The sequence below is a fragment of the Peromyscus leucopus genome, chromosome 12 (assembly GCF_004664715.2).
Source record: "Peromyscus leucopus breed LL Stock chromosome 12, UCI_PerLeu_2.1, whole genome shotgun sequence".
In the NCBI taxonomy this organism is placed as follows: Eukaryota; Metazoa; Chordata; class Mammalia; order Rodentia; family Cricetidae; genus Peromyscus; species Peromyscus leucopus.
The window spans coordinates 79512404-79571605 of NC_051073.1; the positions used below are offsets into that span (position 1 = coordinate 79512404).

The 59202-nt window shown below is 48.0% G+C and overlaps 2 protein-coding genes and 1 pseudogene across 7 annotated transcripts; 2 read left to right on the forward strand and 1 right to left on the reverse strand.

Annotated features, from left to right (window-relative positions):
- The first annotated feature begins 1182 nt into the window (after positions 1-1182).
- On the forward strand, positions 1183-5100 carry Slc7a4 (solute carrier family 7 member 4). 4 transcript variants are annotated; one of them, XM_028862759.2, is made up of 5 exons: positions 1183-1387; positions 2089-3111; positions 3470-4110; positions 4405-4513; positions 4619-5100. In XM_028862759.2, exons 2-5 carry the CDS (start codon positions 2130-2132, stop codon positions 4792-4794), a joined length of 1908 nt encoding a protein of 635 aa, XP_028718592.1. In that variant the 5' UTR covers positions 1183-1387; positions 2089-2129; the 3' UTR covers positions 4795-5100. The 4 variants fall into 4 exon arrangements, with proteins under 4 accessions (XP_028718592.1, XP_028718593.1, XP_028718591.1 ...); XM_028862760.2 differs by having other exon boundaries at positions 1308-1387; positions 2092-3111; XM_028862758.2 differs by having other exon boundaries at positions 1383-1587; positions 2092-3111.
- A 1140-nt stretch (positions 5101-6240) lies between these two features.
- On the reverse strand, positions 6241-15560 carry P2rx6 (purinergic receptor P2X 6). Of its 3 annotated transcripts, none has more exons than XM_028862769.2 (12): positions 15418-15560; positions 14689-14839; positions 12464-12535; positions 10126-10201; positions 9842-9935; positions 9684-9764; positions 9463-9604; positions 9267-9376; positions 7570-7663; positions 7435-7500; positions 7217-7294; positions 6241-7119 (listed from the first exon to the last, which is right to left on the reverse strand). In XM_028862769.2, exons 1-12 carry the CDS (start codon positions 15555-15557, stop codon positions 7084-7086), a joined length of 1140 nt encoding a protein of 379 aa, XP_028718602.1. In that variant the 5' UTR covers positions 15558-15560; the 3' UTR covers positions 6241-7083. The 3 variants fall into 3 exon arrangements, with proteins under 3 accessions (XP_028718602.1, XP_028718601.1, XP_037065841.1); XM_028862768.2 differs by having other exon boundaries at positions 15496-15557; XM_037209946.1 differs by lacking the exon at positions 15418-15560 and adding an exon at positions 14948-15339.
- On the forward strand, positions 15556-39505 carry LOC114688141 (annotated as a pseudogene).
- The last annotated feature ends 19697 nt before the right edge of the window (positions 39506-59202 follow it).

Consider the following 59202-nt stretch of genomic DNA (forward strand, 5'->3'; position numbering starts at 1 on the left):
GTTCTGAGAGGAACGGCTGCCTGCTTTGGTTTTCCTGGTTGGACTGGGCTGTTGTTTTGTTGTCAACAAATCAACACCTTACTACAGTTTCCTCACCATATATACACTCTCACTATATATACACAATACTCTCACTATATATATATAATACTCTCACTATATATACACAATACTCTCACTATATATATATAATACTCTCACTATATATTCACAATACTGTATATATATATATAAAATACTCTCACATGGTCTCTCTATCTATCTATCTACACACAATACTCTCACTATACAAATAAATACTCTGTATCTATCAATCTATATCCATCTATCATCTATATGTATATACACATACACATATATATGTGTACATATGTATGTATGCATGTATATATGTGTATATATATGTGTATGTATGTATGTATGTATGTATGTATATATATATATATATATATATATATAGAGAGAGAGAGAGAGAGAGAGAGAGAGAGGTCTCTTGCTCCAGCTACCTTCAGTCTCCCATGTGCCAGCACTACAGGCATGGTCCACCAAGCTTAGCTAGCATTTTTGCTTTCAAAATGAGAAGAACAGAAAGAAAAAGACTCCTCAGACCTAAGCATAAATGAACCAGAGCGGACTCTGGAGATCTTGTGCCGGAGCTAGCCCAGGCACGGTCGTGGTGTGAATGCTGGTGAGAAGTGGGGAGCACTCTGGGCTATCACTAGTGGAGAGCTGATGCTGGAACCCATTGGGAATTCCGAGGCCTGTCGGGCGCTTGGGGCTGTCCCTGACATTTGAGGGCAGCTCAGCAGTGGGGCTGCAAGCCGTCTTAGATGCTGGATCTGTCTTTTTATGGGACTCTGTCAGACCACAGCTCTTCAGATCCTGCCCATTCACAGAACACTCCCCAAAGGCTGCCTTCTCTTGCCTGTGGTGTGCGCTGAGGTTTAGAGACTGTCAAGGCCACTTGGCCAGAGTCCTGTCTTCATCTCACTCTGCTGGGCATTTGCAAACCCCGCATGATCCCGTGGCGGGGGCCTGGATGACGTCCAGTTGGCTGGAGTGGTTGTGCTGGGGTGGGGGAGCTAGAGTATCTGCTGCCGTGCTTCCGGGTGGGTTCAGCCCCCAACCTGGACCCACTGAAGGGCTCAGCAGGTGGTGGAGCAAGCAGGACGGGTGGAGCCCTAGGACTAGTCAGCTCTGGTCTACTCGCTAAGAGGGTTATTTTGATACTAACGCGGTGCGGAGCCCTGCGCAGAACCCAACAGGGGATGAGGTGTGAGGCTCCGGTTTATCCAGTGCCTGGGAGCCAGGGGCGGGCTCAGCACGCAGGCGTTGTAAACTAGCGGGGCAGGCGCAGTGCGCACGGTGGCGGCGGCGGCGACAGCAGGTGGGTTGCAGCGGGTCTAGCGGGACAGCAGCTGTGGGGATGCAAATGCAAGCGAAGGCTAGAATGTCTGGGGGCCAGGGGCATGGAGGAGGCAGCCAGCCCCAGCAACCGCGGCTGGGGCTCAAATGGCGAGGGGAGGTGCCCTACAGCTTCCACATCCGGGGCTCAGGGCCCTTGCAGCCCTAGCCTCCTGGCCTCAGGTGAGCTGATCCTCCAACCTGTTGGAAGGATGGGGTGGGGTGGTGGTGATCGCTTTTCTCTGAGTCCAGGCGTCCTCGTTGGCCACGCTCAGGGCTGCAGGAACTGTTCCTGTTCCGGGTCCTGCCATCCTGGCCCTGCTCCAAGGAAGCCTCCCATTCCTCCTTGCTCGTGGAACCTGTTCCACTCCTGGCTAATGTTCTTAAGCAACCTCCCACTCACCCTCAGAAGCACCTGCAGGGTTCGCAGGTCCGCTCCAGGTCTGCACCACCCTGCCATTTCCACTGCCTGAGGCTGACAGGAAGGACCTCCATGATGTCAATCCCTCCTGCCCACAGTCCCTGACACCACCCCGCCTACCCTACACACACATACTCTCATTTAAGCCTTCTCAGGTAGGTCCACGGTGCAGGTGTCCTGGGACCCTAGGGAGAGGCGAGAACTGGGTGGACAGCCTGGGAAAGAACGGAGGCTGGCTGGTTATTCCTGCTGTCTGTCCCCAGCAGTTTCCAGAAGCTGGCTCAGGACTCCTCAGCCGTCTGCCATGGCCCCGGGACTGCCCAGCACTGCCCGCCTGGCACGCTTCTGCCAGAAACTGAACCGCCTGAAGCCACTGGAAGAGTCTAGCATGGAGACGTCACTGCGACGCTGCCTGTCGACACTGGACTTGACCCTGCTGGGTGTGGGTGGCATGGTGGGCTCTGGGCTCTATGTGCTCACAGGCACAGTGGCCAAGGACATGGCTGGCCCGGCCGTGCTCCTGTCCTTTTTGGTGGCTGCGGTAGCCTCCCTGCTGGCAGCCCTGTGCTATGCAGAGTTTGGAGCCCGTGTGCCCCGCACTGGCTCTGCATACCTGTTCACCTACGTGTCCATGGGCGAAATATGGGCATTCCTCATAGGCTGGAATGTGCTCCTGGAGTACCTCATTGGAGGTGCCGCTGTGGCCCGTGCCTGGAGTGGCTATCTGGACGCCATCTTTAACCACAGCATTCGCAACTTCACGGAGTCTCACATGGGTGTCTGGCAGGTGCCCTTCCTGGCCCGTTATCCAGATTTTCTGGCCGCCGGCATTTTACTTGTGGCTTCTGCCTTTGTCTCCTGTGGAGCCCGAGTCTCCTCCTGGCTGAACCACACATTCTCAGCCATCAGTATGATTATCATCCTTTTCATCATCGTCCTGGGTTTCATCCTGGCCCGCCCTCACAACTGGAGCCCAGAGGAGGGTGGTTTTGCACCCTTCGGCTTCTCCGGCATCCTGGCAGGCACGGCCACCTGTTTCTATGCCTTTGTGGGGTTTGATGTCATTGCTGCCTCCAGTGAGGAGGCCAAAAACCCTCGGTGGGCTGTGCCCATGGCCATCGCCATCTCCCTTGGCCTGGCAGCTGGTGCCTACATCCTGGTCTCCACTGTGTTGACCCTCATGGTTCCTTGGCACAGCCTGGACCCTGACTCGGCGCTCGCTGATGCCTTCTACAGGCGTGGCTACAGCTGGGCCGGCTTCATTGTGGCGGTTGGTTCCATCTGTGGTAAGGGACCCTCCTGGGCAGGGTGGGAGGGGACAGGGTAGTTAGTGGGCCTTGCCCCAAACCTCTCAAAATACTCCCGCCCAGGCCCCGGTGTTACTACCTGTATAATGAGCTCACGAAAACACTGGTTTTCAGAGACTTGTGGGCAGACCCCCTCCCCACAAATTGTACACAGAATATCAGTTTGGGAGCACATGCTCACGGGTCCTTCCCAGTCAGACTGCCAGCTCAAGGGGAGAGCCCCATTCCTCGGTGGGAGGTGAGAGGCTAATACCCTCAATACACACTATCTGAGAGCCTGGTAGCTGCCCTGCCGGGCTCGTCTGCCATGCTGATCGCTCCCTATGCTCTGCTGCAGCCATGAATACGGTCCTGCTCAGCAACCTCTTCTCCCTGCCTCGCATTGTCTATGCCATGGCCGCCGACGGGCTCTTCTTCCAGGTGTTTGCCCGAGTGCACCCCCGGACACAGGTGCCTGTAGTAGGAATCCTGGTGTTTGGGGTCCTCATGTCTCTCCTGGCGCTGCTGATGGACCTGGAGGCGCTGGTCCAGTTCCTGTCCATCGGCACCCTGCTGGCCTATACCTTTGTAGCCACCAGCATCATCGTGCTACGTTTCCAGAAAGCTTCTCCACCCAGCTCCCCGTGCCTCGCCAGCCCTGGTCCCACAGCTAAGAAGTATGACTCCTTCTCGGACCACATACAGCTAGTCGGTGCTGAACAGACCTCGATGTCTGAGACTGGGCAGCTGCGACCAGCCCTGAAGCCTTTCCTGGGCTTCCTGAGTGGATGCAGCCCCGGAACTGCTGTAGCCTGGGCGCTTGGCATCTTGGTAGCCTCAGCTATCTCCCTGGCATGTGTGCTGGTCTTCGGGAACTCAGGCCTGCGCCTCCCACGGTGGGGCTACGTCCTGCTGCTGGCCGTCAGTGGTTCTGTCTTTCTGTTCAGCCTTCTGGTCCTGGGGGCTCACCAGCAGCAAAAGAAGCAAGACACTTTTCAGGTACACCCCCATCCCCATCCCCCGCCTTGTGCCTCACCAATACTGTTCCTTCTCAGGCCAACCTGTTCCCTTTCCCCCAGTCTCCCATGCTACCTGAGCCATTCAGAGGGGCTCACGGGGCTGGGGAGGCAGGTTGATCCATTCCCACTTTCTCCAACATCCTGCATGGCGAGGGTACACCTGCCTCCAAACCTTCCGAGACAAAGAAGGGTTCTGTGGAACTTCCACACAGCCGGGCTCTGGCCTGGTGTGTCTACCCTGCAGCCAAGCTCAGCCTCACCCTTGCACCCTCAGATCCCGTTGGTGCCTCTGACTCCAGCCCTCAGCATCCTTCTCAACATTTGCCTCATGCTGAAGCTGAGCTACCTGACGTGGCTGCGCTTTATCTTCTGGCTGCTGGTTGGTGAGTGGGGCCCGGGCTTGCACAGGCCCGCCGTGGGAGGACGGGGGTGGGGGGGAGGGTGGGGGGGCTGGGACCTGCCCCTCAGGCTCACGCCCACTCCTGCAGGACTCATCGTGTATTTTGGCTACGGCATCTGGCACAGCAAGGAGAACCAGAGGGAGCCACTGGAGCTGACGACCGCACACTATGTGGTGTTCCCCAGTGGCAGCCTGGAGGAAACAGTGCGGGCCGTGCAGCCTGCTGGCCAGGCCCCAGGCCAGGAGGCAGGCTGCACGGAGTAGCTGGCCAGCCTGTGAGGCTGCCTCAGAGAGGGCCCCCGCATCGTCCACATCGGAGGCCAGGATTGGCAGCTGTCTGCCCAAGGAAGCTTGGATTTGAAGCCTTCCCAGACTGGGCCGGGCGGGTTGTCAGTTCCCAGGAAGTGATAATGGGTTAGGCCTTGGCCGGTGCTGGCATATACTCACTGCCCAGGGCTTTCCTGTTTATGATCCACTCTGGATACCTGGGCAGGTGGGGCAGAGTGGGCAAGGAAGAGGCCCCAGCACCTGGGACCCATAATAATAACTAATCAGCGAGTGTTATAATCAGCTGTCGTGTACGCTGTGGCATTCTTTGTGGCACTGAGTTCTTACTTGCCTGAAGAGCCAAACAATTGTCCCCAGTCCACAGCAGAGACACAGAGGTCTACGAAAAGTACATGCATAATGTGAAGAGGGGCTTGTGGGAAGACAGGGTCGGATTCCTCACATGTCCTCCATAAGGGTGTGCGTGCGTGTGTGCGTGCGTGCATGCGTGCATGTATGTTAGTGGTGCTTGAGATGGAAGTTAAGACCTTGAGATTGTTAGGCAAGGATTCCACTAGTGACCTGTATCCCCAGATCCCTGACATGTCCTCTAGCAGGGTAACCTGGACTCAGAAAGCAACTGAAAAAGGCATTGGGTGTCAGCGTCTCTTGATTTTCCTGGGCTCCTGGGGATCAAAGCATGTGCCCAGGGATGGCCTAGGGACATTGAAATGCACTCAAGATGGGTATACAGCCACAAGACACTCCCCAGCACATTCTGCATGGCCCACACGGCTGCACTTGGAGTGCACACTATGTACAGACTAAATTGATCACTGTTTCCACATCCGGGCTCCTAGCCACAGCTTACTCTTTTTTTTTTTTTTTTTTTTTTTTTTGAGACAGGGTTTCTCTGTGTAGCTTTGCACCTTTCCTGGGACTCACTTGGTAGTCCAGGCTGGCCTTGAACTCACAGAGATCCGCCTGGCTCTGCCTCCCGCGTGCTGGGATTAAAGGCGTGCGCCACCACTGCCCGGCCAGCTTACTCTTTTACTGTATACTCTGGGATGTTTTCAGATGAAGTCTTTGGGGCCCCTACTACTTGTGAATCTCCAGGGCGACAGTGACCATGAGAGGCGGGCTTGGAGTAGTACGTGAGTGGCACACTTGAGTGTGCATGGATGCACGTGTGCTTGGCCCTGTGTCCACCACCTGCCAGCCTACTAGGCAGCTGCGGGGCTACAGTTCAGAGAGGGAGAAAGTCCTAGGTCCACTCTGCACCTCCTCCCTCTAAGGTAGATGTCTCCCTCTTCTCGTTCCTCCCTTTAAAGACGACACAGGAAGCTGCTTGATTTGGCAAGCTTTACCTCAGCAAGGATTACTGGGTCCACGTGACCCACCTGGAGTAACCAGGCTCCCCCCCCCCCCCCCCCCCCCGCCCCGTGTTTGGAGGCCAGAGCCCTGAGGGCTGAGAGACATCAGGACTCCAAAGGCTTTTTGGAGGATCTGGAGGTCAGGTGATCCTAGATGTTGGTGCAGTTTCAGCCTCAGCCCTGGGACTCCCCTGGTCACTGTGCATCCATAACAAAGCTGCCTCTTTCCTCCCGGGGTGCAAACTCCATAAATCATGCCCACACTTGGACCAAGAAACGGCTGTGTTTCTGTGGCCCTATCCCTGCCATCCTTTCTGTGGGCTTTGGGGCATGGAGGAAGTCAGAGCCAGCTACCCTCAGTGTCCTTCATGGAGATCATACCTCAAACCTCCGGCACTCTGGCTGGGGCCAGACTTAGGGCCTCTGGAAGGCAGGTGCTTCAGTGTACACTGAGGTTGACAGAAATGTCTTGATGGCAGGAAATCCTAGATGTGCCATCTCTCATCTCACCTAGGCCCCTGAGAAACCTGGCGGTCAGGTCAAGGGCTGGAACCGCATGGCAGAGTCACCCAGAAGACAGAGACGCCCGAGGAGCCAGGAAATCAATGTTTCGGCCACATTGGTTTCTCCTTTCTCAGGCTGGACCCAGGACGGAGTCTCGTGGAAACGCTCATCTCCAGTGCTGCTGGGGCTTTGTCCTTGATGTTCTCAACATCCTTCCCGACCCCTGAACTTTAACCCACAGGGAGCGGCTATAAGCCTCAGGAATGGATAGGCCAGTGGATGATAACCACCCAGACAAGGCCACTGGTGCATGGCTGTCTGGATCCCAGCAGCAACAGACATGGGGCGGGTGCAAGTCACTACTGAGACACTAGGCAGCAGGATTTGCAGGTGTGGAAGCCAGCTCAGTCTATGCAGCGTTGATAGTTGCCTTTGGAGCTTTTGCCTACAAGGATAACAGATTAGGGATCAAGGTACCGTCCCCCAAAGGGTGGCAGAAGCCAGTGTTCAGGCGGAGTGACACAAGCAGGCCCACCACTCACTTCTTCATACTTGGTCCTCCAGTAGAAACGGGCTTCTCTATCCACATACAGTAGCAGCAGGTCACAGAGGAAGGTGACCTGGAAGAGGCAGGACCTACCATGTTCTAGATTCCTCCAGCCAAGCCCTCACCCAGGACACACTATGCAGGTCCGGTGGGTGCCCCCAGGCCCTGGCGGGTGGTTACTGCGGCCAGCGTGAACCCTAGGTTCAGACTTACCATGCCCAGCCAAGCTGCTCCTGTGCCCACTGTGATGGCCGTCGGGATGAGTGCAAACTTCCCTGCCTGAGAGACCTGGGCTGAGCCTCTGCGGCTGGGGCTGTCCTCCCAAACCTCCCCAGGTCTAAACTTTACCTTCCCAGTGACGAGAATGTCAAAGCGGATCCCATAGAGCTTGAGCAGGCTCCGGGCCTCCACACCCGAGGCTTCCCACCAGTGATTGGCTGTCCTGGGGATCGCAGAGAAGACGCCATTGGTTTGCATGCTGCATTTCAGGCCGGATTACCACGGACTCTACCAGCCCAAGCCTTAGGCTCCATGTAGGTGTTAAGGAGGGGGAAAGCGTCCCAGACCCTGGGCAGGGCCTGTCGGGAGGAGAACCAGAGAGGGCACGGGAATGCTGAAATGGACACTGGCAGCCGGGGATGGAAGAAGGGGGGTGTGGAGGTGAGGGCTGGAGAATTCTGAGACAGCGGTTCCTTTCGGCACAGAACTGGGGGAGGAAGTGAGCCAGGCGCTGTGGCAGGGCTGGAGAATGCACTCAGCGGAGAGAAGGGTGCCGGCAGGGGCAGTGGGCACAGAGGCGCACCCCATAAGGTTGTAAAAGGTGGGGAGCCAAGCACAATGAGCTGTATGGAGGGCGCAGTCCTTGGGCCTATGGCCACCTGTGCACCTGCTACTATGTGTGATAAAATGATATTAAGGGGCAGGAGGAGCCCAAGAGTCTACTTGGGGAACTGAAAACATGACGATACCTGCAATTTAAGATCTCTTAGTGCCTCTGGGATTGGAAAATGCAGATTTGGGAACATTACTAACACAGTGGGGAAAATATAAAATGTTAGATTTAATCTACCAACACCCTTTTCCTAACTTCCTTCCTTCCTCCCTCCCCCCTCCTCTCCTTCCTTCCCCCCCCCTCCTTCCCCGGCTGCCTCAGACTTGCTATAAAGCCGAGGATGACTCTGACCCTCCCCCTCCTTTCTCTGCCTCCTGAGGGCTAGGATTAGGGATTACAGCATGCTTTATGACCCAATGTCCAGAGTTGTCTGTGGCAATGGGACAGTGGTCATGTGGAAACACTCCTCAACAGTGTTGGGAAGGGTGAGTATCCAACATCTGGTATTTACTTTCGAATAGTTCTGAGGCCCTGGGTCCAGCCGCTGGCACTGCCGGGGAAGAAAAGCAGGGCCAGCAAACCCGGTCAGGGGTGTATAAATATTTGTGCTGCTGGTCTGAATTTTTCCACAGATATTTTTTGGGTAATTTTTAGGTGAAGTCCTATAGGGAAATTAAAGATGAGAGGCGTCTGTGCCCTGGAGAAGCAGGACCATCTGGGAGAGGCTTCACCGAGATCTGCAGTGAGGAGCCTGTACTGACAGCTGAGTGAGGGAAAAGGGAACGGAGCCGGGGACAGGGGGACACCCACAGGACCCTTGAACACACAGCAGAGATCCTGAGGTCTGGGGACACCCACAGGACCCTTGTACACACAGCAGAGATCCTGAGGTCTGGGGACACCCACAGGACCCTTGTACACACAGCAGAGATCCTGAGGTCTGGGGACACCCACAGGACCCTTGTACACACAGCAGAGATCCTGAGGTCTGGGGACACCCACAGGACCCTTGTACACACAGCAGAGATCCTGAGGTCTGGGGACACCCACAGGACCCTTGTACACACAGCAGAGATGCTGAGGTCTGGGGACAGGGGACACCCACAGGACCCTTGTACACACAGCAGAGATGCTGAGGTCTAAGTTGGATGTGCTCTGTTCTGTGGTTGCAGGGAGACAGGAACAGCCAGGACTGTGGCAGTCGGGGCCGTACCTGAAGTTGTACCCTCTCTGCTGCAGCCGGAAGGAGTACTGGGGACAGCAGTCAGAGCCCCTGGTGTCCAGGTTGCAGTCCCAGTGGATGCTGATGCCCACAGCGCCACCCTGCACACAACACACTTCTGTTGCACTGGCACATGGGCTCCAGGCCCTAACCCTGAGCTGCAGGAACTTCGTCCCAAATGACTCACCAGCAATGCCAGGTCCTCAAAGTCCCCTCCAGCCATGGCCACAAGGTCCCCGATGCGGAACACTGGACAGTACGGGCTGGAATGAGGATCGTAGCGACAATGCTTGAAATAGGTGCTGTCCCAGGTGTCTAAGGCGTTGGTTCTAGAAAGGACAGTGACGGGGATCAGATGACCCAAGAGGCATGGGCCTCTGGGCTCAACCAAGACCTGCCCATGCTTACTTGGAGAAGTTGAACTTGCTGAAGGTGACAGTGTTTTTGATGAAAAGTGTGAAGTTCTGGGCCTGAACCAGCAGGGGCTTCCTGAGGACAGATGGTGTACTGGCAGCATTTTGCTTATCCTAGGGCCCGCCCTGCCCCGGGAGAGAAAGGAGACTCACCTGGGCACAGCACCACGCTCCACTGGGCACCAGCTCCAGATCTCACAGGTCCTGTGGGTTCCATTGAACACCACACACTGACCCGTTTTTATGCCTTGAAAAGACAAAAATGAGCTCCAAGGCCTCAAGTCTCCATGGGTCCTGGGGAGGGTGTGGGGCCCGGGCTTGTCGGCAGAGTGAGGTGGGGCACAGACAAGGACCGCAGGGCCTGCTTTGGGGACCACACAGTACCCCCTCCTCCCTATGTGCTAGCAGTGGTGCCAGAGCACCAAGCCCATGGTTACCATGGCTGTGCGTTCCCGTCTCCCCTTCAGGGCAGTCCTTGTCTTCCCAGCAGTTAGCCAGAGGAACGGAAGGGTGCTGAGGTAAGAGAGACTCTGGTCACCAATAGCACAGGGATGCCTCCTCTTTGTGACTCAACATCACAGACTACAATGACAAGACCCCTGGGATTCCTCCCAGGATACCCTGGGTTTGGAAGCACAGGGAAGGTACAAACTGTAAGCTGGGAAGAAAGAACCATCAGCCTCTGGGGAGATGGTGTTCCAAGGGCTGAACAAGACTCCCGCTCTCCTGACGCCGCCGTCCCTGATAGTTCACTGAGGTCCAGCTCTGGGATAACAGAGCAGGGGGTGGTACTAAAGAACCACAGAAGGACAGACTAGTGATGCTCAATGTAAGGTAGGCGTAGCCATCAGAGAGCAGGGGCCTGTACAGGGAGGGAAGGCCCCATACCTGCTAGGGCCAGTCTTTTCTGCCAAACATGGACACTGTGTCTATGCAAGGCCAAGAGTCATGGAGTCACTAGGAGCTAAAGGTAGGTTCCTGGGGGTCCCCAACCTAAGAGAGGAAGGCAGCCTTGAGCTTCAGAACCCTTATGGGGGGGATTCAGTTCATGAGGAACTCCAGGATGACCCCAGTACCATGGAAGCAAGGATGGCTGAGGGACTGAAAAGGCAGAAGGAGACTTAGGACTTAGCAGAGGTCGGAGTACATCCACTTTCTCTGCTTTGCGGTCCTAACCTGTGTCTGAATGTCTCCAGCTCCTTCAACCAGACCCCGTGGTGGATGTGAGTACCTCCAAACGGCAGCCCAGGTGATGAGAGGCTGGGGTTCTTTACCATGCACTCCCTCCAGCTACCTTCTGTCATACATCAAGTCCAGCTTCTCAGCAGGACTCAGAGGGTCCATGAGATCTTGGGCTGTCATTTTTGTGACCCAGCCCTAATCTATGCTCTAGCCACACTGAGCAGCAGGTATGCCCAGAGACCCCTCACCCCCTCACATAGCCTGGGCCTCTGCCCATGAAGCTCCCTCTGCCCTGGCATCCTGTTGCAGCCACACTGACCCAGATCACCAGCTCCTTTAAGATTTTGTCCATGTACTTCCCTAAGTCTCCCCACTGCAGCCTCTGCCTTGTGAGCATTTGTGGAACCTGCTGCCTTGGCTGGACCATGGCTGCAACTTGAGACACAGGGAGCTGGAGTTCTGCCAGCCCAGCCCGGGGCCTTACCCATATTGGGGGGGGGGGGTGTGCTCAAGAAAGGTTTGCAGAGGGATATGACACTCTATTGAGCATGTGCTTGGAGGGACCAGGCCACTGATATTCCAAGAAGAGCTGGCAGGAACTCTGGTTGTCCTCAGGAAACTGGTCAGATCTGTTGAGTTACTTCCCAGTCATGGGAGGTTTACTGGAGGAGCCAGAAGCCCCAGACAAGGAAAGAGGGAAAGTCTTGTGCTTTCTAAGAAGTGGATGTGTTGGTGTGGTGAAGTTTTGGAGTTGTCTACATGGTGACCTAGAACAAACAACCTCCAGGAGCTGAGGAGTTGTCCGGGCTCCCCAGGGAGAGTCGCCCTTTGTGTACAGACGTCACCTCTTCTGTGGATAGGGGTAAACTATGGGCATATGACATCCCCTGAAACGGTAATGTCACCAAATACCAGAGCCTGGAGTCCAGCCGGGCAAAGGTTGGACTTGAATGTGGTGCTTATATATGGACTGGGTCATAACTTTCACACGAAAGCCATGGTTGTGAGAGCTAGTGTGCTCTTTGAAAGACTGGAATATTCACAAATGGAAAAGGTGAGATGGGGGGGGGTCTCCATTTCTGCAGATAAAGCAGAAGGCTCAAACATGAACACAGCTGGGCTGAAAAACACCCAGAGATCATAAATTACCTGAACACAAAGGCAGAAGTGTGCTTGGTCCCCAGATGAAAGCGGACTCAGGACACGTTAATAAGGCTGGCGAAGAGAAGGGAGGTGCTCCCCCAGCTTGCCCCCTGCTCTTAATGCCCACCTGAGTGTGTGCTTGGCTGTAACCCAGAGGTGGTACCAGCATGGGAAAGAGACCTGAAACTGCCTCCACTCAGAGGTCTGGTGCCGTAGCCCACACGTAGGGTACCTTTGAGCAAGTGACTGAAACTTGGGGAACCCAAATCACCTGTTTGATGGGAATTACAGTGTTTCTGGTGGAAACAGATGTAAAGACTCGATGAAATGACTTCTAGAATTGCCTGATAAAACACAAGCTCAGACTGAGTCCTGATCCACGTGTGAAGGAGAAAGGAGCCGGGGCTGGCGAGAGGAGCGGGGTGTGTCAGAGGCTCTGGACAGACTCACCTCCGCGCATCTGCCCTGGACTTGAGCTGGCGTCACGAGGAAGTTGGTCACCAGGAAGAACACATTCTCTCCCTGGAAGGCAAGGCTGGAGGTAGGCCTCGGCCGGACTCCACAGCCGAGGGGCTAGAAGCTGACGGTCTGTTTGCGGCTCAGTGCTGGGAACGGAACCCACGATCGCAGGCATGCTAGGCCAGCGCTCTACCTCTGGGAACGGAACCCACGATCGCAGGCATGCTAGGCCAGCGCTCTACCTCTGGGAACGGAACCCACGATCGCAGGCATGCTAGGCCAGCGCTCTACCTCTGGGAACGGAACCCACGATCGCAGGCATGCTAGGCCAGCGCTCTACCTCTGGGAACCGAACCCACGATCGCAGGCATGCTAGGCCAGCGCTCTACCTCTGGGAACCGAACCCACGATCGCAGGCATGCTAGGCCAGCGCTCTACCGCTGAGGTATAGCTCAGCCTGGGAGCCCAGACTTCGTGGGACGCCTTCGTGGCTGGCGCCATCGAGTCACCAACCTGGTGCTGCAGAAAGCGATGCCCAGCAAGGCAGGTAAAGCGGGCTGTGTTTACGGCCTTTCCTGAGCCCAAGGAAGGGTCAAGCCGCCATCCATGTCTTCCAAACAAGTTTCTTTTCAAATTCTCATGCACCCAAGCAGAACTTCCCAGAACCTCCTGACCCTAGGCACTGAAGATAGACAATGTGGACAGAGGGGCACTGCTGCTCACACCGGAACAGCCCGCAAGGGAGTGCGTGCGCAGAAAGCTAGCGCCCCCTGGAGCCAAAAGATGGTCAAGGCGGGGTAGTCACCCAGGCTCCTGTAAGTACCCCCACTTGATATCCTACGGGTGACCGCAATTACTCATTGGTTCCCGGAACTAACTTGGAATGAAATTGGCCCATTGCTGGTGTGCTAGGTGAGGTATACAGACTTTTGTTTATGTCTCCTCAGGAAGTGTCATGCAGCAGCTGGCAGTCGGAGCCAGACCAGCTGGGTGGAGGGAGAAGGGAAGAAGAGTGAGCGGGTGGGAGGGATCAGATTGCACCCCGACAGGCAAAGACAGGAAAAGGGACCGTGCGTCAGCCACAAGACGGCAAACTCCCAGCTTCTTCCTCACCACACCTACCCAAGACGAAGGCCTGCTGAGTTTATTTTTTTCCTGCCAGAAGGATGCCCTTCTGGATGAATGGTCTCGACCAGTTCCGTTCAAGGCTGGTCCTGAGCTTGTCTCAGCTTGTATGCACCTACGGGCCTATCAGCTCCTTCTTTTAAGTTGATCATCCAAAATCCAGAAACAGGGACCCGTCCTGCACCACCACAAACATGTAAGGCCAGCATCCCTCCAAGGGAGAATGGACTTTGGTTTCTAGATCCCCTTCCCTCTGCTGGGAAGCCTGACTCGGTGGGGGGTGTGCACGTTCACTTTTAATAAGACTTAATTGCTGTGACTGTGACTTATTTTCTGCCTTCTAATTCTTTTGTTGAGCAGTTTTATTTAATAATGTGGATGAAGGTATGTGTGCTGTCAGTGTGCCTGGTGCCCTCAGAGGCCGGAAGAAGGCACTGGCACTCCCCCGGAACAGGAGTGGCTGGAAGCTGCGAGCCACCATGTGAGTGTTGGGAACAGAACCCAGCACCTCTGCAAGAGGGGCTCTTAACAGCTGAGCCACCTCTCCAACCTTTTGATTCTTTTAATTAATTTTAATCCTTTTAATTCTTTCATCGATGGAAAAAAATGAACCTGATCCAAGATCCCTAATGGTAACAAGGGGACTTGAGAAAGTTCAGCCCCTGGACTCCTGTGCCCTACCTTTCGCTTCCAAGCATAAATCTTGAGCCCAAGCTACTTTAATCCTTTTCAGGTATACCTTTGTGTGGGCGGCGACGGCGGATGGGTAGGGTGCTTTTCTGTTCTGTTCTTGATGGCACTAGGGATTGAACCCAGTGAGTGATGCCTGCCAGGCATCACTCTGCCTCTGAGCTGTATCTCTAACCTTCCTTTAAAAGAAAGTTCCACAGGCACAGGCTTCCTGACACATCCCTGAAAGCCGCTTGCTCAGATTGACTCCGCGCACGCGCACTCTTCTGAGAGGCCCTTTCCCTTCCCCAAGCGCTTCTCCCACCCTCTGGTATCACAGGCATCCTGTCTCTCATGCGTAGCAGCTAGGAGGGCCACTGTCAGTGGTGGAAGGACTCCAGCCTCCTGCAGAGGGGACCTACCTGTGATGGCTTCACGAAGTCAGCCACATCCCATAGCCGGTTCTCTAGTTCCTTAATCTGGGCTACGGAAACCCCTTTGAGTTTAGTGATGACAGAAATGTGGGGGTCCACGTCCCATTCCTGGTAGCCTTTTTTGGCCAAGAGGGCCCACCTAGGGAGAAGGTGATAAACAGTGTAATGTGAGGAGATGTGAGCACTATAACTCTAGGCTGTCTTAGTATACTCCAGAGGCTCCTTAGATCAGCGTGGAGGTCCTCACCTTCTGGCCATCTGCTTCTCTTGCTCTAGACTCCTGAGCAGGTGGAGCCTCGGATGGAGCTGTCCACCATAGTCACTTTTCACATGCCAATGCCTCCCATACACTCAGCAAACCCAGCTCCCTCCTTCAAGGCACTTCAGCCATGCAGCTAGTGGTCTCTCTGGGAGCCTTAGTGCTCGGTTGCTCACAGATGCCAAGATTTACTGCCTCCTGCCCCACCAGGGTGTCTCTAGGCAGGAGTACTGCAGATGTACACAGAGAGCAAGATGCAGCCGGGAGCAATGTCCCTTAGGTGAGCACATGGCTGCTGCTGTCTTCTGACTGGACTAAAATCCTCCTAACGACCACCTCTCACCACCCCCAATCCCACTCTCCCACCAGGTGGAATTCTAAAGAGCCAGCTCCTAGCCCTCAGCCGGCGAGGCCCACAGCAGTCTGTGCAGCTGGCCTGATAAGACGGCAGCTCTTACCCTATCACGTAGACCACCACTCCCAGCTGCAGCAGCCTCTGAGAGACACCCACCCGGCAGTTTCTAGTCATCACATACTTCTCTGTCTTGTAATCCAGAAACCCCCAGCCCACAAGTGTTGCCGCCACGGCAGAAGCCATGTTCCCGGTCCTGCTGGTCACTAGTGCGTGAGTCAGCAGGCTGCTTCAGCCGCAGCTGAACAGGAGGCAGAGCGGCCATGCATGGGATCCAGGCCAGTGTTAAAGGGACATCTCCCTTCAGCAGGATCTGGTTCCTGGCTCAGTCCCAAACATCAGCTGATCTAGGCCTCCTATCCCATCCAAAGTCCTTGGGTTGGACCCTATGCATATAGAGAGGAGTAATCCTGTCCCTGCCCATCCATGTCACTTCTTTATAGGGTGGGCAGTGACCAGTGTGAGGGGACAGAAGCCCAGAGGAGGGCTCTGAGCCCAAACGTGCATTTTCTCAAGTGCAACCGGTCAAGTTAGGTTTGAGATGTCCCCGCTGGAGCTGGAGCAGCAGCACAGCAAAGACTAGCTCTTGAGAGGAAACCGAGACCCGCAGGCAGGACAGCATAGTTGTGGCTTCAGAGATAACCTTTGCTAGACTCTAACAGGGTCCTTCGGTCTTCCCTGGAGTCTGGAGTCAGACTGGGAAAGTCCGTGAAGGAACAGGGAGATGACCACCCCTGTGCACGGCAGCAGTAGATGTGGTAGTCAGCCCTGGTGAAGAGCGTGCCAAGGTCGTGGTGCAGCCACAAACAACACCCGGTTCCCCGGGAGACCGCGGGTGGGAGGCAGCACCATTACTGGCCTCAGTGACCGCCTGCTGCCCGCAAATCAAATTCGATTGGTCAGTGAAGTCAGAGGGACCGCCCACATCCCTGGGAAGCCTCCAGGCAGTGACTTGAGGGTCCAGGGAGGACAGGACCAGAGGGGGCGAGGAAAAGGCACATGATACACGATAAGACACTAAGCTTCCTTTAATTTGCCAAGCGTGCTGGATGTGGGGGCAAGGCCGACAGGCTCCTCTAACCTCTGAGGGGTGCATCCTGGGACAGCCCCTAACCATGTTGTTGATTTGGGTGCCTTGCAATGATGTGCCTCTCAGACGCTTCCGTTCTCAATTAGTAGAAAATACAAGTGGCGTAAGTAGTGAGAAACGTATTGTCAAATAACACAGAGCCCTAGTTAGAAAAGCTCCGAGGTCGCTGGAACCTTGGGCTCAAAGATCTGGGATGTTTTTCTGCTTTGCTTTCCTTACAGTATCGCAGGCCTTGTATCACCACAGGAAGATATCCCAAACTTGAAAGGAAGGCTGTCACGTTGTGTGCCTTTTTAAATGTTTGGAAGAATTGTGGTAAAATACACATAACAATGTATTCATTCACACTGTTATAAAATACATGTCCAGATTTTCTCAGGTTACAAACCTGAACCTCCCTCTGCCCATTAAACAGCTTCTGACTTCCTAGTCTCGTCTCGCTGTTCTCACCAATTGGGTTACTTAGACCAATGGTTCTCAACCTGTCGGTCACAGCCTCCTGGGGTCAAACACCCATTCACAGTCACATGTCTGATATCCTGTATAACCAGATATTCATGACAGTAGCAAAATTAGTTATAGAGTAGCAACAAAAATAATTTTATGGGGAGCTAGAGAGATGGCTCAGCAGTTAAGAGCACTGACTGCTCTTCCAGAGGTCATGAGTTCAATTCCCAGCAACCACATGGCAGCTCACAACCGTCTCTAATGAGGTCTGATGCCCTCTTCTGTAATGCAGGCAAAACACTCATACAACTACACAGAGAAACCCTGTCTCGAAAAGCCAAAAAAAAAAAAAAAAAAAAAAAAAAAAAAGAAAGAAAGAAAGAAAAAGAAAAGAATATAATGGTGGTTGGGGGTCACCACAACATGAGGAACTGCATTAAAGGTTCGCAGCATTAGGAAGGTTGAGAACCGCTGCCTTTAATACTTGCTATGAGTGGGTCACATGGATCTGTCTTCCTGTTACTGGTTTATCTCAGCCCTCAAGTTCTTCCACACTGTAGCACATAAAATGTCCACCCCCTTATCTGGATTATACTGCTGTGCCTTGACTGCTTCTTGATGATATTGCTGTGAATGTCGATTTGCAAATAGTCATTATTTTGATTCCTTTTTGATATATACCCAGAAGTGGGATTGCTGGATTCTATGGGATTCTATTTTTTAATTTAGTTCCCACTGGCCTGCCTCTGGACGCACTCACTGCCACCTAGCTACTAGTGAGTAGAAAGTGGAAGTAGAGTTACCACTGTGTGGCTCATTTCAGTCAGAATTTATTAGCTGAGGTTGGGAAAGAACCTTAAAAAAATGGGTTTCCATTTGTAAGAAGTGAAGATAACGACACCCAGAGACAACGCAGCCTCTGTTCTAAGTGGTGAATCTACTTTCTCTTTTTTAGAGCTGAGGAGGTGCCTCTGAAAACCTTGGCCCACAATGGCTTGGTTGGAAGACTGATTGGCAAAGAAGGCAGAAATTTGAAGAAAATTGAACATGACACAGGGACCAAGATCACCATCTCATCGTAAGCTCCCCTTCAGACTTCTTATGTTCAGGAGTGACTGATTGAGCCTTCCTAGCCTCTACTTTTCTCCAGAGTGGAAATGCTCAGCTGTGCCATACTCTAAGCAGCAGGAAACAGGTCCATAGGGTTGGCTCTATAGCCCACCAGAGCACTGACCAGCAAGAGGGGGGCCCTGGGCTCCATCCCCAGCACCATGAAATTGTTAAGATAAAAAAAAAATCCAGTCAGTTCTGCGGCACAAGTTTATAATCCAGGCTCTTGGGAGAAGAGGCAGCTGGAGCAAAAGTCCAAGGCTAGCCTTGGCTGCACAGTGAACTCAAGGAGAGCTTTAGTGAGACCTTTCTCAAAATACAAAGTAAGACTTGGGGCTAGGGATATAGCTCAGAGGTAGAAGGCTTTCCTTGTAGTAAGAATTTTCTGTCACACCAGCCAGTTCCCAAATAACCTCACAGAAACTTATTAATTATGAAAGCTTGACTGATAGCTTAGGCTTGTTTCTAACTAGTTTTTATAACTTAAATTAACCCATATCTTTTTTTAAAAAAAAACATTTATTTATTTATTAAGTATACAGTGTTCTGTCTGCATGTGTGCCTCAGGCCAGAAGAGGACACCACATCTCATTACAGATGGCTGTGAGCCACCATGTGGTTGCTGGGAATTGAACTCAGGACCTCTGGAAGAACAGCCAGTGCTCTTAACTTCTGAGCCATCTCTCTAGTCCTAACCCATATCTTTTAATCTATGTTTTTTTACTTTTTCTACTTCCTCTCCGTCTGGCTGGTGACTCCTCTCTTCTTCCCAGCATCCTTTGTTCCTGAAAATATTGCCTAACTATTGGCCATTCAGCTTTTTAGTAAACAAATCAGAATAACATATCTTCACAGTGTACAAAAAGATTATTCCACAACATTTCCTAGCATTCGTGAAGCCAAGGTTCATAGTACTAGTCACTAGTAAGACTTGTGACTAGATAGCAGGATTCTATGCTACAGTGTTAGGAAAAAAAATCAAGTCTTTACCAGGATGTGTTTGTGGTCTGGAATTTTATTCTTCCTGTCTTTTCCTCATTGGCCAGCTTGCAGGATTTGAGCATCTATAACCCTGAGAGAACCATCACGGTGAAGGGCGCCATTGATGCATGCGCCAATGCTGAGATAGAGATCATGAAGAAGCTGCGAGAGGCCTTCGAAAACGATATGCTGGTCGTTAATGTAAGTGCCCAGTCCTTCCTTTTCTTGGCTTTCCGACAGCTAAGGCAGGACCCGAGCTCTGTAAGGATAGCGGTCCTTCAGCTGAGGAGGAAGTGCCTTAGGGCAGATGGGAAGAGCGTCCGACTTCCCTTTAATCTGGTAAACACAGACCAGCATGAGCCAGTAAAATCATACCTTCCAGACCGTAAAGTGAGGTGATGCTCATGATCACATATATTGGAACAGGAAGGTTTCAAAGCTGGGCTACACACACACAAACACACACACACATACACACACACACACACACACACACACACACACACGCACGCACACGCACGCACACGCACGCACGCACGCACGCACGAAGTAATGTGGGTCAACAGGGCTGGATGCTGTGATACGAGAATAAAAATTATGGGTCCAGGAAAGTGGGTTCCCCTGTTTTCTAAACTTTGTGTAATATTGTGTCCTCTCTTTCTTTAAAATCCCAAGTATATACTTTAGCCAGGCCTGGTGACACACACCTTTAATCTCAGAACTGGAGAGACAGAGGCAGGTAGATGTCTGTGAGTTCGAGGCCAGCGTGGTCTACATAATGAGTTCCAAGCCAGCTGGGGGTGCATAGTGAAACCCTGTCTCCTTTATATATTTAAAAGACTGGGCTGGAGGTTTACCTCTGTGGTAATATGTGTGTAGCATAGGTAAGGCCTGGAGTTAATTATTCAGGGTTAAAACAGATGGCGTCATAGGGTAGAGAGACCTTGTCTAGTCTGGGCTGTTTGGGGGGAAAGTCTATCTGAAGCAGGCATTTCAGAGTGGCTAGTGGGAGGAAGGCAGGGGCTAGCTCCTGATTGGCATCTCTTGCTTGCTGGTTGGCGCTTGTAGTTGGCCTAGTAAATGCTGTCACCCACTTGAGCGCTCTCTAGCACATTCTTCCTGTTCCTTAATTCTCGCCTTATTAATTGTTTAAAATTATTTCCCCATCAGCAAAGTCGAGGCTCATCTCAGAAGAGTGAAATCTTTCATTTTTCACTATCATCTTCTGAGACTGGAAAGGGTCCTCTGATCAGCCATCATGGGCCACAGTTCAGCCCCCACAGTTATCAACCTCACTGACCTCTGGGCTCCATTGGACCCTTCCTTTTCTTCCCATCCCCCGCACTCACATCTCACAGAGGAGTAAACACTGGCCCAGTGATCTGTGTTGCCGCCCCACCTCCCTCAGCAACACTGCAGGGTTCTTCCTCAGGTCAGTGTCCCATCCCCCACCTCTGCAGGCCCCCCTCCCATGACTGCCTACCACACAGTAATTGTGGGCCAGGATGGGCAGAGGCAGAGCATCCTGAATGAGCAGCGTGGTGGCATTTTCTTCTGGCCATCTCATTCTCCTGGGGACTCTGTCTTTGCTAAACATCTCTTTCCATGAACACCTGGATGTGCTCAAAAGGGGTGTAGGTGCCCTACACATCGTCATTTCAGCGCATGTCCCTTAGATACCTGTGCCAAGTCCATGCTCTGTGAGAGAAATCACACAATCACCAGCTCTTAACATACAGCGTGAGGCGATGGTGAAGGATCCAGGTTTGCTGTTCTCCATTTTTACAAAAAGGGACATTTTTCTAGAGTGACTTTACCCACAGAGAAGGATTGGGGCAGGCTGGGCACAGGCCAGCATAGGGACTGCATTTCTCTGCCTCCAGCCCTGGTGAGGATGCTAGGTAGAAATGTGAAATAAGTAAGGAGATCTTGAAGGTTCTGACCGGTCCTTGGGTGGTTAGAAAAGACTGGTGTTTGTTCTCATTCAGCAAATGTTTGTTGAGTACTGTGTGTCAGATATTGAATACAGCTCTAAGTAACATGGCCACTGACCCCGGGAAGTGAGGCAGAAGCAAGGCACTGAGCCCGTGATTCTGTCTTGTATCTTTGAGGGAATAGGAGCGTTAGGAGAGCCTAGAAAAGGCCATGTCAACTGGGAGGGGGTCGGGGAGACACCTGGACAGGGGAGCAAGAAGGGCCAACGACAGGGCACCGGAGTCCAGAGGTGAAAGGGCACAGGGTATGGAGGGAGCAGGATTTGGTGGGTAGTGGCCGGGGCTCAGCAGGAAAGCAGCTGGTGAAGGCGTGGCTGACCACAGTCAGATGCGTAGCTGCACCCACGGGGGACAGGGAAGCTTTGAGGGAATGTCAGAGTTAGGTTGAGAGGTTGAGGTTTGTTGTCCACGCCCAGTACAAGGTGAGGAAGTCCAGGTACCGGGGCGGGGCGGGACAGACAGGGAAACACTGGTGCTGTGCAGACAGGAGGTGGAGAGTGGCCACGGCAGGCCTGGCCTCTCTGGGCTTCTCTCCCTCATCTTTTTTCTTCATTTCTGTTCCCAGCAACAAGCCAATCTAATCCCAGGGTTGAACCTCAGTGCACTTGGCATCTTTTCAACAGGACTGTCCGTGCTTCCTCCACCAGCAGGGCCCCGTGGGGTCCCCCCCAGTGCCCCCTACCACCCCTTTGCTGTAAGTAGCTCGGTGTCCCGAGGCTCCCTCAGGCTGGGCACCTCCAGGCAGCACAGCTACTCTGCCATGTTGAGTAAGGGCAAAAGCGTTTATTTGCATTCTGGCTTCGTGGGTGATTATAATTCGAGTGAAAGCTTTTCCAGTGGGAGATTGACACTGATCCAAGCTCTGAACGTGTGCTCTCAAACATGGTTAGTGTTGTGCCACAGAGAAAAAGAGCCGCTCCCCGATTCATTCACTCGAGGTCCATTTTATAAAAATAAAAGTTGTTGGTCTGGCAGTGGCGGTGCACACCTTTAATCCCAGCACTCGGCAGGCAGAGGCAGTTCGAGGCCAGCCTGGTCTACAGAGCAAGTTCCGGGACAGCCAAGGCTATACAGAGAAACCCCGTGGCTGTTTGAAACAACATTCATGAGTGTTCCTTGTTTAATACAGATGACACCTGGATTATTCTTGAGTAGATACACATTACCACCTTTGTCCATAATTCAAACATACTTTATTGAAAGGAAGTTTTAAAAGGAAAGGGCCCCAGCGTCTGAGTCTAAACAGCACACTGCCTGATATTTAGTAGGTTATCAGTCAGTGTGGTTTGACTCATAACTCTCGGCAGAAGAAACGTGAATGGTATGTTTCCCGCTTGTTGCCCTCATTCACAATCATCACTCAGGATTAGTACATGACCAAGTGGGGCGTGAAGACACCGGACACCAGACACGGACAGCTGCCCTCCCCCGCTTTTTCTCCTCTAAACACATGGCTTGTTTTGTGTATAAACTGTCTCAGTGGGGAAGAAGCAGGTGGGTGAGCCAGTTCTGTTCTGCTCTCTGGTGTAGTGGGCGTGGCTAGTGGCTCCTGGGGGCCCCTTGCCTTCACTCAAAACAGGCATGAGCTGGCACCAGCCCCAGCACCTTCCATCCGTGCGGCGAGCTCCTCGGCCAGCGAGGAAGAACGACCACCATGCGAGGATCCTTCTCAGAACACACTTTATTGGAGCGCCTCTTGGTTAAGGGAGAGCGGGAGGTGAGGGGCCCCGAGGACTAAACTGCAGCTGCTTATAAAGGAAATCAGGCAAACGTGCCGTACTGTGATTGGGTCCCGCCAGAATGCTAGCACGGGGAGCCACGGGATAGGCTGAGGACATGAGGCCGATTACCATACTCGTGCATCATAGTCAAATATGGAGTTGTTTACAGCTAGGCTACCAGGAAGCCAGCGCCATCTTTGAGTAGCGGCTCCCTACACATCTGGGAGAAGCTTTTCTGAGGTGTTGGGAGTCACCGCATACCATCTCTTCGGTTCTGTCCAATTTCCCTTAAAGGAAAGGAAGGAGCCGCCACTGGGCTGTGTAATGGAGGGGTCGTGGCAGACGCACACGGGGCGGCGGATGGGGAGTTCACATCCTTTACCTTTGCTGTGAGACGTAATCTCCGAATAAGTACCCTTAGAAGCCACTGAAGACGGCTCACTTCCTGGGACGGGCTGAATAAGGGGCCTTTTAGAGTCTGTCTGAAAGCTAAAGCCCCTGATAACTGGAATTACAGTAGGAAATGATGTGTGCAATTTAACCGTCACAGCGTTCTCTTAGACCAAATTGGTGGGGGATTTTTAAGCATAAAGATAATGTTTTCTTAATCCTTGAATGGGGGCTCCTGCCTCTAATCATAGCACCTGAGAGCCTGAGGGGGTAGGATTCCAGAGGTTTCAGGCAGTCTGGGCTACGTAGGTAGACCCTGTCTCAAGAAAATGAAACAGATAAATAAATAAAAACTGAATATGTGACTTTTTTTGGGGGGTGGTGGTGGCCTTTAATGCCATGCTAAGGAAAAGGCCTCTTCATTCCAGACTGTAAAAATGTTTTCCTTACACTAATTTTTAGTTGCTGGTTTTGCTGGGTGTTGTTCATAACTGTATTTTACAGGGAATTTATCTTGATCTAACTTTATTATTTTTCCAAGTGAATAGCCAGTTTCCCAAAGTAATTTATTGAGTTATCTGCTGTTTTATCAGTCAACTGGAAATCCAGCTCTGCCTTTGTTTTGCTTGTGATTCTTTGAGACAGGGTCACAGGTAGCCCAAGCTGGTCTCACTAACTGTGGCTTCGAGCCGCTGATCTCCTGTCCCACCCCCGCCCCCGCAAGGGTGAATGCACCACCTTGCCCAGTTCCAGCTGTCCCCCAGCCTACCTCACCGCATTCCTGCACCTCATCCCATTCCGTTCAACTGTGTCTACACGGGAGTCACTACACATTTATACTGTCTGGCGGTTACAACAGAAAGCTGGCTTTTGTTTTTGTGTTTTTTTTTCCACAAAGAATGGACTGGAAAGCTGGCAGCTTTTACTGTTTGACAAAATGAAAGAAAATATACAGAGTTTTGTTGTTGTTGTTGCTTTTAGATAGGATAAATTCTACTCATGAAACATCTTGACCTGGCAACTTTTGTTTAGAAAAAGATGACTTTTTTCCATTTCTTTTCAAAGTTTTTGGCCTTTTTGGTTAGTTTGTAATTTCTATGAAGTGTCTATTTCAGTTGTTGGGTTGAGAGTCGGTGGAGGGATGCTTGCCTGTCACGTGCAGGGCCCTGGGTTTGCTCTCCAGCGTGAGGGGAGAATCCATTTTGTCTCTATTTTAGATACAACACCATGAGGCTGTGCATAACAGATTGTTTCCATTTTTTAGTATCTGACCTTGTGGTCATTTGCTTCTTGATTCCCAATAGTGTATGTTTATATATATATAAATCTCTCTCCCGCCCATGATGCCTCATGGCAGATGGCAAGGGGGGCGGCTCTCCCATGCTCACAACTCCGGGGCTGGCTCACCCACACCCCTGCCAACAGGACTGGTGCGGCCTGAGCTCTTAACCACTCTTCAGTGAGGCCAGGTGGAGCCTCGGGAGAACATTATCAACAAACCTCCCTATGGTCTCAATAATATATCCTCTCGAGTTAACTTAAATACATGAAAGTACAATGAAATCTCATTGGGCATGTATAAAGAATCAGTGGGGGGGGGGGTAGGAGAGATGGCTCAGTGGTTAAGAGCACTGGCTGCTCTTCCAAAGGACCTAGGTTCAATCCCCAGCACCCTCACGGCAGCTCACAACTGTCTGTAACTCCAGTTCCAGGGGCTCTGACACCCTTACACTAATGCACATAAAATCAAATTGAAAAAAAGAGAGAGAATGAGCGGGGAGAGGGCAGCGAGGCCAGTCAACAGACCCAGTGATCAAGTTCTGAAAGAAAGCAAGATCCCAGAGAATGCAGGAGACAGCCACAATGGACAGGAAACCCTTATCACCTGTAGATTTAACAAAAGTCCCAAGGAGGAGACTGGGCCGGTGCTCAATTGGTAAGTACTTGTGAAAGGCAAAGAAGCCCAGGGCTCGGTGCTGGCACCGCAGGAGCCAGGTGTGAGGCCCAGGGCTGGGTGCCGGGCACCGCAGGAGCCAGGTGTGAGGCCCAGGGCTCGGTGCCACAGGAGCCAGGTGTGGAGTCACATGTCACCAGAGCACAGAGGGGTGAGGCAGCAAAGCAGAAGTTCATCCTCGGCTACACAGGGAGTTTGAGGCTAGCCCGGAATACAGGGAACTGTCACCAGCAAATACATAAGCCAGCAGAAAACGGAAAAGTGAAAGTCTGCAACCCTTATTAAGAAAATAAGAGTGAGCCACGCAGTGGTGGTGCATGCCTTTAATTCCCACACTTAGGCAGAGGCAGATGAATTTCTGTGAGTTCGAGGCCAGCCTGGTCTACAGAGTGAGTTTCAGGTCAGCCAGGGCTACAAAGAGAAATCCTGTCTTGATAAAACCATTTAAAAAAAAAAGAATATGCCGGGCAGTGGTGGCACACACCTTTAATCCCAGCACTTGGGAGGCAGAGGCAGGTGGATCTCTGTGAGTTTGAGGCCAGCCTGGTCTACAGAGTGAGATCCAGGACAGGCACCAAACACAGAGAAACCCTGTCTCAAGAAACCAATATCTATATCTATATCTATATCTATATCTATATATCTATATATATCTATATATATCTATATCTATCTATATCTATCTATCTATCTATCTATCTATCTATATATATATATATATATATATATATCAATCACCAGAGGAAACAATTTATCCCTTTCTATTGGATACCGTCACCGCCACCTTAGCAAGGGGAGATGGGAAGAGAAAGGACACAGACACCGACTTCATTGTAGATAAATACTCATTCGTACTTGAAACGGTTCACACTCTTTGGCTCACAGATGTTCTTGAGGTCAGTCCACATCTGGACCAGGTCTACAAGGCATGATCTCAACCCCCTGCCTTCTCCTTATGCCCTTCCAAACGCCTTTGTATTTGCCATGCTAGCCTTCTGTCTAAATTTCAAAGAGGCCAACGTATCCTGGCCTGACCTTCTAGGAACCCCACTGCTCCACATACTTCTTGCCCAGGGCCATGTGTGATCTTGGTCTTGGAGTCTCCAGGCCCAGCCGGAGTTGCTGCCCTGGGCTGCTTGTTCATTCCGTCTTTGTGGTCAATGTCTGAAGACTTCTCTGAAATTCTTTTCTGCATTTGTCTCCCACATAGACCATAAGTCCCTTGTGTCCCTGTCTCCTAAAATAAGGTCTCCCACATGGGTGCTCAAAAGCTTGTGAGTGAGTGAGTGGATGGTCAAACACAATCAGATGCAGGCATTTGAGTCTGGGTGGACTCAGAAAGCTTTGAAAAAATGGTCCACTTTGTAAAAGAGCTAGAGATTCAGACTCGATTAGGTCCGAGTCTCATCTAGAAATGACTTCCTGGTTGCTGAGAAAGAATTCTGTCCTTCTAGCAATCCTGCGGCTCTGACTTACGGATAAAAGGAATCTGTCCTCATCACCCTTTTATAGCTTATTTAAAAATCTCTTCGTTGTCCCAGGATGGTTCTGATTTGGGCCGTGTTCATGTTAGGACCCTGAGGACTTGGAATACAAGCTGTGCTCTAGATCTTGGCCTTGCATGGGTGTTAGAATCACAATTTACAGGAATCACTTTTGCTATGAGAACTGAAGGAATAATGCTTGGGGCCAGAGGCAGGCAGAGGCCCCAATTCCCTTGGTTAGAGCCTTGAGCAAAAAAGCTACAGGAATCGTCTCCCCTGTGCCTACTAGCCGCACCCCAGAACAGGAACCTGCACAGAGAAAGGGCTGGAGTCCCTGTGCTTCCCAGAGAGTTTTCAAAAAGATGCAGCTCCCTCTTGGCCCACCTTCAAAACGTGAGGCTTTCCTGGGATCCCAGTCTGGTGGCGCCCTCTTGTGGGCAGAGACATCACTGCAGTCTCTTCAGTTCAACCAGAGCAAGAGCCCTGATGTCGCCCGCAGCTGTGGCCCTTCCCTAGAACCTGGGAAGCACTCATCTTTTCTCTCTGAGCTCAAAAGAAGAGTTGGTTTTGTTGGTAAGAAATCACAAGTGGATCTTAATCTGGAGCTGAGTCTAGCTGGAGATGCAGACGGTGGAAGACACACACATCACCCTGAAATGTGTTCGGGGCCTCAGCTGTCCTCGGGCTCCAAGCTTCATCCACATGGCCCTCTGTCGGGCAGGGCTGTGTGCCTTGGTGCTCCGCACCTGCCACCGTCTTGCTGGTGGTAACAGTTTACATGACCTTATGTAAGACATAATTAACACAGCTTTGCTCACTTAGTAAGTGTCCTACCCAGAAGACTACGAACTCGGGTATGTTATCACTATGCAGGTTAAGAATTTATAAATAGATGTAGAATATCATAGTCCCTGCTATACTGCAGGTATTCAATTAAAAAGTAGCTACTGCTTCAACTGTGATTTCTTCATAGCTAGCTCTGCGTCGTGAGTCCACATCTGCCCTCCTGACTCTCCTCTTCACATCTGCACACGATGTCTTTGTCTGTCTGCTCCCTCTCTCTTACTGACGCTCTCAGTTTCTCCACACTGAGCTTCTGTTCCTCTGGGACTCTCTGATGCAGTTAACTGCTCCGTCTTCCCAAGATCACATTTGCTTGTTCTGAATAACTCTTGGCTTTTGTCCCCAGGATTCTCTGTGCTTGTAATACACAACTTGTCATTCCCCCATGGAACAGGAGCCACGAGCCCTGTCCTCACTGAAAGGCGGGTCTAAGCAGTGGGACTGGGCTGAATGCCTAGAGAGCAAGGCTCATCTTAGAAGCTGCGGCCCGGGGCCTGTTGCAACCAGGTGACACCTTGTCAAGGGTTCAGGGATTAGAGACACAAAGGCACAAGTTTGTAGATGGGACGGTGGTGTTGGCTCACAGAGCACATGTGCTGCATGGAAACGGACACCTGACTCACTGAACGTCTCATTGATATGCAGACCCACTCCGGATACTTCTCCAGTCTGTACCCTCATCACCATTTCGGCCCATTCCCGCATCATCACTCCATAAGTGCCCCTCAAACCTGCCCCGGCCACCATTCTTCCTGCTCCACAGCTGCCCCACATGGCCCCGGTGAACAGGCCAGTGACTGGTTACAGTGTGACCGGTCACTGTGGCTCTAGGCTGTCCCAGAAGGATACAGCTCAGAATGTAAGCACCAAGCCACCCTGCTTCACACTCAGCGTTGGGGAGCCTCCTCGACTGTGTGGCCTCTTAGGTGATCCTGGGAGTGGGAGGTGAAAGGATTGAGTTTGAGGTCAGCCTGGGCTGTGTAGTGAGTTTCCTGCCAGCCTAAGCTACACACAGTGTAAAATCCTTCCTTAAAGAGCCAAAGACTTAGAGCTATGGCTCAGTCATTAAGGGTGCACACTGCTCTTCAGAGGACTGGAGATGCCAGCACCCACATCAGGTGATTCACGGTCACGTGTAACTCCAGGGGATCCAGTGTCTCTAGCCTTCATAGGCACCTGCACTTACATACATGTACACACACACACACACACACACACACACACACACTCACTCTCTCTCTCACACATACACACACTCACTCACACTCTTTTAAAAATTATTAAAAACACAAAGAAAACCAGTTAGCAAATATTAATAAGCTAAAGAAAAGTTTCAAGTAGGCAAGGGATGTGGCGCAGTTGGCACAGTACTTGCCATACAAACATGCAGACCTGGGTTCAAATCCTCAGCACCCACATAAAAGCCAGGTGCGGTGGTGCTCCTAGTGCTGAGGAAGTAGTGATGGGACCCCTGGATCTCACTGGCCAGGTTCCATAGGATTCTCTGTGTCAAAGCTAAGGGAGAGAGTGGGTGAGGAAGACGGCAGCATCAACCTCGGGCCTCCAATGTGTGCGTGTGCCCATGAACGTGTGCATAGGCACACACCACACCACACCACACCTTTTTTTTCTTGTTGGTGTTCTTTAATCAAAGTCTGACCCTGAAGACACAGCACTCCCATAAGAACCATTGACAGCCTGACCTAAGAGCCACTGTCTTTCCTCGGGGATTTCCAGGGACAAGTGGCTTGCCCACCTCCCTGGGTACTCGGCCATGGGGCCTGGGCACAGCAGGGTGAGCCGTCTTGTGAAATGGTATTTCTAGTTATGGAGGGACTGGACAGCTGTCCCTCTGTCCGTGGGCAGGTGTGTTTGGCTGGCCAGGTCAACTTTCAGAAAATGTCTCCTCCCACCATGGGTTCCAGGGATCAGACCATCAGGCTTGCGTGACAAGCACTTTTTAATCCACTGAGCCACCACAACCATTTTGGTCTTGGATGAAGGCACAGGAAACATACATATCAAATCTGTGTATGTCAGAGAACCCAGGCTGCTTGTGCCCAGCAAACACAGACCCAGAGGGGTTGTAGGCTCATGCAATCCCGCTTGGGTTCATGTAGAGAGCACCAGGTCACACGAAGATCCACCATGCCGTGTTGGCCATCTCCCTGGGTAGTGAGGCCTTCCCATACTCTTAAGGTACTGGGCTGGGCTGTGAGGTGCCCAGTGAGCATAACAGTACGCACATGTTCTTTTCTAGTACCCAGAGCAGGAGACTGTGAATCTCTTCATCCCAACCCAGGCTGTGGGTGCTATCATCGGGGAAAAAGGGGGTGCACATCAAACAGCTGGCTCGATTTGCTGGTGCCTCTATCAAGGTAAGATCATTGCTGCCAGCTGCCTGTCCCCTTGGTCTCCTCTGGTCAGTGCCAGACAGTTCTTATACCACCCAAAAAGAGAATCTGCAGAATGTATTTCCAGGACCCTTCCTGTCTGCTCCCATTCTTCATCATAGTCCTTTCCAGTTCCACCAAACAACTATGTTAGAAGAGAGATACTAGTACTGACCAAACCAGGTCCTCTGAGGATTGGCATTGTCCCCTCTTCTCAGAGGATAAAAGAAGGCTGAAGATCCCACCACCCCAGCTGAGGGGATGCGCTCGAGTGGAAGGAGCATTTGTGCTAGCACTCAGCGCACCGGTGCGTCATTAGTCTGTAGCTAGAGTTTTCCTGCCTTGCCCACAGTCAGGACAAATCTTTGTCACCCGCCAGTCCCACAGCCTCTCAGACCCAACCAAGTAAACACAGGGACTTATATTGCTTACAAACTGTATGGCCGTGGCAGGCTTCTTGCTAACTGTCCTTATAGCTTAAATTAATCCATTTCCATAAATCCATACCTTGCCATGTGGCTCGTGGCTTACCGGCATCTTCACATGCTTTTTGTCATGGTGGCTGGCAGTGTCTCCTTCTGCCTTCCTGTTCTTTCTTTTCTCCTCTCTGTTAGTCCCGCCTATACTTCCTGCCTAGCCACTGACCAATCAGTGTTTTATTTATTGGCCAATCAGAGCAATTTGACATACAGACCATCCCACAGCATTAGTCTATGCTTCAAAGACTTACAGACTATGAGAAAACAAATTGAATGAAGAACTTTCTGGAAGGTGCTGATAAAATCATGGGCAGACAAGAGCTGATGGCATCACCTGTTAGGACGCCAGGACTGAGTAGAAGGCTAGGGACGTCCTCTTGGCTTGAAAATTGGTGTGTGCAGATCTGGCTGCCGTTAGCCCCAGATTCTGCCTCTCTCGGTTGTCAAGGATTGTTTGCCATGGGCCTGCTTCAAGCCCAGCTGTCAGCTCTGCTGAGATGCTGAACACTGCCGGGAACACTTCCCACTGCTGTGGAAGACAATTTGCTACCATGAGACAACCCTGAATTATGAAACTGAGTCTCATGACTTGGAGAGAAAGAATACTTACACTTTCTCCCTAAGAGCTGGAGTTTCTCCCGCAGCAAGTATGACAGAGAAAAAAAATAAACAAACAAACAGGAAAAGCCAGAACATTCTGAATTGTGCAGAATGAGGACTGCAGTCCCATTGGCAAAGAACTGCACCTTGCTGCACCCTCAGCCTGCATCTGTCTGCTTGCAGTCAGAGACTCGAACTCACACAGGGTGAAGCCTAGACTGGGCGGCTGTGATGCGGACATGCAGTCCTCTTTGCCCAGTAGCCTGACACAGGTAGCATCCTGGCCTAGACAGTGGAGAAAGTGGGGATGAGAACAGGCTGGCTGCATCCAGGAGATCTTTGCTGGTGCTCAGTGCTGTAGTCTGAGATGCTGAAAACCCACAGTGAGACTATTTGGACCAAAGAGCTTTGAGGGGTTCCTTCATCCAAGCCCCACTTTACTGGAAGAAGTGAGACACAGAGACAATAGGGACTGAGCAAGGAACCTAAGTGGGCAGCCTAGCTCTTAGATATAAATTCCATTGACCTCTAGGATCCTGACCATCTGCTATTGCTGACCACAGCAATAACTTCCCCATTTGCTAATGCTTATGAGAAATGGAGCCCAGGAGGTCTGACTATCTACCCATGGCCACAAAGCTACAGAGTGTGACAGCCGAGAATTGCCCAGATTGTCCTGTTTCTGCTCCACGGCCTCCTCCTCCCGTAGCAACCTTACTGATCTTCAGAGTCATTCCCAGTTAGCGCCTTCAAGGAAATGAAGAGCAAGGGAGTTCAGGCACAGGTCTGATCAGTCCTGTAGGCATTGTTCCACAGCATTCTCAGGACTCTGCCAATGGTAAATCTTGAAGTAGATGGGGCTTCCTGCCACCTGTCTCAGGGCCAGCCTGCCCCAGTCTCCATCCCCTGAACAGGCTGCGGCTACCACGAAGCAATAACAGCCCACCATGGAGGGTGGTCCTCGGGAGCTTGCTTACTGGTTACCTATGTCTTCCATTTGTCCTCATGCCACAGAGTAAGTAAGCAAGGCCAGAGGAGTCTCCAGAGGTCTCGATGAAGGGGTCCTTCTTTCTAGATCAGTGCAGGTGACACCATGCAGTGGATGAGTGTTCCCAAGGAAGCTGGGACACAGCACTGGACCCTGAAGTCCCAGGGTAGACCCTGGCTTAGAGCCTAGATGGGGTGAAAACAGAATCAGACCTCTGCGTGAAGGTCTCTGAGCTTTGGAGACAGTATACCACAGAGCAGAGGGAATGGCACCTCCCTGACCCTGGGTTCCTTCTGCCTGAGCGGCCCTGTAATGGACGATGTTCCACTATCTTTTGTTTGCTTGCTTGAGACTTGGTCTCATAGCCTAGCCTAACCGCCACCTTACCTTGGCGCCTGTGATGACCTTGAAGTCCTGATTCTCCTGCTTCCACCTCCTGAGTGTGTTCTGCTCTGCTGTCACTGTGCTCGGCGGGGCCAGTGCTCTAGAGAAGCTGAGCTGAGAATTGTGTCAGGCCTTGCACGACGCATTGTGTGCTCACCTGTGGCTCCTGGCTCCTCACCCCTATGTTCCTGATGTGCTTCCCATTCATTTGACTTTGAATAAATTCTTTGAATTAATTGAATTTTAATTCTGCCATGATTTGATGATTGAGTTTTAATTTACTTGTTTTTGAGAGGAGAGGTGTGTGTGTGTGCGTGCGTGTGTGTGTGTGTGTGTGTGTGTGTGTGTGTGTGTGTGTGTGTGGTGTCAAGCTAACCTCTAACATCTAGTCTCGAATGACCGTCCTGTCTCAGCCTCCTCAGCTGGGGCTACTGACATGAACTACAGGTCCAGCTCAATTTTCTTGTCACCTTCTCCTTTTTCCTCTTCCTCTTCCTCCCCTAAAGATTTGTTTGAGTAAGTCGAGATGTGCTGGGAGAAAATGTAATAAAGACCTTGTCTTAGTCAATGTTCCACGAGTGTGCCGTTCCCTAGACGTTCCAATGTGAACCTCTGGAGGTCATTCCTATTCAAACCATCACTTTCCACTCTCTGACCCCTGAGGTCTTGTAGCCATATCATAATGCAAAAACGCATTCAGTCCAGCTTCAAAAGTCCCTGTGGTCTATTATAGTCTCAACACTGTTTAAAATTCCAAAGTTCAAAGTGTCTTCTGAAATGCATGACAATCTCTTAACTATAATCCCTATGAAATCAAAATCAAAAAGCAGGTGCCATACTTCCAACATACAATGTCAAAGAATATACTTTACCACTCCAAAAGAGAAGAAAGAGAGCATAGTGAGGAAATACTGAATCAAAACAAGACTAAAAACCATCTGGACAGACTCCAAACTCTGCATCTCCATGTCTGACGTCAAAGTGCTCTTCAGATCTCCAACTCCTTTCAGCTCTGTTGACTGCAGCACACTGCTCTCTCTTGAGCTGGTTCCACTCCCCATGAGCAGCTTTCCTCAGCAGGTACCTCATGACTCTGGCATCTCCAACATCTTGGGGTCTCCAGTGATATCCAGGCTTCACTTTCACAGCGTCACACAATAGCCTCTTTGGGCCCCAGCACATTGGTGTCTGTAGCTTTTCTTAGCCATGGAGGGAGAGTCCACAGCACCTGACTTGTATCCTGGACTCTAAAGCCAGAACCACATGGCTGAAGCTGCCAAGTTCTGTTTGCTGGTCCTGGAACTTGGCCCCCTCATTCAAATACATTTTCATCAGCTTTCTGTTGTTGATGGTTTTCTTCATGACTAAACTTTTCTTTAATTCCTTTTCCCAAGTTGGAAGCTTAGCTGGGTGGGATCTTGCCCTGAGCTCACCACTCCCTTTATTCCATTGAGCATCAGGCTTTTCTTGAAACTTTTTATCTCCCTGAGTACTAGACTTAGCTCTATTACACTTCCAGGTGCTCCTTTTCTCCTCAAACTGTACATTTTGTATTTTCCCTTTCTCAGCTTGCTCCTTTTCATTATAGATCTGCATGAGAGTGACCATTAATAACCACACAACAGAGTCATTGCTAGTCTATCTTGAAATCTCTGCCAGTGCCATTAATCCAAAAATGCTTCAATTTTGCCTCAGGCAGATTTTTTTTTTGGGGGGGGAACAAGAGCAAAAGCTCTTTTTTTTTTTTTTTTTTTTTTTTTTTTAATTTTGCCAAACATCACAAGAATGGTCTCTAGGCCATTTACTAATACTCTTCCCCTCTAAACCTTCTTGAGCTGGGACTTCACAGTCCAAATTGCCTTCAACACTGTCCGTCATGCTCCTAGTGCTAGTGGCTCCTTAAGCCCTGCTTAAAGCATTCAACTGCTTTCCTAATCCAAAGTTCCAAAGTCCACATTCCACCCCAAGCAGCGTGGTCAGGCCTGTCACTCCCTGGTGCCAACTCCTGTCACAGTACGTGTTCTGTTGCTGTGAGGAGACACCATGACCACCATGGCAGATCTTATAAAAGAAAGCATTCAGTTGGGGCTTTCTCACAGTTCAAAGTCCATTTTCATCATGGCAGGAAGCAGCTAGATACCAGTTGGACAGCATTGTGGACTAACCTTTTCTTCCCTCTGGGCCTGGGGTTTGGCAGAGCCTGTATCTCTTAGGACTTGGCTGAGGGAAGAGGCAAGTTGCTGGAAGGGTGCTCACTGCAGGGACAGGTAGTAACTACTGGCCCTGGGTAGCCAGAGACCCATATTTGATACTGAGAATTACGGTCAGACTTCCTAAGACCCAGGGCAGAGGTGGCACTGTGTGTGGCGCTCAGAGGCAGAGCTGGTCATCAGCTGGTGTCGGCATGCTCTTAATGCTCTTCGACAAGCACAGGAGCTTTGGCATCAGCATGTTCCTTTTCTCAAACCGCAGATCGCTCCGGCAGAAGGTCCGGATGTCAGTGAAAGGATGGTCATCATCACCGGGCCACCTGAAGCCCAGTTCAAGGTCAGTACCAAAGCCCATGCCGGCCCTGCAGGCTCTGGGCAGACAGCCCAGAGGAGTTGAGGTGCTGCTTTGCCAGCCTAGTGTCCACTTCCCCTTCTGCTGCTCACGGGTCAGACTCTGCCTGGTTCCTCGTTTCTCCTCTGTGCTCTGTCTTCTCTCCATGGCAAGGCAGGGTGTCTGTTGGTGCCCAGTTGGCCAGTGCCTCCAGCATGTCTCTGATTGGGTGGCCGTCTTGGGCTTCTCCAGCTGAGAGCGTTAACATGGGTGCAGAGGAGAAGCCTTATGTCGTGGAAGTTCTGGCAGTCTGCGAGGGAATTCTAGCAGCGTTGGGGAGAGTTCTTTTGCGAGGAGCATGGCTCTGTGTCTGATGTCCTTCCTCGAGGAAAGTTAAAACTTGAGTTTCAAGAAGTCAGAAATGTGCTTTAATTTATAAAAGTTCAGCTCTTACAATGAAAATCACAGGGGACCAAAAGCTTGGCACTGAACAAACAAAATGTGGTATGTCCACAAAAGAGAATGATTTCTCCAATGCATGCTACAGAGGAGTGACCCTAGAGAAATAAGAGCATGGAGGCCATGGTTCCACGTACATGTGTCCAGTAGCAAACCATAGAGAAAGACGTAGCTGCTTGAGAGTGACGGGCAGTCCTGGGGATTGAGCCCAGGGCCTCACACATAGGGGGCAGCAAGCACTGAGCCACATTCCTAGTCCTCTTCTTTCAGTTTTGATTCAGGGCCTCACTAAATTGCTCAGGTTGGCCTTAACCTGCAATTCTTTCCCTCAGCTGTCCAAAGGTTGGGATTATGGGCTTGTCCCATCCCTGAGATGGATCCAGAATATTCTGGATAGTGGCGATGGTCCCACAACATACTAACGACTAAGTACATTGATGAGATGATGACTTTGCCAGCATGTGCAAGGCCATGAGTTTGAGTCTCAGAACCACAAAAGCAGCGGCGTGTTGAGACTTACCAGATCCTGTCGCCTCCTTCAGTAACCAGAGAACTGAGCATACAGTGGAGGGGAGTTAAGAATGCCTTAAACAAATGCAGCCAATCATACACTTACGGACACTGGGCATATGAAAACAAGGTGCAGTCTTGGTGGCTCATCGTTGCCCTTGCCTAGACACACACATTCCTTAGAGGAAGCAGTCACCTGCAGATCACGAGGCTCGGCAGCGTGCACAGATGGTGGGTGGAGCGTGGTGGCTGAGATGGGTGGTAGAACTGAGGTGGGTGGGCAGCTGCCCCACGCCTGGAGGGAAGCCCACACATCCCGTCACTGGGACTCCGAGTTCCTGCACAGCACTGACAGTGGCCCGATCACCAGTCATCTTGTCTTCAGGCTCAGGGACGGATCTTTGGGAAGCTGAAGGAAGAAAACTTCTTTAACCCCAAAGAAGAGGTGAAGCTGGAAGCCCACATCCGTGTTCCCTCGTCCACAGCCGGCCGCGTGATCGGCAAAGGGGGGAAAACCGTAAGCTGGCTCCCGACTCCCTTCACCTGGATGAGTTCCCTGCACTGGCCATGCCCGATTCCCCTCAGACCCTCACTAGCTCCTTTGCTCGCTCTCAGCATGTCTGAGGGCCTTGGGCTGACACACTTGGGCTCCGGCATGTGCAGGATGCATGAGGCAGGGGGATTCCAAGGACAGAAAGGTGATTTTCTGCAGGGCTCTAGCACTAAGGGCCCAGTTCCATGGTGTCAAGCCCACCCTATTCCTGAGCACTATGCCACCCAGCCCTGTTTATATCCCAAGACAAGAAGGCCATCTCCCATCCCACCCACCCCCACCCTCACATCCACATGTAGCAGATAGAACCCGTTTGAGACCCCTCTCTGCCTGGTTTCCAAGTTCGGAGGCTGCAGCTGCCCTGTGCTCTCTCTGACGACAGTCTCCAGGGGCCCTCTCACTCCCTACTGCACATCCCATTTTCTGGTTCTTTCTCAAGTCTGGCCATCTGCTCTAGGGGAGTTAGCTCAGCAATAGGGTGAGAAAGTGTAATTTATGTGTTCAGTCTGAAGGTCTCAGTAACACACGTCAGCTGGATCCCGGAGCTGGAGGCATAATTCAGCGATAGAGCATGCACTTATCAAGTATGGGACCCTGGGGTCAATCTTCAGCCCCCCAGAGAAAAGAATATTGATCCCTAGACATCAATAGGTTATCTGTGGACACAAGAATTTGGCTTTCTCACTTGGTGAGGAGGTGACTGGAGCAGTTCTGGGCCTGTGATGATGAAGTGACGTTGAGTGGCAGGAACTGGGGTCGGGGATCGCAGGTTCTAGACGTGGTGAGTCATACACAAGAGAATATAGTTGGCTTGGATCTACAAGTGCAGTCCAAACCCCAGGTACGCACACTGACCGCTCGACAGACTTGAAGTGTTGGAGACCGAGACTGGAAGCGGTCACTGAATCCTCTCTCTCCCCAGCTGTGGGTAGCCGCCCCTCTGAGCCCCTCACCCTGCCTGTGAGCTGAGCATCAATGCCAAGGGCCAGGGCAGGTAGAACCCAGCAAAACGGAGAGTGGAGGATAGAAGTGCATGGTCACCCTTGCCTATAGAGCAAGTTCAAGGCCAACCTTGGCCCAAAGGGAGCAGAGGGGGAAAAGGAAGGAAAGAAGGGGGGGGTGAGGAGAGGGAGGAGAAGGAAGTTGATGGGTTTATTCTGAGTCAGACAAGAGGAGGCCATAGCTCCTGGCCAGCAGCCAGGGAAGCAGGTCCAGAAGAGGTCACTAACCTGGGCTCTTACTAGAAGTCCGCACGAGTGTCTGCAGAATTGGAGCATTCAGCCTGAGAGGCAGAGCCTCGTGGAGTTAGGGCTACACTCCCATTTCTCTGACACTCAGCCCTTTGGAGCCAAACCCACAGGAGCTGAGGCAGGAGAAAGGAAAGGGGGCGGTTAGCTTCTCCGTCCACAGCCCAAGTCTCAGCTTCATGGGTGGCCTGGGGGGGGGCGGGGGGTTGGGGGTGGTGGTCGTGTTACTCACTCACTTCCTTCTCTGCCTTTCCAGGTAAACGAGCTCCAGAACTTGACAAGCGCAGAAGTCATCGTGCCTCGTGACCAAACCCCAGATGAAAATGAAGAAGTGATCGTCAGGATCATCGGACACTTTTTCACCAGCCAGGTACTATTCTGTGAGGGCCCTGCCTCCTGCCCAGCTCTTCCCACTAGTTCACGTACTGTATTTGTGTCGAGTAGCTGTGTGCTTAAAGCCCTTCCCGACCACCACACAGCACACACGGTGGAACCCCTCCCTGGCCCCTGACCTCGGGGACTGGAAACTGTTGGTGCAAGGCTCCTAGCATGATGCGCTGGGGTTGGGAGCTTAGCATCGCTTGCCCTCCCATCCTTCCTCTGAGGAGCCACATGTCCAGCCAGCCCCCAGCAGAGCAGCCAGGTGGCCAGGTTTCACTGTGGAAAGTGACTACTCACAAAGGTGTTGTGACGAGGGAGGCCTTGGCGGGTTGGGCCAAGGTGCCCTGGTGGGTGAGGGAGACCGGCCATGCAGATGTGTGGAGAGGTGGAGAGTTTACCCTCCCCATCCAGACACAGTTTGTTATTAAAGGGGGAGAGAGAGGGAAAGAGGGAGGTGCACTCTACCTCTGGCAAGAGTCAGGAGAGAGAACGAAGGGGGAGTTTTTTCTTAAAGAGGACTTTACATAAGACGACATCAGGACGCTGGGCAAGAAGTCCCCAAGGGGCGGCTCAGAATATCAAGGAAAGGGACCTAGTATTCTGCTGCTCTCTTCCCGGTCTCCCCAGAACTCCACGTCACTGCTGCCTTGCACTCACAGAAGCCAGCGCTGCAGGGACATGTGGCCCAGTATGTGGCCTCGTTGTCTTGATGCTTTTTGCTGGGCGGGTTTTAGAAGAGGGCGACTGTGATCCTCCTGGAAGCCAAAGGAGAAGGGCAGCCTGTGGTCTCGTGCTTGTATCCGACTCCCAGTTGCTCTGTGGCCAGCTTCCTGTGACTGCTGCCTGGGCCAGTGGCAGAGTTCAGCCCGAGGGAAGCTGTGTGGCTCAGGGTTGGAACTCCTGTTCTTCAGGGCTTTGTCAGGGCGCTAGTCTCTCCCCTTTCCTGGTCTTTCCAGTGCTCTGGAAAGAGGTGGGGAGGGAAGGGGGCACATCAGAGCTCAGGTGGGAGTGGCAGGGCCTTTGGCCTCCGCCCCATCACTGACCCCTCCTGCTACTCCCTGGCCATCTGCTCCCTGTGAGTTAGAAGCTGCTAGTTCCCCCCTCCCACCCCAGTGCATCCTCCTCTCCCCGCCCCCTTGCATCTGGCTGGCTTGGTGAAGTGAAGAAAAATTCTGCCTCTGGCTGTTGAGCGTGGTCATAAGGGACCTGGGGGAAGTAAGATTGGTCCGAGCACTCAACCTTTCCCAAGTCCGGAGCCCTCTGTTTTCCTGTGGGGGCCCCAGAACTGGGATTGTCTCTTCCCTGTGCCCTCCCTCCCTCTCTCCACTGCAGACTGCGCAACGCAAGATCAGGGAAATTGTACAGCAGGTGAAGCAGCAGGAGCAGAAATACCCTCAGGGAGTCGCCTCACAGCGCAGCAAGTGAGGCCCCCCACAGGCGCCAGCAAACAAGAGATGAATGTAACCCTCCCAACCCCGGAGAGAGACCAAACAGCCAGCAGATCCTTACTCTCACTTTTGCCAAGTACTCTGGATTTTCTTTTTGTCTTTGTCCCTGTTCACTGGCACCATCTGTGGAGGCCATCCCACCCCCACTTTTCCCCAGAGTACTCTTGAGTAGGAGCAGCAGGAAATATTAGTTAGAAGTATAGAGAGGGAGAGAAATAGATAGAAAATACAGGAGAGCCTCGGGAGGGCCTGCACCCTAATCCATCAGGCCAGAACTTTATTCCAAAGGACTTTTTATGACAATGAAAGGGGAGGAGCAGAGGACCTCCCCCTTGCTAGGTACAGCCAAGTGCAGACCCTTCCAAACACCTGATACTCAGGCCCATAGTCCAATCATCCTCTTTATGCAGACTGCTGGATAAAGCCACCAGGAAACCTAGATGGGCTCCAACACAGGCCAAACACACACACACACACACACACACACACACACACACTAATTTAAAAATGAAGCTAGTTGAGAGGTGGTGGTGCACACCTTTAATCCCAGCACTCATGAGGCAAAGGCAGGTGAATTTCTGTGAGTTCAAGGCCAGCCTAGTCTACAGATCGAGTTTCAGGACAACCAGGGCTACACAGTGAAGCCATGTCTTGGGATGAGGGGAGAAGAAGCTACCTCTATGCAAGGAAATTTGGCAGTACCTAGCAAAATGACAAATGCTCCTGGTTATTTGACCCAGCAACCCCATTTCAAGTAACCTACCCCCAAGACAGGTACCTGTCTCACTGTACTGTTCATGATAAGAAAGACTGGTACCCTCAACATCTGTTTAGGAAGGTACAGCAATAAGCCACAGTGCCTTAAATTACTCAGCAATGCGAAGGAACAGCTGAGGTTAAATCAAGGGGTGTGCATGGTTTATTATGCCTTCTTTAGGGAAGCAATAAAAAAACATGTAAGTCTTGGCTGTATTCAGAAGTCTGGAGGTAAACATGTGAGTGCTGCAGGGAGAACTGGGTGGAAGTGGCAGACATACTATGAACACACCTTGCCATGGAACTTTGCCCCAATCGTTTGCTCTGTGTAAGCAAAAACAGAGACAAAAGTCCCCAAACACAAATACAACTTCTTTACGGAATTGATAGCACAACCACTCATAGTGTGAACAGAGGGGGTTTCGGTGGCATTGGGGATCAAACTCAGGGCCTCAGGGCTGCACCACCAGTTCTTTGGTTTTCAGATGAGTGCTCTCATCATGACTCTAGAACACATCTCATACTGGGCTTAGTGGTCCTGTGAGTAGAACACTGGCATTGAGACTGTGGCATCATTATACATATATGTTACAACCACGCAAATGATTGTTGATGCAGAAGGCCACCCTGATGTGCAGAATTATGGTATAAGAAGAGAAACCTCAGAGTCTCAAATTTGAAAGTGAAATCAGTGAAAATTCTTCTTTTCAAAGAAAGGCATTTCCTCTTCTATTGCAAAGGTCTGGAAGTACCAATAACCCAGGGACGAGAGCAACTGTGCCCAAATATGGCTTTCTAAATGACCTATGAAAGAAAATCGGGACACCAATAGGAAATTCCCAGTTTCAGGCAGGGACTGTGTGGTAACAAAACAGTGACAATGAACTTAAGCGCCATGCCGTCCCCCACTGTGTAAAATACATGCACACCCAAAAAGTTGGGAGCCTTTTCTTCCTAGAACAATTCAAGCTCATGAGCACAGGAGTAGTGACAGAAATATAAAGTCAGCATTCTGTAGTTATGAATGAAACAGCACACGTGCACACACGCGCACACACACACTTTAAGAAGGATTTATCAAAACTTACAACGGAGTTCAGACCAACATAGCCTGCACCGGTGACCACAACCAGCGCCACTAACTGGCGCAAGTTGACATTCTGGGTTCTTGTTGCAGTAAAGTCAGCTAAAGGGGGTCCTCGCCTAATAAACCAAACCAACTACCTGAGAAAATCAACTTTAAAACCTAAGTCTTAGCTCCTGGTCGGGTAGCAAGGCACACAGTGTGGTACACATGATAAATGGAGCAAACCCCCAAATAGTTTAGATTCTAACATTCTTAAAATAATCGGGGAGCTATGGAACTGGATATGGGGATTTTTTTAATCAATTATTTTGTTAAATGTGAAATGACTCTCTTTGTTGTGAGGGAGACATCCTGATGCATTTAAGTAGAAGAACATGACGGCTCATCAGGGTTTTGCTTGCCAGGTTTGACCATCCCCCATTAGAAGAAATAGGTGAACTAAATCAGCATTGTTGCTTTTGCTTTTTAGATAGGAGTTCAATGTGTAGCCCAGGCTGGCCTGAAACCCATTGTGCAGACCAGGCTGACCCAGAACTTTTGTATAATATTTAAGGGTCCAGTCTTAAATTTATACAAATCCAGGGGCCCAGGAGAGACACTACCATTGGCTGACATGAATCCAGTTGCTCGGAGCTCTTTAGTTCAATTCATTTATTCCTCAGTCACCATCATTCAATCACTAGTTCAACTCTCTCTTCATTTCCTTAGTTCCCTCCATCCTCAGTTCCCTCAAATCTTCAATCCCTCAATCCTTCTCCCTCTTCCCCCAGGACTGGTCTATATCCTATCCCAAACAGCAACACCTTATGTTTTGTATACAGCACAAGATTGTAGGGGTCCCAGCTAGAGGCTTCCTGGCAATTTTATTTGCAACTCACAAGGGGAGAGGTAAGAGTTGAGTCAGTTAGTAGTTGGGATAAGTCAGAAAAGGAATTTGTATGCTAGAAATATATCCTTACTGTGGTTAGGAGAAAGCATTATGAGTGTTTCATAAATGTGTTCAACTATAAACTTACAGGTGATAGGGTAGGGAAAGTCTGTAGGTCACTAAAAGTTAAAACTGTCACTTTTTCCCTCTGCCACCAGTTTCCTGACAGGGCTGGGAAAGAGTACTGATAGCCAGTCAATGTGCATCACAGCTTGAAACACCTGCTGAGAGGAACTCTCTTTGATCTAAGAGGTTCTCTAGGGGGAGAGAGAGAGAGAGAGAGAGAGAGAGAGAGAGAGAGAGAGAGAGGAGGCCTTGATTTGCACAAGAAACAAAGCTTATTTGTCTAGTTGGTAGGCATTTGGCCTGTGAGACATGTGGTCTCAGAAAGGATATTTTATCTTAGTTGGGGGTAGGGGCAGTGTTCAGGCATCTAACAGACGGCCTGGTAGCTATCTGTTCCTTGCTTGTCTTTTAAGACTTTGTTTGGGGTTGACTCTATCCTAGAAGTAGCTCAAGGAGGGTATCAGCAATTGACAGATACCCAAAACAAATGTTAAAGAGGGGGCCTGGAGCTCAGAGGTAGAAGGTTCTGTCTACATGACTATCCAGGTGCTTTGAAACGGAGATACACACACATACACATTTTAGGAGAATTATGATCACAAGGAATTCATAGCAAGGCACAACTGAATATTAAGCTGCATAACCCCAATAGACGTCGCTGATTGGCTTCCCACTCGACTGACCCTTGGCCTTATCAAAGTATAGCTTATAATATACAGCTGGACTTCTATTTTATATTCCTATGGCTCGCCACACAGAACTCTGTTTCCCAAGTGCTGGGATGAAAGTGTGTACTGCCACACCTAGAAGAATTTTTTGTACTTTAATAACTGCAGAACATATTTGCATAAAGGCTCATTACCCTATATTCTCTTTTTGTCTCTTCAAAGTTTTATAAAAAAATTCTTGTAAAACTTCTGTGAAGTTCAAGTCATCCCCTGAGATGATTCATTCTATCCTTCATTGTGCACTGAATAAAGGCCCACCTGTGAAAAATGTAGGCATTAAATCCCTGGAGACACAGACCTGTTCTGCCCAGATTAGGATCCCCAAAGAGACCACTGGAGACTGAAGATGTCCAGAATGCAACAGCAAGGTTTAATTCAGTGCAAATGCATAGTTCAAACTAGCAGGGAACCCTCGTCCACCACATCCGATGCAGCGAGGCAGGGAGTAGAGTTCCTCTTTTTTGGGGAAGCTAGTTTTTATAGGCAAAACCACAAAATTCCTTAGGGGGAGGGGGTTAGTACAGGTCCATCCTTGATTGGTTCAGTTTTTCCTGGGCCTGGACTTTGTCTTATTCTAGCTTATCTGTTTGCCCTGTCAGGAGTTTTATAACCCATCTCTGGGGTCTGGTCATGTTATCTCCGGAGAAGGGCATCTTGCAGTTGATTGGTTACCACCAGACATCCTGACTCTGTTCTTTTGAAAAACACCTCACTTTACCCTCTCCAGGATGGGGGAACTGACTCAGTTCTGTTAATTTTTAAGATATCTCTTCCCTCAGCTCTTTTGGGTTTCTGGGGGAACTGTGTCTGGGCCTTTGGAACTGTGTCTGGGCCTTTGGTGGGGGTCTTTCAAGACCCTTAGCCCATGCTGGAAAGGACAATCATTATAGCTCTGGAGAGTGTCTGGCTACAGGCGTATGCTACCATGCAGTTAACACACACCTAAGTGTTAGCCTAGACACCCAGCTTTTGACCAGCAACCTAGATCTTAATGATTCCATTTTGTTCTAAGAGGAAAAGCCAAATATTGTATAAAATGTTATATGTAATGATCTTAGTTATAGCCATACCTTAGATTGTGAAGCAATTATGACACTGACATGAAGATATGGTCAGGATCAATGTTAGAGATGATGTATAAAAATAAAAATGATAAAAAGGTATCATATAAGCACAACATGGTATATTTGTTAATTTAAAAATACATACACATAAGCATGAATATGGTGGAAGGCAGCCAGGATATATGCCAAACAACGTCACAAGCTAACTCTGCATGGTTAAGTTGCAGAATTTTTATTCTTTTCTTTTTTCCTTTAAAAGTTTTTTGAGATTATAATCTAATTACAACATTTCTCCCTTTTATTTCCTCCCTCCAAATCTTCCCATATACCCTTCCCTGCTCTCCTTCAAATTCATGTCCTTTTTTTTTATCAGTTGTTATTTGCATGCATATATGGATATGGATATGGATATACATATGCATTCCTAAGTAGAGTCTGTTCAGTCCATATAATGCTACCTGTGTGTATAGTTTCAGGGCTGACCATTGGGCGCTGAATCAGTTGGTGTGCACTTCTCTGGGAAGGCCGCCTCCCATTTCTAGCCATCTTCAGTTATCTGTATAGTTCTCTTTAGGGTTGAGGCCTCATGGGTTCTCTATGTAGATTGTCATGTCCATTGGTGTTATCCTTGTTCAACTCATGTTTGGACAGTCATGCTAGCCAGATATGACTAGGAGACATAGCCCCACAGCAAACTCCCTGATCCTTTGGCTCTTACAAACTTTCCACTTCCTCTTCCACAATGTTCCCGGAGGCTTCGGCACAGGAATATTTTGGAGATGCATCCATTGGGACTGGGCTCTATAATTCTGCATTTTTATTGTTTGTGGATTTCTCTAATAGTCTCTTTGTGTTGTGAAGAGAAGTTTTCTTGATGAAGGTGAAAAATACACCTATCTGTGGGTATAAGGACAAATGATTATAGGCTTTTGATAGAGATCATGCTAGCTTAGTAAATTAGTGTTTATAGATTCTCTTCCAATAACCATGACATCACTAGCCCTGATTAGCTAACTAAGTTTCCAGTGCCAGGCATGGTTTACCTCTTGTTGAACTTGTCAAGTCCAATCAGAGAGCTACTGGTACCACCAAGGTATGTGTGCCACTACCGTATCTTTAGGGTTATCCTGCCATGCTGGTCTTTGATGTGGCTCACAGGTGTCATAGCTGGGTAGGACTGTTGGTTGTCTCCCTTCCTTGGAAGCTTGCATAGTGCCTTCAGATACTATGAAAGCTGGTCATCAGGGAGGGGACTTTTCAAGTCTGTCCCAGCTTGTGTGCCTCCGGGCCCTGTGTTCTGCAGTACCTGGTGTCTTCAGCAATAGGGACTTCACACCTGAGGAGTAACCAAGGGAAATTGCAATTGACTGTATGTTTTGGGAGTCTCTTAGACAGCCCTAGACAACAACTCATAAGAGAACTTTTCCTGTATGCTATTGGGGTTTTTGTTAGGTGATCTTTGGCTCTTGGAGGGAGCACAAAAAGTCCAGATGAGAAAGGTTCATTAAAATATATATGTATATTTATACACGCAATTTCTTGTCTTATGGGTTTTTTTTGTAATTAATAGTATGATTCCTTGTAGCTTTTTCATATGTCCTTGTTTGTTTTTTGTTTTTGTTTTTGTTTTTGAAGAGAGGGTTTCTCCATGTAGCTCTGGCTGTCCTGGAACTTGCTCTGTAGACCAAACTGGCCTCGAACTCATAGAGATCCTCCTGCCTCTGCCTCCTGAATGCTGAGATTAAAGGCGTGTGCCACCACCATGTGGCTAGATATCCTTATTGTTATTTGACTCACCTCTCCTCCTTCTGTATATACTTCCCTCTTCAGTCCCTAAAGAGCCCGCCTTTCCCATTTCCCCATCAAATCACTTGTATCCTGCTATTCCCCTTTACCCTCCTTTCACCCTCTTCTGTATTTACTCCCCTCCCCCACCCTAGGGATTCCCTGCTCCCATTTCTCTGGCACTTGCTAGTCCCCTCTCTATTGTTCCCCTACCTCCCTATCTTGACAATGGTTCTGTTTTACTTTCCTTGTTTCTGTAGTTCCTATAGGCTATGTATTCACATCTGAAGATTGGTGCTAGGAGCCTCCAATAAGAGACCATACGGTGCATGTCGTTCTGGGTCTGGGTTACCTCTCTCAACTTGACCTTTTCTACTTCCATCTGTTTACCTGCAAAGTTATTTCATTTTTCTTTGCAGCTGATTAGTATTGCCAGGGTGTATGTGCCACATTTTCATTATCCATTCATCTGTTGTAGGACTTGTTTCCAAACAATAAAAACCAGAAGCTTTTGTAGTTTCACGGAGTCCCACTTGTCAATTGCTGGCCTTCAACCTTGTGGAAATGGAGTCCTGTTCAGAAAGTCCTTTCCTACACCTGTATCACTAGGGTATTACTGTTTTCTTCTAGCAGTTTCAGGTTTCAGGTTTCAGGTTAAGGTCTTTGATCCATTTGGAGTTTGTTTTTGTGCAAGGTGATAGATACAGATCTAATGTGTACTGCATGTGGACATCCAGTTTTCCCAGCACCATTTGTTGAAGATGCTTCCTTGTTTGCAAGGTTATTTGTTTTTTGTTTTTGAGCCTTCATCAAATATTAAATGGCTGAAGTTATGTGTGTTCAGGAAAACCGAGGTACCCGATGATATGGATTCACAACACACCCCCACGGTTGGGCATGGTTGTGCATGCCCCGCGGACCTAGTCATTTCCGCCTAGCCATTTCTGGGTCAAAACATCTAGCATGACCAGGACCCGTGAAGCGTGCAACGCAACCATGTGATCTACACACATGTGTGGAATAGCCGCATGGGCCTGTGTGTGCAGGTGCGGCCCAACCTTTATAAGCCGGTGCCGTGATTCCCGGCTCCATCTTTACTCATGTGTCCTTTCCAAAGGCCTGTGCACCTCTGTCTCTTTACCTTATCTTAATAAAACTCTAGTTAGTGGATTCTGTCATGTTTCATGACATTTTCTCGCAGGGTAAGATCACCGCAAAAAAGCAACACCTGATAAATCAAGTAATTTGCACTTGGCATTTGGTCTCTGGGAGCTCCTTTTAGGGTGCTTTGAAGGTATGGAAATTAACTGGCTAAACTATAATAGAGAGTAAATAAAAATACCCTAGGCAGAGGGAAAGTGCTTCAGTCCATCGAGACTGGACCCCCCTGCAGCCATGAAAGGCTAGATTCATTCTTAAGATGCCTCTGAGTCTTCATTCCATGGATCTGAGTGAAGCCACACACCCGGGTTGCAGCCACACATTTGGTGCCCAACGTGGGGCTTGAAGAAGGAAAAGGATCGGCCGAAGGACAGAGGAGCCAGTCATCTTAAGAAGTGGAGGGAACATTCACAGGGTAAGAGGGCTCCAGGATTGGCAGGGTCATGGGGAATTTAAACTCCCCATCTCAGGAACAACAAAATGTACAGTTGCTAAATGCTTGTCAAAATAAGAAGTGGTAACTGCACAATATTTAAAGATAGAAATACAATGGCTCCTGAGACAGGAAAAAAATAATGAAAAAAGATCTTTCTCAATAGAGAAAAAGGAAAGAAAGAAAATAAAAAAGGAAGTCTTCCCAATAGAGAAGAGGGAAGGAAAGGAAATAAAAGGAAATTACCAATAGAAAAGGGAAATTTTTTAATCAAGAAAAAAGGATTTTCCCAGTAAAAAGGGGAAAAATATTAAAACTAGGTCTAAAGATTATAAAGTGCCCGGCCAGCAGGGCTTCAATGGGTACTTGACCACCCTAAGGATGGAATGTAGGGACAGGAGACACAAAGGAAATACACCAAGTCAAGCTTCTGATCAAGGTGCAACTTTATTTTTCTCCAGGAGGGTTTATATAGTTCCTGCAGGGTGGGGGGAACAAGAAGTTGATATCTGCATAGAGTGGGGCAAGCTAACGGGATGTTTGTGTAGGATGTTTACAGGGTGAAAGGGTCAAGGGCTCTGACTCAATGTCCTGTTGCTAGGCAACCTGACTGTAAGATGGTCTAGTTCCCTGTCTTATGGGGGTCTGTATTTTTTTTTTACTAACTAGAGATTCTATCCTTGTCCCTGACAATAAAGCCCCATAAAAGTAAAATAAAGGAAATAAAAAAGCCTCTTCCCAGTAGTAATAGAAGGGGAAAAAAGGCTTTTTATGTGAGACCAAAGTTCCTGCATTTTTACAGAATAACAAGTTAATCATGTGATAGTGACTGTATGACCATGGAATGTCCCAATCCTGGTCTCCATGGTGATTGTTTAACCACAGAATGTCCCCACCTGAGGGCAGCCAATGAGAAATGGTTATGGGCAACCACCCCCCTTAGAAGTAAGATTAAACCATGATTTCTGGAAAGTCCCTAGAAACGAGCCAATTGGAAATGTACATGTATGGAAACCCCTGCTATTGTAATCATGTGGATTTTGTCTTTAAAAGCTGTGCACAATTCAGGCTGGGCACTTCCTCCAGCCTCCACTGCATTGGATGTGTTGAACGAAGTCCCTGCTTAGGCTTGTATTGATCCTGAATATCCTGAATTAAAGCCTTGCTTTTGCATTTTGGTATGCTTGTCTTTCGGTGGTCTCTCTGGGGGTCGCGATCTGGCCACAACACTTTCCAATATAAACATTTCAGGATAGCTAAAACTCTGAGCTCTTTCTGTCTGTGAGCAGAGTGTCGGTATCTGAATTACAAAGAATCAACAGGTGGGCTTCACTGCTGCTGGCTGAACAAGCAAGCAAGCCCAGAGCTTAAAATTTTGTCTGGTTGCTTAACTTTGGTTTAAATGCGGGAATAATTCAATATTAAAGATCTCTTTGTGGGAAATGTTTTCTGTTTTTCTCTAATGGTGGGAATAATTCATTATTAGTAGTCCCTTCGTGAGAGAAAGAGGCAGTATAAATGGGCTCAACTTCTGGTGAAGAATGGTTTCAGTCAGGACTTGGAATGCTAAGTTGATACTGTTTGAATTTCCAGAGATATTAATCATTAAGTGTATAGAGGATGTTCTTTCCTTTTGATTGTCTAATAAATGTTTGGATGAAAGTTTGATAAACTAAAGGAACAGGATTCATAATTTTAAATTATATAGTGGTTATGCTCTTGTCTGTTGATCATTACTGAGTATTTGGATCTGCTCTTTAAGTTGCTTTCTAAAAATTTTTGGTTAAATTCTATAGAAATGTAATACCTAAAAGAGATTGGGTTGTTAGCCTATTAAATAATGTGATTTCTAGGATAAAAACTCATAGAAAACAATCTGTTACTGATAAAGAGGTTACAATTTTTTTCAGTAAACAAAATACAAGTAAATTGTTTGGTCCACATTGTTAATAATTGGCGAGTTGCATTAATGTGTTACTTGGAATCTATAAAAAAGGAGCCTCTTTTTAAGATTTTATAAAAATACTCCAGAATATTGCCTAAAGTTACCTCCTAAAATCCTATAGAGATTGTATTTAATGCTTTTATAAATAGCATATGTAAAAAGAACCATAAAATTAGAAGCTGGTGATAGAATTGCTCAATTATTATTACTTTCATATCTTGAATGCAAAATGGCCCCTATATTTAGAACTGGAGGCTTTGGAAGTACAGAAAAAAAGATGTTTTGACAAACAGTTATCAATGATGAATAGCCCAAATTAAAAGTAATATTAAATGAAATTGAGATTAAAGGATTATTGGATTCTGATGCTGGATGTATCTATAATTTCACAAGAATCCTGGGATCCCAACTGGTCTTTACAAGAAGTGTCCACTCAATTTGTTGGAATCCCATCTAAAATAAAACAAAATATAAAATATATTAAATTTTTAGAGCCTAAAGAACAGATAGGAATGTTAAAGCCTTATATGGCTGATACGGCCATGAATTTATGGGGTAGAGATTTGTTACAACAATGGTGAGCTCAAATTAATATTTCTATAATTTCAAAAACAGCTTGTAAATTGTTAATCCTCTAATTAGCATAGTAGTAACTTGGGGAGATAGAAATATTCCTGTAGTGGCTAATGAATCTTCTTGGCTACCTATGTCAACCAAGGTCCCCCTCAGCAAATGGAGGAGGGTAAACTGATTGACAATTACACTGTTGGAGTACAAGGAATTCCTATTTGCATGGGAAATGGAATTCAGTGCCTAAAAATAACCTCTCAAGTATGGCTATCCATAGCCAATACTATCCAAGATCATCATAATAAGTTTTATAGGCTTCATAATCCGTTTTTTTAAGGACAAGAGGTTAATGCTACTAGTTCCATAAATCTACCATACTGTGAGATGAGGGTTACCAACAAGGAATCTAACTGGGTACATTGGCAACAATGTAAGAGAGAGAAATCTCGAGTGCTAATTAATATCTCCCAAGGAGACGTCATTGATTGGAGCCTATATGGCACCCCTCAAGGAAATTATTCTCACTCAACATTAAGATGGAAGTGGTACAATTTAAATGGAACTGTGGAAATCAATGCTTCTATTAATGAACCTACTCGGTGGCATGGAGTTGGAATGTCAAGTCCTCTCCTGCAATTTGGTGATTCATTTCAGAATAACTTGTGGAAATTGACAAGTGCCTTCTACCCCCTTAAAGCATGGGAAGGAAAAGTAAACATTAAGGATGATAAATACACTCTGTCTTTTAGACTAAATCAAAGCCATCCTATTATGGCATGTGTGCCATTACCTTACTTGCTATTAAAGGAGCCTATATAATGGGACCCAAATAATTACAGCATCACTTATGAATGGTGTACCCTGCATATCTGTGTTAATTCTTGTATGTTTTTAAATTTGACCTTTGAAAGTTTATATATTCTTAGAACAAGGCCAGCAATCTGGATACCAGTAAAGTTGTCGAGGCCATGGCAAGACTCTCCTGTGATGATCTTGGTATAGAAACTCGCTGACAGAATATTAAAAAGAACACATTGACGGTTGGACTGGTGGTTGCAGTTATTATGGGAATCATTGCATTGACAGCTATGGGAACAACAGCTGAGTGGCACTTCATAAAGAAATCCAAACCGGTGAATTTGCTGGAGACTGGAATAAACATTCAGAAGAACTTTAGACTGAACGAAATAAAATTGATAATGAGATAGTAAATGAATTAGATGAATTAAGGCAAGCTGTTGCATTGTATTAGGTACTATGGATGATTGATTGATAAAGTACTGATTGGCCAGTAGCCAGGCAGGAAGTATAGGCAGGACAAGGAGAGAGGAGAAGGCTGGGAAGTAGAAGGTTGAGGCAGAGGGACGCTGCCAGCCACCGCCATGAAAAGCGAGATGTAAGGTACCGGTAAGCCACGAGCCATGTGGCAACTTATAGACTAATAGATATGTGTTAATTTGAGATATAGGAACTAGGATAGCTAGAAGCCTGAGCCATTAGGCCAAACAGTTTAAATAATATAAGCGTCTGTGTGTTTATTGTATAAGTGGGCTGCAGGATTGACGGGGCTTGGTGGGAGTTGGAGAGAAACTCTCAAGCTACAGTTAGGGATCAGTTAGAGATATTGAAGGAGCAGATGAAATTAAAATGTGATTGGAATGTTTCTTGTTATTGTATCACACCCTTAAGATTTAATGAAAGTAAATATGATTGGGAAAAAGTTAGGATGCATTTGTTGGGTCACCCTAATTCTTCTCAAATGGTTTTTGATTTACAGAAAGAAATCAAAGAAACTTTTGCAAAAAAAGTTACCTGATACGACAGGAATGGACATTATGGAAAGTCTTGCAGGTACTATAGCCTCATTCAATCCTACGAATCACTTTAATAGATTTCTTATCCTAGCAGGTGGTGCCCTTGTTCTAGCAATAGTAACTTTATTGGCTTTAAAATGTGTTTTGGTCTACTTACATAAGATTGTAAGACAGATAGAAAAAAGACTATATTTACTATAAGGCCGCATAACCTTTGAGATTATTGACTTTTTAAATGAAAAAGGGAATCTGTAGTGTATTCCTGCTGAGCTCCTGGCTTGGTTCCAGAGAGTAGCACCTAGACTTAATCCTTCCTTTGTTTAGCCACACCTTTTGTTTCTCTTACCTTTTGTTTCTCTTATTGCCCTATATGAATCTTGTCTGAGAGTCAAGGATCAGAGAGTCCCCCAAGGATCAAAGGCCTATGCAAAACTTGGTTCAGGAAACCTGGAAAACCATGGTACCTGATAAATCAAGTAATTTGCAATTGACATTTGGTCTCTGGGAGCTCCTTTTAGAGTGCTTTTGAAGGTAGGTACATCAATTAACTGGCTAAAATATAATAAAGAGTAAATAAAAATGCCCTAGGTGAAGGGAAAGTGCCCCCTGTAGCCATGAAAGCCTAGATTCATTCTTAAGATGCCTCTGAGTTTTCATTCCACGAACCTGCGGGAACCCACACACCTGTGTCATGACCATTCAGTTACATTGGATGTCCAATTTTGTTCCTTTGGCCCACATGTCTGGTTTTTTTTTTTTTGTTGTTGTTGTTGTTTTTGCCAATACACATTGTTTTCCTTACTATGTCTCTGTAATATATCTTATGATCTGGAGTTGTAATCCCTCAGCATTAATTATTCTTTTTACCAAGGGTTGTTTTGTCTCTCCATGGTCTTTTGTGGTTTCATATGAACTTTAGGATACCTTTTTCTATGTCTGTGAAGAATGAGGTACAGATTTTGATTGGGATTGAACCTATAAATAGCTTTTGGTAGAATGGTCATTTTCACAATGTTAATTCTACTAATCCACAGACACGGGTGTCTTTCCATATTCTTGTGTCTCTATCTCTTAAGTTTTCATGTAGAGGTCCCTCCCTTCCTTGGTTAGGTGTGGGAGCCCGTTCTGGGGTTCCTCGTGGCTTTACCCAGCAGGTCCGAATAGAGGATGATCAGGACCACGGGCCTGAGTGCAGGTGTCTGAGATGGCCTGCACTTGGCTGTGCTGGGGGAGGAGGTCTTTTGCTCCACCCTTTGGCGTCTCTATAAAAAACCCTGGACTAGAGACAGTCCGGGCCCGTTGGAATAGGTTCCAGGCCCTCTCGAGGCTATCCTTTATTTTCTATCTGTTTATCTCCACAAGATTCTCCGCTATAAATCCTTCTATCTAATATTTCCTGCTGATCGCACTCAAGAAAACTCTGGGAAGCTGTGGAGGTGGTGGGTAAACGCCCCACAGAATGGCGCTGTGAACAGGGACTAAAGAAAGAAAGGGACTAAAGAAAAAGGACAAAAAAAGGGGGGGACTAAAGACAGATGAAGAGGGACTAAAGACAAAGTATTAGGGACTAAAGATAAAGGAAAATAATAGTTTTATTACAGAGTTTTTGGTGAAAGTGCTGAGTCAGCCATGCCAGTGGAAAGGCATGCCGGTGTTATGAAAAAAAAATATTTTATATATATATTTTTTGGTGAGGCAGGGGTTTTATCCTCGAGAGAAAAGGAAAGCGGACTGGAAGGATGTCCGATGCTGCAGCGAAATTCTCTCTGTCAAAATTTTCTATCTTCTATCCCTTTCTCAATTTCTATCTGTGATAAGTATAAGGTATAGGGTAGTAATATAGTTTAGGAAAAACTTAGAAGTGTAAGATTGTGTAGGAAAAAATAAGTAAGGCAACTAGACAGAAAAACTCTTCAATTTTCTAACTTTGGGGGCAATGAAAGCAAACTGGGAAAAAAATCTTTCTTTGGGCTTTATGGGAAGTAAAAAAGCTCTTCTTTGAGCTTATGGGGAAGAAAAAGTTTCCTATGGAAGCTTTTGACCTGGGGACAGCTGAAATGCCAAATCCAAGCGGCAGGAGAAAGTAATTTCTCCCTGAGGCAAAAATGGGGGTGTAAGAAGTCAAAGTTTAAAGTTGGGAAGTTTTGGGAAAAGTTGGTCTTTCTTCTGGGGGCAAAAATCTTTTAAACTCTAAAGCTTTTCTTGGAAAATTTGGGGGGGAAATCTCTCTAAAAAGCCTTAATCTTTCTCTTAAACTTAAAAACTAAAGCCTCTAACCTCTCAAAAAGAAAAAATTAGAATCACCTGAAGATATTAGTATGGGGACCACCTGTGATTAGCTCTAAGAGAAAACAAACCTCTTAAGACAGCAAAACCTAAGTTCTCTTTCAAGCTTTAAAAATCATCCCTGCAATGCAGGAGGCAAGGACAAGTTTCTAAAAACCCCTTCTAAGCTCTGTCTCTTCAAGCTAGTAAAAGACAGTGGGTCAGAGTACCCTGAGGGAAACGCTGGGGGAGAGTGTGGGTGAAGAGCTACAGAGAGCCCAAAAAGGGCAAGAAACTTTACCTGAGAAAAGCAAAATAGTCAAGCTTCACAGTTACAGCTGAGCTAGGGAAGCAAAGGTTTTGAGTGAGCATTTCAGAATGAAAAGGTGCTCCTAATCCTCCTAATGCAAAGATCCCCTGAAGCAATGCAAACTGTTAGCATTGAATCCTTGCTTCTGACCAAAAACCCAGAGGTGACTGGCCAACATCTCTGAGTTGGAGTGCATTTCAGGGATACTAGGGTTCCTGCAGTTGTAAACTTTCTGGAGCACAGAGCTGAGGCAGGAAGATGCAGCACCCAGGGGAAGATTGCTAATGAACAAACAAAGCTAAAGCTGGTGGGAATGGCACAGTTGTCCACTTTCCTACAAGTCCCGGGTTTGAAAGGTCCACAACTACAAAAAGAAATCTGAGAAAAAGCTTTCCTATAGAGAAAGGACCTTTCTGGGAAAACAGTAAAGCTGAACTGTGTCTGAAGCAGTCATGCTGCCGAGTCAGAACGCTGTCTGGGGAAAGAGCCCAGCCAGGGCAAGACCGGACTATCCAGGAGTAAAGCTTTCTTTTCTGTCAGAGAAAGCATCTCTTTGAGAAAAGCTTTGTTTCAACTGACTCCCATGAAATGAGGGAGTGTAACCCTGAGGGGTGATTGCCTCTGGCATAAGCTCTGTCCTTGAGCACCCAGACAAACAAATGCAACCCACTGGGGGACTGGGCCAGGTGAAGGCCTAATGAGGCAAAACACCTGTCCTAATGGGAGTTTAGAAATGGCAAAAACCTCCCTTGTTAGATTTTCAGTCTGCACGCAAACCACACAGACCCCGAAAACAAACGGACAAAAAGCCCCTACCTTCAGTAGCAGGGAAAACCGCCGCTCTAGTGTCGGAAACTGTTTCTGGGGTAGAGGGGATAAACTGAGACCAAACTGGGAACTGTATGGGAGAAAGACTCTGAAGAAACAGAGAAGGGACATAATCCTTCCCAGAAAATATGACCTGAAAAAGCTGCTAGAATTTGAGGCAGATTCGGGGGAGAAAAAAAGTCCCTACCTCCAAAGGCAGCTAGCAGAGGTACAGAGCTGCAGATACCTGAAGCTCTGCATCTGGGGGAGGAAGGAGCAAGCAAAATGAGAATAAGATCAGCGGGAGAGAATCTCTCTGAAGGAGCTATGGAAAAGCTGTTGTACATGATCTTGTTTTTCACTGACTGGCTAAAACAAACACAAGCCCCGAGGAAAGTTGCTATCAGAAATGCCAGCCTCAACGCATGCTAACGAGGCAGGTGGGGTTCTGATTCGGGGGGCCAGTGTCTGATGAAGTTGAAACACCTGTTGAAGCCAGCTGAGGAGAATAGAAACCTCCCAATGTCCCACAATTGAAAATGTAAAATGCTTGTTCAAATCTCCCGTTGCAAAGGCAAGAGACTTTGTTCAAACCTCCCGGGCAAGTCTAGTAAAAGAGAACCAGTTGACTCTCAGACCCAAAAAGAACTATGGGAAATGACTGGTATAAGGGAAATGATATAAAGGACTGATATATGGGACTGATATTATTATGGACTGATATAAGGGAAATGCATTTTGGGAAAGGTAGTTTTTCCGCTAAAGATGGCGACAATGCCCTGAAACACTTTTGTCAGCTCAAAAATACGTTCATGGTAAACTTAAAATACAGTTTTTAAAAGAATAAGGAGGAAAATCGTCTAAGAGTTTAAGTGTCAGTTCCAATGAAAAATTGAAAGGATACGGAACTAGGTGCTTCATGGTTTGGGGTTCCGTTGGTAAAATGCCTTATTTACCCTAATAGCTGTGCAAAATTTTTATGGTAGTTGGATGACAAAAAGCTACCTATAAGAGCAAACAAGTCACTTTAAAATCCTTAAAATGTCACCTAATTGCTGTGCAGTATTGGCGAAGAGCTTTACAGAAGCTAAATACAGTAATTTCACCCTCAGCGTAAAGTTTTTCAGTAGAACAAACCAAAAGTACTGCTGTGATAGAAACATTTGTTTGAGTTGAAGTTCTTAGGGGAGCTATTATGAATTTGGGTGAAGGGACAGCCTCTAGTTAAAAACCGTTTACCGCTGACAGTGCATCTCTGCCTGTTCGAAAAGGCCCACTCGCAACTTTGGGGTGTGGCTTTGTCCTGAGAATGTTACAATCCCCTAGCAACAAGTATCACAACTCTATAATGACAACACTCACTAAATCCCAGTGCTTTATAACAAAGCTAACTATAAACTGTAAACTTTAGAAATGATGTACGTACTTCCTGTCTAGTTAAGAGAATCTTTATAATAGAGATGGTGATAATAATTAAGAGTAAGAAGTAGAAAAATGAAAATAAGTATGTGAGTTTGTAGAAATTCTGTCTTGTTATATCTGTGTTAAGAAATCTTTAGGTGTTTGCTAAGTTAGATATATGCTAATGGTAGCCTATATAAGTTTGGAAAATAGATCTATAGAGTTCCTTTAAGAATATAAGCTTGTAAGAAGTATCTAAGGTAGTCTTAAGACATGTAGTAATAAGCTTGTAAGATGCTGGTTATAAATGTAAGTTTAAATAAGAAATAAGATGGAGTGAATATAAGTATATAAGAATTAATAAGAAATATATTTGCTAAAGTAGTTCTATAGTTTCCTTAAAGTATAAATAAGTAGATGTTAATATGTTGTATGTGAGTTTGTAAAAATGGGTAAATGTTGAATATGAGTCTAAATGCTTTGCAAGGCAAAAAATGTTATATATGAGTTTGTGAAAAAGTGTAAATGTTAAATGTGAGTCTATTAATGTATATGGTGAAAACACCTGAGACACAGGAGATAGTGTCCTAGTAGACTGCAAGTTAGGCAGTCTGAATGGTTTCAAAAGCTCCAGAAGCCGCTAAGAAGCTAAGAATGGCGGACGCCAGAACCAGCACAAGGCATCCGCAGCTGAGATCCGTGGAATATCAACGCAGCACAGAAAAACCTGAGCTAACAGCAAAAACGGTGCAGTTTAAAATATTACTATAACTAAAAAGGTCTGTCTGTGAGAACAAAAGTTGCAGAGACACTTGTTTGAACAAAAATTAACTGCAAAAAGTTTTGGTTGAAAAACGTCTCTTCATATTTGGAAGTGAAAGCCTGATACCAGAATTTATTTCTTGTTTGAACTTTTTGAACTTAAAATGAGATAAAATTACAAAAAGATTTTGGTTATGGATTTCTCATATTTGGAAGGCTAGTACCAGAATTTATCATTTGAATTTTAAGACTTAAATGAAACAAACCATAGAGATTTCGTTGCAATGGGACAGTTTTGAGTAATGACCTAGGAACGGTTTTCTGGAATTGGGTTAAAAATGGAACTGTTTAAACGAAGAAATGTATTTCTACTTAGAATCAAGATGCAATTTTGTGTATGCGTATATGCTTTATTTACTGGCGATTCATGAATTGTTTTGTGGAACTGTTTATGTAAGAATGGAATTACTTATGGAACTGGTTTTGTGTTACAAATGGAACTGTTTAAACAGAAAAGTTTGGGTTTTCTAACTAGGCTTGAGATTTTGCTTAAAATTATAAAGAAAAGGGAGAGTTAATATTCCTTAGTCTATTTAATTTAAATTGTTGTTTGAATGGATTAATGTCATGTTTTGTTAGTAAGAAATGCAAATGGGGTATACTAAGAGACTACTTTTAAAGTGTGTAAAGAGTTTTATTAAGAAACTGCTTTTGGATGTTTTGCTAAGTTTTCAAAGTATTAATGGTTAGATCGAAAATATTGCTTTTCAATATGGGTTTGTAGGAATTGTATAAGTTTAGGTTCCTCTAACTAGGTTTGAGTTTTTGTTTAAAAATTATAAAGAAAAGGAGGAGCTATGAGATTGAATTATGTTCGCAGAAACCTATTGATATTAATGCACCCTGGCTTTGTGGAATTGAGGAAATGTTTAAGTTTGATGTGAATACATCGAAGTTTTTCCTATGTTCTGTTAACAAGAAAATTCAAATGACTGAGTTAAAGTTGTAAGACGGAGAAAATTGTTAACTATATATAGCACCATATATGCTAATTCTAATGGTTCTGTTAAGAGTTTGTTTTGAGTTGTAAGATTGAGAGAATTGTGACTATGTATAGCAATATTTGTTAACCTGCTAATGGTAATGATGAAGCTAAGAGATTCTTTAAGTTTGTAGTTGCCTTAAGAGTTTTTGGTTTAGAAAAGGGCTTGAGGCAGCTAAGACTGCTGTGGTCACCTTGGACCTAATTCAAAAGAGAAATGCCATTTATATCATCCTCTACTCCCATACTGGGAGATGTAACAGCTATGGAGATTGCTGTAAGCCATTAATAGTTATTTTTTTATATATTAAGAAGGGAGGACCTGTGGGAGCCCGTTCTGGGGTTCCTCGTGGCTTTACCCAGCAGGTCCGAATAGAGGATGATCAGGACCACGGGCCTGAGTGCAGGTGTCTGAGATGGCCTGCACTTGGCTGTGCTGGGGGAGGAGGTCTTTTGCTCCACCCTTGGCGTCTCTATAAAAACCCTGGACCAGAGACAGTCCGGGCCCATTGGAATAGGTTCCAGGCCCTCTCGAGGCTATCCTTTATTTTCTATCTGTTTATCTCCACAAGATTCTCCACTATAAATCCTTCTATCTAATATTTCCTGCTGATGGCACTCAAGAAAACTCTGGGAAGCTGTGGGGGTGGTGGGTGAACACCCCACAGTTAGGTGTACCCCTAGATACTGTATTTTCTTTGAGGCTATTGTGAATGAGTGTGTGTCTATATCCACTTTCCCTGTATATGTTATTGGTATAGAATACCAATAGAAAAGCTATTGATTTGTGCAAATTGATTCTGTATCCTGCCACATTGCTGCGTTCATTGTCTCCAGAAGTTTTCTGGTAGGATTTTGGGGATCTCTCGTGTATAGTGTGTCATCTGCAAACAGCAATAGTTTGACTTCT

What these genes read in the sequence shown, in the direction of transcription:
- Slc7a4 (XM_028862758.2), top strand. Translation starts at nt 1,470, where the DNA reads ATGGAGGAGGCAGCCAGCCCCAGCAACCGCGGCTGGGGCTCAAATGGC. An exon ending in AGAAGCAAGACACTTTTCAG is followed by an intron (nt 4,111 to 4,404) that starts GTACACCCCCAT and finishes TTGCACCCTCAG; the next exon opens with ATCCCGTTGGTGCCTCTGAC. An exon ending in TATCTTCTGGCTGCTGGTTG is followed by an intron (nt 4,514 to 4,618) that starts GTGAGTGGGGCC and finishes CCACTCCTGCAG; the next exon opens with GACTCATCGTGTATTTTGGC.
- P2rx6 (XM_028862769.2), bottom strand. Translation starts at nt 15,557, where the DNA reads ATGGCTTCTGCCGTGGCGGCAACACTTGTGGGCTGGGGGTTTCTGGAT. An exon ending in TCCAGGGCAGATGCGCGGAG is followed by an intron (nt 10,202 to 12,463) that starts GTGAGTCTGTCC and finishes CTCTTACCTCAG; the next exon opens with CACCCTTCCGTTCCTCTGGC. An exon ending in GACGGGAACGCACAGCCATG is followed by an intron (nt 9,936 to 10,125) that starts GTAACCATGGGC and finishes TGTCTTTTCAAG; the next exon opens with GCATAAAAACGGGTCAGTGT.